Here is a 55,211-nt window from a genome sequence, read left to right as displayed (position 1 = left end):
GCAAAAGTGTTAGGTCTTCCAGTATTAACCAAGGTAAATATATCTAGGTTAAGACCATTTATGAAGTGATCAGCCTTAGCTTCTTCATCGGATGCTACATGAGGAGCAAATCTCAGTAAATTCGAGAACTTAGCAACATAATCCTCAATATTCAAATTTCCCTGCTTTAAATTTGCAAACTCGGCTCCCCTATCTTTCCTGTAAGAGGTAGGAAAGAAACGCTGATAAAATTCAGATTTAAAAATATCCTAGATAACAATCGTACCTCGACCCTCTAAAGCTTTCTTAGTCATGATCCACCAACTCTTAGCAACATCCAATAACTGATGAACAACTAATTTGATTCTACGATCATCTGGATACTCAAGAGATTCAAATAATTGATCCATATTCTCCAACCAGTTCTCACACTCTAATGCATTCTCGGTACCCTTCAACATCGGTGGGTGCAAAGACTGAAATCTGGCTAACAGTATCTCCATCGGAGTCGGAGTTATATCCATCTGAGTATGAGTAGCACTGCCCTGATCTTGTGCCACTGGTACGTTCTGTCTATGTCTACCACGACCTCTACCTCGAGTAGCCATGTCTGATATACAATAGACCAAACACATATAAAATCACAAAATCACAATCATCTCAATCTTGTATCAATCATATCTGGCTCTTGAGACTCAACAATCTCAAAAATCTCGATAAAACTCAACAATATTATATCTCAATTTAAATCATGTATTTCACATCATAGCACAATGAAAATGCTAACAAATATATCACATGATCAATCAATTCTAACTGACTCGATCTACCTTGTTCCCAAATATCTTACACTCTGATACCACCTAATGTGGGGCCCCGGGTCCGACGACTAATACTAATAATTATAATTGTAACAAACCAAATGATTTAATAAAATACATAATTTGTGGTTCACAAATCCACATAAACATCATCAACATAATTTAATGGTCTCAAATTTTTGAAATATAATTTTCAACATGCCAAAATAAAGAAATCCCAACATCATAAAATAGCTCCTAAGACCCGAGAATCCCACTCTAACTCGTATCTCCTCGCCTTGATCTGGACTCTGACATCCCAAGTCTCGCCTCACCTACCGTCAAGCACATGAAACAAGAGGTACCGGACATGCCGGTGAGTATAAACCCAGTATGATACAATCAATAACATATGAGAATTAAAGTGACAAATATTTCATATTAAATTCATAAAGATGCAATATAATGCAATGCATGATCAGAAGCTGTGGGCTATCAATAAATCTCAAGATCAAGTGAATCATCTGGTCATAGGGTACCCAAGGAAAGAGAATCCCCCAGCAACATCCACCGATTCATCCGCTCGAGGTGGGGTGCTGTGTTCTACAATCCCAGGACTATGGTACGCATATAGAGAGTGTTCAGGCCATAGCAGCGACCTCCGCATACACTATGCCAACTCAACTATATCCCCATACGTCCAACAAATCAATAAATCAAGGCGACCTCCGCCATATCAAATCTGAATCAACAAGTGGCTCAATATGCAATGTAATGATGCAAATCAATATCATCATTTCGATATTATAATAAACTCATCTCAAGGCCACAATCATCATCAAATCACAAATAATTCATTGAGCTATAGAATTTTCAATTTAAAATAAAAAATGATACTTTTATCTCGTATGTTACCGACCGTAACATACCTTTCAAATATTACCAAAAGAAGATCGAAATGTGTAGGTGAGAAGTCTTGAACCTTTGAATTCTACTATAACTCAAGAACTTTGATCATCTATCAAAACAGAGTAGTTTCTGTTCAAAATTCATAATCAATTCAATACTGCTTCGAATCAAGATCCGTAAATTTCTTAACCGCAATATGCCATAAAAACATTTATTGAAACATTTTATCAAACACATGACATGCGTGCTAAAGAGTTAACTCCTTTACTTTGTCATTGGCTTCAATTCCATTTTAAAATTCAAACCAACACAATTTCAACATCTCCAACATCTCAATATCTCAAATATCAACTCAAATATCAATTCTAAACTTCAACCCATTTCCAAACTTGAATAAAATATAACATACTTACACCATCTTGAAAATCTTGAAGAGAGGATCACAAATCTAACTTCATTTCATAATTTCCTTGAACAATTCTCCCATAGATTGAAGAAGAAATGTAGAAAATGGAAGGAAGGAGGGTTTTGTTGGAAGAGAAAGAAGAAAAATGAGGAAAATTATGATGCAATTCGATTTTTATGCCTTCCCAACACCAAAACACGTTTTTCAACTTGCGGCCCGCCCGGGCGGATGTCTTTTTCCGCTCGGGCGCGGAACTCTTGGCCAAAACACCATTTTTTCCGAACAAGACCCGCCCGGGCGCACATTAATTCCCGCCCGGGTGCGCATTCTGCGAACATCCACTACAAAGATCGCTTCCGAAACGCCTCTTCCTCTCATAATTTGGAAAAGTGGTAAACGGGAAAGTTGTAGCCCTATGTCTTGGGCATCTCCAATTGGCTTCATGTCATTTGGAGGTCTGAGTAAAAAGTTATGCTCAATCTCCCAACATGTGTCATTGTAGGAACGACGATGCGCACGACACACTTCGGGGCGATTTTGGCTCGTCTTCCCTAATGATTTGAACAAAACTCAAAACATGAAAGTTATAGCCTTATGTCTTATCTTTCTAATGAAAGTGGCCTCACATCAATTAGATCAATATACAAAACATTATGCTAAAAACCACAACTACTGCCACATTGTTCATACCGTTTCTGCACTTCCATTACCTGTTTAGCTCAAATTCAACCTTTGATACTACCCATCCATTATCTATTCAATTCTATAACATTCATTATCATTCATACCATAACGTAAAGCCATAAACCATCACAACTACTGCCACAATTTCATTTTTTTCAAAATTCGGGCATTACAGAAAGTGCTTTTAGCAATGGAGGACGTGTTCTAAATTCATTTAGAAGTCCATTAACACCTTGATTAGTGCAAGCTCTCATTTGCCTTCAAGATTGGTTCCGAAAAGAATCTTCTCCCATTAAAGTAGAAGACTTGGATCATCTTGAAGAAATTGAATCTGGTAAGAAATTTGTGTATTTTTTTATTTTAGAATTTTTTTGTTATTTAATGTTGGTAATAATTTTCTTATATTTTTAGATTTGATCAATATTTGAAGGAATTATTGCATTGGAAGAGATTATTGCATAACCAATATATAATCATTTNTTGCTAAACAGGCTTTTGGAGTTTGAGAATTGGAAGTTCAAATATTTTGAAGGAGATGGCCATGCAAAGTGTTTTGGGATTGTCAGACTTGGGTTGCCGATAGATTTGAACGAACCTCTACCTCCGTTGATGTAGGCGTAGTCGTTTTTTAAATGTATCTTCCCTCCTTGTTTCCCTAGATATGGTTTTTTATCATGTCGATTGTCAATGCTTTCGGACATTAGTTTTCTCTTGACCTGGCACTAGTTATCATGGTCGGATTACGTATCTTAATTAGTTATATATTGTTATTATATTTGCATGACATGTTTGTACACAACACAATTTATACACACACACACACACAAAAATTAAATGTTTGACAAATACTATGATTTAGATTTTAGAGGCATAAAGTGACGTAGAATTTTATTGCTTAACAAAATGTTAGCTAATCGTATAAACCGAACCGTATTACAATAAAAACCAAACCGAACCATAATAAAATGGTTTGGCTTTGGACTAGAGATATTCAAAACCGAAAACCAAAAAACCGAACCTTTGTAGAGTAAAACCGGACTAAATCGACCGTTGCCCACCCCTAATGCAAGCTAGGACTCTTCCCCATGCGTGATGGCTCGCAGCCGAGGGGCTGCTGCAGCAGGATGGCCAGGACTTGTTTAGGATGGCTAGACAGTGTCTTATGAGGGTCTAGTGACGGTTCACAAGGGGGTGGGCTTGGTGGTGGCTCAAGGGGTAGGAGTCCTAGGGCAATAGGAGTCCTAGACGCAAAGCTAAGGCAACTCGTGCGGCTCGTGTTCTTTGCACAGGGGGCAGCAGCGGGTTAGGGTTGGTCTAGTGGGTCCAAGAGGTTCCTATAGGGGCTGGGCAAGGGCTGACTTGGGGTGGCTCGGGCTCGGCTCGAAGGAAACATGAAGTGGCTCGAGTGTTAGCGTGATGGTTTGGTTTTAGAGTTTTAAAGGGCTAAGGGCTCAAACCATGGTCCACGGGAGTCGAATCATGGTTAACGAGGGTAGTTTAGGAATAAAAAGTCTATGTTAAAATTTTGGAATTTAATAATAAAGTTTGAATTAATTCGGGATTAAAACGCACTACGAATTAATAATTACAAAATTAAATCGAAAACCATGGATTTGAGCTAAATAAAAATATAAGAAATTTAAGTTAAGCGTATATAATTATTTGGGATGGTCTAGTGATAACGAAAGTAAGAAAAAGTTAAAATCGAGAAATTTTACGTCTATGAGTAAAACAACCATTTTACACCTGAATATAGTAAACGTCGTGGCAGTGCCCTGAATGCCTTAAAATATGTCAATGTGATTATTTTAAATGTTTATGGAATTTTATGATGAAACGTTAATGCTAAAAGATATGTTGCGTGCTTGGATTAAAGAAAAATGATGTATATGTGCATGAATTTTATAAGTGATGGAAATATGAAAAGTTGAAGGATGTGAATTGATTGTGATTAATACGATGATTATGATGATACAATGATATGTAAGGCCAAGGCTCAATTGACGGGTGAGAGTGTCGCTGATCTCCCCGTGGCCCAGTGTTGTGGTAATACGTAGATGGATTCATNTATCGATAACACCTAGTGAGTCTATTGACTCAGCAAACCATAACCATAATAACGAGTAATACATATACAATCACATGCAACAGTAAAAATACTTTTACATAACATAACTTTTCATGAACATGCATAAACTTAAACATTTTTCCATTCTTTTTTCATCATATATGTATACGTTTTTCTTTTTGTTGAATTCAAATCGTTAATTGTGACTTTCGTATTAGCTGAAGGTCGATGAATCCATCTACGTATTACCACAACACTGGGCCACGGGGAGATCAGCGACACTCTCACCCGTCAATTGAGCCTTGGCCTTACATATCATTGTATCATCATANACTAAGCATAACTATACGCAGCCACGATCACCCGTTGATCCCCAACGAAGCCTGCAACAATAAAACTTCAAGAACGCATCAATATCATAATTTTCAGAAAAATGCTGTTTGAGCAGTCCCACAAAAAACCTCATAACTCACTCAATTTTTTATCCAAAATTTTTGAATTTTATATCAAATCGAAGGTATCAAAAAGTTCTATGATTTTTTGTTGAAATTTTTCTCAAAATCACCACTGAAAATTCGCAGTAATTAAAAGGACAGCAAAAACGTGATTTTAGATCCAAAAACGGTTTCAAAAGTGATCTAAATTTAATTGCTCAAACTTCTACACAACATTCCCATGATCTTCATACAAAATACATTGCAACGCATACTATGACATGATCGACGCAGAAAAAAACAGAATATACGTGCCTTTTGATATTTAAAAATACCGTAGCGACGATACCGAAGCGGAGATGACGCGAGGATTGATCCGGGACGACGTGGCACTAAAATAAACAAACGAAAATTGCTGGGAATTTAATGGGGAAGTGGGGCGGCTACTTCTAGGAGTAGGAACCCTAGTTTTTGCTCTTCAAAATAATAAAACTGAATTGAAAATATGTGTGTGTGTGTGTGTGTGTTTGTGTCTCGTGTGTGTGTGTGTGTGTGTGAGTTGTGTAGGTAATTAGGGGTAAATTAGTGCTTAATTGACTAATAAGTGTTAATTAAAATACTAATTGAAATATTAACCCCCTATAATTTACTACACATCCCAAATTAAAATTTAAAACACAACAAGGATAAATTTTAAAGGTTTTAAATTCCTAAATCACCAAATAAATAATTAGGCTTTAAAATGCTGAAATTAAATAAATTATTTAAAATGCCATATTCTCAACTTAAAATAAAGTACCGCATTTTAAATTGTCAAAAATCGTCACCGGTCTTTTCCTCGGTTCCGCCTCGAATAATCGTCTGAAACATGAAACTCGAAAAACATTTTAAGGTGCATCACATAACATAATGCAATTTAAATAAATAATGCATCATTAAAAATAACTTTTAAATTTAAATAATGATTTAACCATTAAATAAATGCATGGAATTTACGTGTACTGATTTTGGGCACTACAGTTTGGTTTGATTTTAATAAACTCTGATTTGGTTTTTTGGTTTATGATTTTCAAATGACTAATCATAAACCAAACCATTTTATTTAAGTCTGATTTGATTTTTTTTTTTGTATTACAATTTGGTTGTTTATTACGATATGTGTGATAAATTGAGTAATAAATGAAGTTGTATGATAGAAATCTCAAACAAATATAATAAAAACTCACAATCAAACTAAGCTTTTGATTATCTTACAAAAATCAAAATAAAGTAATAAAAAATAGGCAGAGCTATAATTCTTATAACCAATTTGTTAAGTATCTCACAAACATCAAAATAAAATAATAAAAAATATAGTTATGACTCTTGTAAGTAATTTGGATATGTCGATAGTGAATAATTCTAGCATTCGATATATCAAATCCCGCAACAAAAATCCTCATTTGAAATATCAACTCATTATGAATTAGAATAAATGTACAAATGCGACATAATCAAATTTGAATCGAGGTTCGAGAACACACGAAACAAAAATCTTTTTATTCATCTTCATTGGAACACCCCAATACTTGTCAAATTTAGCTTTCAAGTCTTCTTGCCATCAAACTCAAATTAATATCATCATCCTTATCAACAATTTCAAATCACAATGAAGCTCACCAATTTCATAGAAGTGAACATTTGAAGTTACATATAATGAACCTGATACCCTCATTTTCAGGTTATAAAATGGTTCAAGAAACTTCTCCATCCATCCAATCATCACTTGTAAGGGCACCTGCATTCTTTTCATCTTCACAAACATAAATAAGAAGATATTCAAACAACCGGGGATCATGAATGGCATAACTCACTAAAGCATTTTCAAATTATTGAGTAGATTTTAACATCATATAAACATAAAAAAAAAGTGGAATTCCACCTAGTGACAACATCTAAAAACACAAGGACCATTTACTTGTTATTTTTTCAAATTCACAAAAATCTTTAAATCTTTTGATCCTTGTAGGAGATTGTCTGATTTATCTAAGAGCTTTTCTAACTCATCATATAGAATCACCAATTTCTTTTAAATCGTCTTGAACAATAAGATTGATCACATGAGCCATACACATGACATGAAGGTGATGACCATCCATCAAATTCGTTCCCACTTACTGAATTGTTTTGACAATTTTTTCCCTCAATTTTCGGCCATGACATTTAACACATGAAAATATTAAAATATTTTCCTCGCTAAAATAAAACCTCAACCACTAGTATTTCAAAAATCAATGAGATAGTCATAAAAATAAAATCGTCGCATGTTTTACCAAACCTAAAAAGTAATAAATTTTAAAAGTATAGCCCATACTAAACCTCTCAAAAATCTCTCAAAAGCATAAATAAATAGTCTTAAAATCTTTAACATAAATCATGAATCATAAAACGTAAATGCGGAAAAAGTAGAAGTACTGGTCCTCGGGTTGTGTGCGCCTTCAGTCCAGTCAAATCATCCGTCAAGCCTCCCTCAACCTCACCTGCATCCATCAAACCTATTGAGTCTAAATACTCAACACACCATAATCTTTGTAACAAATAATACATATAAAACCACATGCAACAGTGAAAATATTTTTACGTAAAAATAACATTTCATGACATGCAAACATAAACTTTAACTTTCCCTTTTTCCTAACGTGACATAAAACATTTTTCATGATCATAAACATTTTTCCTTTTCCTTTGTTGAATTCAGATCGTTAATTGTGACTTTCCTCAAACCTCAAAAAATCGATGGATCCATCTACATGAAACTGCAGTACTGGGCGGCGGGGGACACCAGCAACACTCTCACCGGTCAACTGGGCCCTGGACTATCCTCATCGAATAGAAATACGATCGTCGGGGCTCTCTCTGGGGCCTTTTACCCTCACGATATTCCATTCTTAGCGTTACCACATACCGTTACCTCATATTCGTAGTAATGGACATACGATCGTCGGGCTCCCACTGGGACCGTCACCCTCCCGATATCTCCAACATTATCGAATTAGTCACAATTACTTCACTTCCTTCAATGTTTACATTCTCATTACTTTATAAAAATCATGCATAACATATAATTTTGTTTTTGAAACCAAACATGCAATATGTCTTTTAAATGTCATCCTTAAATCATAAAAACTCTCATAGACACTTAAAAATCATAATTTAACATGTAAACATTCCATAACTATAGAAAATAATCATATTAGCACATAAAACAGCATTCAGAGCACTGTCATGACGTTTACTAATTTTTAGGTGTAAAAAGACTATTTACGTAAAATTTCCCGTTTTTGACTTTTTCTTAATTTCATTGACTCTAACATGTCCCAAATAATTATTTAAGCTTATATGAAATTTTCCATAATTTTATTTGGCTTAAATCGATGACTTTTAAATTAATCTTTACATGTGACGTATTAATGCGTTTTAATCTCGAATTAACTCAAACCTTAATATAAATTCCCAAATTACAAACTTAGACTTCTAATAATTATTTAAGCTTAAATATAATTTTCCATAATTTTATGAAGCTTAAAACTAGGCGTTTCAATTAACTCGTTAATTAGCGTTTCGTGCGGCGATTAAATCCCGAATAAATCCAAAAATTGTTATTTTGATCCCAAATTTCGAACATAGCATTTTTAAGATTTATTCTACCCTTCCAAGTCATGAGCCACCCCCGTGGACCCATGGATTCATTTTTTTTGCCTTTTAATTTTTGAAATTGACACCCTAAGAACCACCCGAGCCATCTCCAAATTTACTTGAGCCACGCCCGAGCCACCTCGAGCCAAACCAGAGCCAACCCACCTAGGCACCCTCTTGACCAACCCAGACCCCTGAACCTGGTCCCTAACTCGCTCAAAACCTCCTGGACAGAAAACCCAAATCTGCACACATGCTTGACTCACTCCTATAGATTCCTAGCCACCCTAGGTCACTCCCAGCCGAGCCGCAACCGAGCCCAGCTGAACCTAACCATCCCTTGACCACGCCCAGACCCAGCCCAGACCGGCCCAAGCCCTGGAGCCCACGTAGCGAGCCACCAAAACCGCACAACAGTCCTCGCGCGAGCTTGCTTCTCATGCGCTTCATCATTTTCCTTCGAGCCACAGCGCACCCACTTGCACCAACCCCTGGCCTGATCCCTACCCATCACTCTAGGACCCTGATGGACCACCTAGCTCGCCCCCAGGCCGAGCCATGGCCCCTGGAACTCTCGGCCACCCTGAATTCTTGCGCGTGAAGAGTCCCTTCTCGCAATGGCTCTTCTCACCCACCTCCCTCGACCCTAGCCGCCCTAGGACCCTGCCTAGCCTTCAAACCTGACCCTGTCCAAGCCCCCAACCAGCCCTGGCTAGCCCCATAACCCCATGCAAGGAAAACGAGCCGCATGCATGAACAACACACTCTCGGCCCTTCAATATAGCATACAGTTCCATCTTGCTTTTATGTGCAGCGTGTCGTGTATTTTCTAGGACCCCTTAGGACGTGTAAATCATGCTTGATCATTACCTAAATCATGGCAGCCCCTCAACACATATTAAACATGTTTTTGGAACAACAATTCACAAGTTTACCTCATGTACATGCAATATTTCGAAAATATTCATAAAAACCTCATGCTTTTCATTCAAATATAATTTAAACAATAATACGATGTGATGGACGAGAAAAAGAGATGTATGGCGTGCCTTTGCGTTTAAACGCACGAAAAACCGTTGGCGACGAAGAACGGAGAAAACCTTGGCTAGTTTCTACCTTGAACCTTCGAAAATTTCTACAACTTTGTGGTGTGTGGGTTGCTGTGTGTGCTGGGGAGCTTTGGGGAGAGTTTCTGAATTTTTGAAGGTGGGAGGCATGGGTTGGAGTGTAGGGTTTTTAGGTGATTAAAAATTTTAAATAGCTAATTAAATTGCTAACTAGGCTTAGGCCTATTAAGCCACTAAAATAAGCTCATAGTCTTAATTAGGATTTAATAAAATGTTATCAAAGTTTTTTTTTTAAATAAATTCGTGAATTTATTAGCCGTGTTGCCAAAACGTTCTCATTTTTATTGAAAAAACAACACCTATAAATTTTTCGTCCCGGCGTATAAAATCATCTCAAAACCCTTTATTTTCAAAAATATGAAAACCATCAACCATATTTTAAACCATTAAAAATAATTATTTAATAAAAATATTTTACGTTTTTCAGCCCTCGGTCTTCGTTCCTCGATCGCAACTTGAATATTCCTTAAAAATACAATTTTATGCATGATGATAATAAAATCATATTTAACATATAATCATGCATGACACATAATTAATTAAGCAATTAAATCATTTAAATACTTATTTTTTTAATATTTCTTAGATTTGCATGCCGTTGGGTTACGTCGTCTTAATTTTGGACCTTACAATTCCTCCCCCCTTAAATAAAATTTCGTCCTCGAAATTAGAACTTACTGAATAGTTCTGGATAGTGATTCTTCAAGTCTCTCTCGGTTTCCCAAGTGGTTTCTTCTTCCGAGTGATTCAGCCATTTGACTTTGACCATCGGAATGACTTTGTTTTGGAGTCTCCTTTTTTGCTTTGCCAAGATTTGGACAGGTCTTTCTTCATATGTCATATGTGGAGTCAATTGTAGAGGTTTATAGTTTAGCACATGTGACGGGTTCGACAGGTACTTCCGCAGCATCGAAATATGGAACACATTGTGAACTCCTGATAGCATTGGTGGCAACGCCACTCTATAAGCTAGTGTCCCAATCCTCTCTAAAATCTCGAATGGGCCAATAAATCTTGGGTTAAGCTTGCCTTTCTTGCCAAAACGCATAACACCTTTCATAGGCGCTATTTTCACAAATACATGATTTCACACTGCAAACTCTAAGTCACTTCGTCTTTTGTCCGCATAACTCTTTTGTCGGCTTTGCGCAGTCTTCATTCTATCACGAATTTTGACTACAAGCTCAGCAGTTTCTTCAATCACATCCGGACCAATATCTCTTCTTTCACCAACCTCGTCCCAATGGATAGGGGATCTACATTTTCTTCCATAAAGTGCCTCAAAATGAGCCATCCCAATTGATGATTGATAGCTATTATTGTAGATGAACTCCACTAGAGGTAATTTCGGTTCCCAGCTGCCTTGGAAGTCGATAACACATGCTCGCAGTAGATCTTCTAGAATCTGAATAACTCTCTCAGACTGACCATCGGTTTGAGGATGAAATGATGTACCGAATAATAACTTGGTCCCCATCGCTGCGTGTAAGCTCTTCCAAAAAGATGACGTGAATCTCGGATCTCTGTCAAACACAATAGATACAGGAATTTCATGTAGACGTACTATCTCTCGAATATATAAGTCATCATACTGAATCATGGTAAAATTCGTCTTAATAGATAGAAAATGCGCTGATTTCGTAAGACGATCCACTATTACCCATATAGCATTGAATCCCTTAATAGTCTTTAGTAATCCCACAACAAAATCCATAGTGATGTTTTCCCATTTCCACTCGGGGATGGGAAGTTGCTTAAGTTTTCCCGCTGGTCTTTGATGCTCTGCCTTAACTTGTTGACCTATCAAACACTCGGATACAAATCTCATAATGTTTCTCTTCATACCTGGCCACCAATATAACAACTGCAAATCTTTGTACATTTTCGTACTTCCCGGATGGATGGAGTATGGTGAGTCATGAGCTTCCTTCATAATAAGATCTCTCAGAGAATCGTCACTAGGAACCCATAACCGATCTCGATAACCAACTATTCCATCCACCTTTGAATATAATTTCCGACCCTTGGCTTCATCTCTAGCTCTTCACTTTTGCAACTGCTCATCAGTGGACTGGCCATCACGAATTCTATCTCTCAAAGTCGACTGTACTGATAATGTGGCAAGGTTAGGGGCCTCGCCCCTAGCATACACTGTAAGCTCAAATCGCTGTATCTCGGACTGCAACGGTCTTCGGAGTGATAGATGAGTGATAATTACTGCTTTCCTACTCAATGCGTCTGCCACCACATTAGCTTTTCCCGGATGGTAGCTAATGTCACAATCATAATCTTTTACTAGCTCAAGCCATCTGCGTTGTCTCATATTCAGTTCTTTTTGGGTGAAGAAGTATTTCATACTTTTGTGATCAGTGAATATTTTGCACTTCTCCCTATAAAGGTAGTGTCTCCAAATCTTCAGTGCAAAAACTACTGCTGCAAGCTCTAGATCATGAGTAGGGTAGTTTTTCTCGTGAATTTTCAATTGTCTCGACGCATAAGCTATAACTCGGTCATTTTGCATCAGAACTGCGCCCAGACCAAGTTTAGAAGCGTCGGTATAAAGAACATACTCCCTTTGCCCTGATGGCATAGATAACACTGGCGCTGATATCAAGGCTTGCTTCAACTTGTCAAAACTGTCCTGACACTCGGGTCCCCAAACAAACTTTGCCCTCTTCTTGGTCAAGGCGGTCATAGGTACCGCTATAGATGAGAACCCCTGAATAAACTTGCTATAATAGCCAGCTAATCCCAAGAAACTGCGAATCTCGGTAACACTTTTTGGTACTGGCCATTCTTTCACTGCTTCCACTTTACTCGGGTCAACTTCCACGCCATCACTAGAAATGATGTGGCCTAAGAACGCCACTCTATCAAGCCAAAACTCGCACTTGCTGAACTTTGCATAAAGCTTCCTGTCTTGCAGTACCTGCAGTGCGATCCTCAAGTGACGGCTATGATCCTCTCTGCTCTTGGAATAGATCAATATGTCATCAATGAAGACAATAATGAACTAATCCAGATACGGCTAAAATACGCGATTCATGAGATCCATGAAGATCGCTAGCGCATTGGTCAACCCAAATGGCATGACCATAAACTCATAATGCCCATATCTCGTGCGAAATGCTGTCTTGTGGACATCTGACTCTTTTACTTTCAACTGATGGTACCCAGATCGAAGATCAATCTTAGAAAATATCGATGTTCCTTGCAACTGATCAAATAAATCTTCAATTCTTGGCAGTGGATACTTGTTTTTGATAGTGACCCTATTGAGCTCTCGATAATCGATGCAAAGACGCATACTACCATCTTTCTTTTTCACAAATAACACCGGTGCGTCCCATGGAGAATAACTAGGGCGAATAAAACCCTTGTCTAGCAATTCTTGGATTTGATCTTTCAATTCTTTCATTTCAGCGGGCGCTAGATGATAAGGTGCTTTAGATATAGGAACAGTGCCCGGCATTAGATCAATAGAGAATTTCACTTCACGATCGGGTGGAATACCAGAAACGTCCTCGGGAAAGTAGGAAATTCTCTGACAATATCAACATCTTCTAACTTCTGACTGATAGACGCATGTCTGGTGGTGACACATGCTAGAAAAGCTTAGCATCCACGTCTAATAAGCTTCCTCGCACACAGACAAGAGATAATGTGTGGCATTTGCCTGTTTCTCGCCGCCTCAAAGACAAAAGGTTTACCACTAGGCGGTCGAATAGACACTGATCGCTAACTGAAGTCAATCGAAGCTCCATTTGTAGATAGCCAATCCATCCCAAGTATAATATCAAATTCGGGCATAGGAAGCACAATAAGATCTGCCCGCACAACATCTTTGAATAAACGAAGCTCCAGATCCTTGACAATCTTTGACGTGAGCTTTTGATCACCGGATGGAATAGAAACTTTGAAACCCAAACCCATATCTTGAGAAGTAATATTCAGTCTTTTGATGAAGGTTTCAGATATAAAAGAATGTGTAGCTCCAGAATCTAGCAGTGCGTAGGTAGCCACACCTAGAATGATGATCCTCCCTGCGGCGAAAATGTCTTTTAAATCTTTTCATGTTGAAGCTTAAGGATTTACTATCATTATTTCCCAATGGTATATGAAGATTAAGCGTTGAAATTCAGCATTTTTAGAAAAAAATTTGCATTTTAGCCCTTCAAAATTTTTTTTTTGAAATTGCACATTAGTCCTCAAAATTTCGGATATTTGCATTATGGTCCTTAAATTTTCGAATTTTTTTTCATTTTAATCCCTTAAGGTTTCGAAATTTAAAATCATGGTCCTTAAGAATTCGGTAATTGCATTAAAGCCCCTCATCTTATTGCTAATTGTGCTTGGTCCCTTAATTATCAAAAATTACATTATAGACCCCAAATTTTCGAAAATTGTTTCTTTAACCCTTAAAATTTCGAAACCCTATAATTCCGAGTTATGATTTTCTCTAAATTTTGGTCCTCAACTTTTTATTTGGAATTAAGTCATCCTTTACATAAAATAAGTCACAAAATTAATATCATTTTCCATGGTTCCTAAAATCATAACTTAAATCCAACTAAGTAGAGCATGCAACTTAAATTCCGCTAGGTTAAATCTTGTTCCCAAATCAATTCTAATAACCAATTTAACATTTCAAGCAATAATAAGCAATATAAAAATGTTAGGTTACCCGTGATGAGTGTAGTGCCTGCCTCTTCCTCAGCTTCTTCGGCATTCATAACGTAAGCTCGTGTCGTAGTAGCTGCTTTCCTCTTTGGACAATCAATAGCCTTGTGTCCAGCCTCCTTGCAGTAGAAACATTTAAAGGATCCCCATTCGCATTTGTCAAGATGTAGACGGTTGCACTCCTTGCATGGTTGCCTTTCAGCAGGATTTGGTGCTCCAGGATTCTGTGGCTTTTATGGTGCTTGTTTCTTGACTTGACCTTGGGGCTTTTGAGGCCCTTGAGGTCTAGGAGGTCCTATGTAAGGCTTTTTATTTGGTTGACTATTGTTCTGATACTGTTGCCTCTTGCGCTGTAACTCAAACTCGATGTCTTCAAGGATTGCTCAGACTGGTATGCATAAGTAACTGGAGTAGCATAGTACAAAGGACGCATCATCATAACATTATTTCGTATAGTAGGTCGTAGACTATCCATGAAATGTCTAAGCTTTTCTTCAGCATCCCTGACAATAAGGGGTACAAAGTGACAACCCCTATCGAACTTCTTCACAAATTCAGCAACAGTAGCGTCTCCCAGACGGATAGTCATAAATTCCCTCTTTAAACGGCTTCTCACATCAGCAGTAAAATATTTCTCGTAGAACATTGTCTTGAATTGAGCCCAAGTGATGGTCGCGAGGTTAACACCGTGCTCGGCTCCTTCCGACCATAAAGAAGCGTCGTCCCTAAATAGATAAGTAGTACACCTCACTCGATCCGCATCCCCCATATCCAAATAACGGAAGTGTACCTCAAGTGAACGGATCCACCTCTCAACAGCAAAGGGATCGGTGGTGCCAGAAAACTCCTTTGGCCCTAGCCTCCGGAACTGATCATAAACGTCATGCTGTGGCCTAGGTGCCTGTTGCATCTGCTGTAATTGCTGCTGCAACTGCTGCTGTTGTAACTGTTGTTGCTGTATCTGCTGCTCGAAAAGACGAGCCATCCCCTCTAAAGCGTGAGTAGCAGCATTCCGTGGTGGTGGTGGTGGTGGAGGTGTATTTCTTTGATGATTCACACTGTTTTCTGCTTGGTTCTCAATAGCGGGAGCACGTCTAGGAGGCATTTTATTTGAACATTTTCCAGTTTCTAACATCACCAACATGCATTTAAATCTAAGTTCTCTAATCATATGACATATCCTAACTCATTTTAGCAATTTAAGAATGCAAAGCATAAATACTCAAAAATCTAATAAACATGTAACGTAAACATAACATTCATATTGTCATGCAGGTAACAATATATAAAATCACATAAAGCATGTAAAACTTACAACTTGAGGCTTGACGGCTGATCGTCATGGCGCTGATGGTTGCACAACCCTTTACAGGACCTTTGCTCTGATACCAACTGAAACGTCTGCCCTTTTTATTGCTTTAAAAGTGCTAGAAATTTTTTTTTTCCCTCAATTTTCGGCCATGACATTTAACACATGAAAATATTAAAATATTTTCCCCGCTAAAATAAAACCTCAAACACTAGTATTTCAAAAATTAATGAGATAGTCATAAAAATGAAATCGTCACATGTTTTACCAAACCTAAAAAGCAATAAATTTGAAAAGTATAGCCCATACTAAACCTCTCAAAAATCTCTCAAAAACATAAATAAATAGTCTTAAAATCTTTAACATAAATCATAAATCATAAAACGTAAATGTGGAAAAAGTAGAAGCACTGGTCCTCAGGTTGTGTGCGCCTTCAGTCCAGTCAAATCATCCGTCAAGCCCTCCCTCACCCTCACATGCATCCATCACACCTAGTGAGTCTAAAGACTCAACACACCATAATATTTGTAACAAATAATACGTATAAAACCACATGCAACAGTTAAAATACTTTTACGTAAAAATAACATTTCATGACATGCAAACATAAACTTTAACTTTCCCTTTTCCTCAACGTGACATAAAACATTTTTCATGATCATAAACATTTTTCCTTTTCCTTTTCCTTTTCCTTAGTTGAAGTCAGATCGTTAATTGTGACTTTCCTCAAACCTCAAAAAGTCAATGGATCCATCTACATGAAACCGCAGTACTGGGCGGCGGGGGACACCAGCAACACTCTCACCGGTCAACTGGGCCCTGGCCTATCTTCATCGAATAGAAATACGATCGTCGGGGCTCCCTCTAGGTCCTTTTCCCCTCACGATATTCCATTCTTACCGTTACCACATACCGTTACCACATAACGTTACCTCATATTCGTAATAATGGAAATACGATCGTCGGGCTCCCACTGGGACCGTCACCCTCCCGATATCTCCAACATTATCGAATTAGTCACAATTACTTCACTTCCTTCAATGTTTACATTCTCATTACTTTATAAAAATCATGCATAACATATAATTTTGTTTTTGAAACCAAGCATGCATCTTTTAAATGTCTTACTTAAATCATAAAAAAATCTCATAAACACTTAAAAATCATAATTTAACATGTAAAAATTCCATAACCCTCCATAACTATAGAAAATATTCATATTAGCACATAAAACAGCATTCCGGGCACTGCCATTACGTTTACTAATTTTTAGGTGTAAAAAGACTGTTTTACCCCTAGACATAAAATTTCCCATTTTTGAATTTTGCTTAATTTCATTGACTCTAACATGTCCCAAATAATTATTTAAGCTTATATGAATTTTCCCATAATTTTATTTGGCTTAAATCGATGACTTTAAAATTAATCTTTACATGTGATGTATTAATGCGTTTTAATCCTGATTAACCCAAACTTTAATATAAAATTCCCAAATTAAAAACTTAGACTTCTAATAATTATTTAAGCTTAAATATTATTTTTCGTAATTTTATGAAGCTTAAAACTAGGTGTTTCAATTAACTCGTTAATTAGCGTTTCGTGCGGCGATTAAATCCCGAATAAATCCAAAACTTGTTATTTTGATCCCAAATTTCAAACATAGCATTTTTAAGATTTATTATACCCTTCCAAGTCATGAGCCATCCCCGTGGACCCATGGATTCATTTTTTTTGCCTCTTAATTTTTGAAATTGACACCCTAACGAACCACCCGAGCCATCTCCCAATTTACTCGAGCCACGCCCGAGTCACCTCGAGCCAAACCTAAGCCAACCCACCTAGGCACCCTCTTGACCAACCCAGACTACCTAGCTCGCCCCCAGGCCGAGCCATGGCCCCTGGAACTCTCGGCCACCCTGAATTCTTACGCGTCAAGAGTCCTTTCTCGCAAGGGCTCTTCCTCACCCGCCTCACTCGACCCTAGCCACCCTAGGACCCTGCCTAGCCTTCGATCCTGACCCTGGCCAAGCCCCCAACAAGCCCTGGCTAGCCCCATAACCCCATGCAAGGAAAAAACGAGCCGCATGCATGAACAACACACTCTCGGCCCTTCAATATAGCATACAGTTCCATCTTGCTTTTATGTGCAGCGTGTCGTGTGTTTTCTAGGACCCCTTAGGACGTGTAAATCATGCTTGATCATTACCTAAATCATGGCAGCCCCTCAACACATATTAAACATGTTTTTGGAACAACAATTCACAAGTTTACCTCATGTACATGCAATATTTCGAAAATATTCATAAAAACCTCATGCTTTTCATTCAAATATAATTTAAACAATAATACGATGTGATAGACGAGAAAAGGAGATGTATGGCATGCCTTTGCGTTTTAAACGCACGAAAAACCGTTGGCGACGAAGAACGGAGAAAACCTTGGCTAGTTTCTACCTCTACAACTTTGTGGTGTGTGGGTTGCCGTGTGTGCTGGGGAGCTTTGGGGAGAGTTTCTGAATTTTTGAAGGTAGGAGGCGTGGGTTGGAGTGTAGGGTTTTTAGGTGATTAAAAATTTTAAATAGCTAATTAAATTGCTAACCAAGCTTAGGCCTATTAAGCCACTAAAATAAGCCCATTAGTCTTAATTAGGATTTAATAAAATGTTATCAAAGTTTTTTGTTTAAATAAATTCGTGAATTTATTAGCCGGGTTGCCAAAACGTTCTCATTTTCATTGAAAAACCAACACCGATAAATTTTACGTCCCGGCGTATAAAATCACCTCAAAACCCTTTATTTTCAAAAATATGAAAACCATCAACCATATTTTAAACTATTAAAAATAATTATTTAATAAAAATGTTTTATGTTTTTCAGCCCTTAGTCTCCGTTCCTCGATCGCAACTTGAATATTCCTTAAAAATACAATTTTATGCATGATGATAATAAAATCATATTTAACATATAGTCATGCATGACACATAATTAATTAAGCAATTAAATCATTTAATTACTTTTTTTTTTCATATTTCTTAGATTTGCATGCTGTTGGGTTACGTCGTCTTAATTTCGGAACTTACACAAATAATAAATTATTTGGATTGAAGTCCATGTATCTGTAGTCAGAAAGACACTTTGATTATTCTCCTTTAAAAAGTTCTTGAGCTTTTTATTTTATTCAAAAAAAAGTTCAAAAACAATCCCTTATCACTGTTGTACGAGATGGAATTCAAAATTATGGTTTTGCCACACTTACAAAGTACCTAAAACCCTCATTCTCAACAAAACTAAAAGGTAATTCATCTAGAATTATCATTTTAGCTAAATTTTTTTCCTACATAATTCTTGATCAAACATACAAATACTTATTGAAACATCACCACCCTTCTGATCTTTTGAAGCTTGTTGAAACCTATTTTAGCTTGGCTAGTTTCAACATTGTGGGGATTTTGTTTACATTTTCTCAAATGGGCAATCAAAGTTGAAGTGCAATTATTAGCGGCATAACTAGAACTACAATATTCACACCTTGCTCTAGGAGTAGGGGTGGGAAAAAATACCGATAGTTTCGGTCCGCATTTACCGTATCACAAAATAACGCGCATATTGAATTTAACGGTATACCGACTATTTCGGTACGGTATCATACTTTTCGGTATCGGTATAGATTTTAAAATTTTTTGATATTTCGATATATACCGAAATACTGAATTTTTTTTATCTACTTATATTAAAGTGTGAATTTCCATGGCCTCTCAGGGTGTGAATTGTTCCTAACAAGGGATAGCAGACAAGCAGCGTTGATAAGTATAGGCTCTATGTCCTCATTCAGAGCTTTGTAGTTAAGGTCGTGCCTTCGCTGCAAGTCAAATATAATGCCACTACAAGAAAATACACATTCAACAACACATCAAAGACAACAGTTTTTATTAAAACCGTTGTGTTTTTACTTTTAACAAAGGTTTTAACAAAAACCGTTGTTGTAGCCTAAAAAATTCCGCTCATAGACAACAGTCTCTTTAAAACTGTTGTCTTTGATATATCTACGACAATGGTTTTTAAAAACCGTTGTCCATGAGCGTTTTTTTGGGCTACGACAACGGTTTTTAAAAACCGTTGTCTATGAGCGTTTTTTTTAAGGCTACGAAACCGTAAAAACCGTTGTCTCTATGTGTTTTGTAAAAGGTCAAAGAAAACGGTTTGTTTAAACCGTTGTCTTTCAACTGATTTTTTTAGTTCTACGACAACGGTTTACATAAACCGCTGTCTTTCCTTATTGTTTATATATGGTAAAAGACAACGGTTTTAAAAACCGTTGTCTTCGAATTTTTTTTTTAAAATTTGTTGTTAATATTAAATTTCGTCACTAAATTAAAACTTGCGATGTTTTTGTATAACCGTCGCTAATTTTAGCGAAGGTTTTAAGCAAAACCGTCGCAGATTTAAAATTAGCGACGGTTTGGCAAAAACCATCGCTAAATTTAGCAACGGTCTCTATATATAGCAACGGTTTGAAACAAACCCGTCACAAATTTTAAATTAGCGATGGTTGGATAAATAACCGTCGCAAACTGTCTGTGAATATCCGCGTTTTCGGTCCATTTTCTTCCACACCACTTCACAACACTTAAAATTTTTCTCTCTTACACGATTTTAGTTTCGATTTAGGGTAAATTTTTTCGCTTTAATATTTGGTAAAATTTTAAGATCTGGAATATTGTTATCATAGTAAGATTGTGAGTTTTTTTTTATATTTAATAAATTATTAAAAGTAATTTTTTTTATTTTACTGAAAAAATTAGCGACAAAAATCATGCCAAACCGTCATTAAAATTAGCGACGAACTTAAAAAATCGCTATTTTTAGCGACGGTTTAGCGACGGTTTTACATGAATACCGTCGCTAATTTTAGCGACGGTTTTTAAAAAACGTCGCTAATTAATTTGCGACAGTTTTTGAAAATCGTCACAAATTGTAGCTACTACAACATTGCAAACCATTGTTTTTGAGCGAACTCTTTAACCACACGATCTTTAACAATGGTTTTACAGACCTACGACCACGGTTTTTCACCGTCGTATTTAGACGTCTACAACAACGGTTTTTCACCGTTGTCTTTGAGCACACCCTTTAACCACAGGGCCTTTAACAATGGTTTTATTTGACCTATGACAACAGTTTTTAACCGTTGTCTTTTGCTTTTTTTTTTGTAGTGTGCACTTATTGACCCCTGCCACGAGTTTTAGCAAAAACCTGCGCCCAAGCACTGGGTCGACACAAGCTTGGTCAGTTATTTTTGTCGAACCAAGCAAAATGTCAACATTTTGGGTAGACCAAAATGTTGGGTAGACCTCGGCCAAAATGTTGCCAAAATAACATTTAGGTTGACCAAAGCGCTTGGGTCGACCAAAATGTTAGCTTGGTCGACCAAAACATGTTGCGGTCGACCCACGCTTGGGTCAACCATTCTTCAAACGAGTCGAAGAAACAGAAGCAATAAATCGAAATAAACGTTAACATTATCAGATTTTTGTCAACCATTTGTCCGATTGAGTTTGCTTAGATTGGAGGAGTTTGAACAAAATTATAGTTAGTAAGACAATATTTATGTTTACTCATTTAAATTCTAATATTTGTAAAATTTAGTTTTTAACTTTTGCAGGTATTTTAAGATGTTGGAGTTTCAAAAAATTGCAAGACATGACGCTATTTTTTGCAACCTAGAACCTTTTAGAATAACAATTTGTGATATATTTGATGTGTCATTTTGTTTTTAAAATACTCTGCTTATCTTGTAGAATTTTTTTCTTGTTGAGTTGCTCTTTTGAAACATATATATATATTATAAAACTCTATTGTTCGATCTGTGGCATTTAGTTTCCTTTTAAAGTAGATATGGCTTGTGTAGTTGAATCTTTTCCGCATTCATCGATAGATCTGTTTTGTATTGAGATATTTATGTTTTCTTGGAATTCATTTGGATAAATCATGTTATTTGTGGCTGCTAAGTGAAATTTGAGGTATGGTTATGATTTTTGATTGGTAGGACAGATGGTTAAAAGTTATTTTATTGTGATTGTGATTGTGATGAGAATAACAATTTTTTTAAATTTTCAGTATACACGTTATTATACCGATACCGTACCGAAATTGCAGTATACCGAATTTTTTTGATAAGAACAGTATGTAATTTATGCCGTACCGAAATTGCAGTATATCGACATGACGGTATACCAAAATTTCGGTACGGTATCGGTATTCATTTTTCGGTACGGTGTACGGTATTATTTAAAAAAATCGGTATACCGTACCGAACCATGCCTATCTAGGAGCTCCATCAGAATCATCATACTTTTCAAAATGTTCCCACACAACAGAACTAGCTCTTACCACTTTCCTTTTTTTTTCCAACATCACTGGTAATTGTAGATGCAGAGAGGTGCATTAGCATTTGAACATTTATTGTCATCAAGTTTACCTTCTTCGGCCATCTATTAAGATCTTAATATAAAAATTTTATAAAGAAGACGGAAGAAACCTTCAGGTTAAATATTTATTTTATATATTCTGATTTTTTGAAAAAATATTATTTTGCTTATTCTCCAATGAAGTTGGTCAAGATAGAGCTGAAAAGCAATCCCTATTCTCTCCCGACAAAATTGCCTGCTAAGTAGAATTTTTTGGTTTGAGGAGTAGAATAATTAATGAGACTATATGGGTAGAAAAAACACCTTAATGCAACAAGATCAAAAAAAAAAATTTCATTGGTAATTGGGAATCATTCATTTACTGTTATAAAATTAAAAAAAATAAAATAACTCTATATAATAATAATGATGATGATGCTGGTGCTGATGATGATGATGATGATGATTATACATTTATACTTTGCATAATGTCTATAACTTTCGTCTACCGAATAGAACACCAAAACTATGGTTACCCACAAAACCAACCAACAGATGAATAAAACTTAGAAACTCTGGAAATGGCAAAAAGGAGCCTTGGGTTTCAATAATTTAAGGCGAAAAAAAACAAAAAAAACTTTGAAATTTGAGGTAGTAGCAGAGTTGGCTGGAAAGAAGAGCTAATGTAAAACCCAAGATTTTGTGATCGTGATAATATTTTTTGTAATTTAAGTGTGCTAGGATTATTCAAGATTTGGGTATCTATCTCATTATTTTATTTGTGATGTAAGATTTGCAATTTATCTAAAGTTGAGTGGATAATTATATCGTGTACAATATTTTTGGAGCTCAAGATTTAAGATAATATTGTGCATATATTTTGAACTTGGGATAAATAAATAGACCATGATCTAAGAAATTAAATAAGAAATTTTTGGATATAAGCAGGTAAATTTTTTAGATATAAATTCAAAGTTGGAAAGGTTATACCAGATAGAGATATAAGATTTGAGATGATATAGATTTGTACCAGATAAAGATCTAAGATTTGATATACCTGGATAAAGATTATAACAGATAGAGTTATAAGAATTAAGAGATATAGATATTTGAATAATGATAATGAGATAGATAAGAGATAATAATATATCTCATATTCAAGATTTAATTCAGAGTTTAAACGAGGAGATAATATGCGATCTCGATAGCAGTCACCTCCTATAAATAGGAGAAGCTTTCATTCAGAATTTACACCTCAAATTTTCGAGTTTTGCTCTCTAATTTTCGAAATTCCTCTCCGAAAATTCTGCACGAGTCAACCAAATTATGTCCAAGTTCAGAAATTCGTTTCTCTCTCTCGGCTACTCGGAATCCGATCTCAACCGTTCAGAATGTGCTTCCACATGTTTCGAACAACATATCCAAATTTCGCCCAAATCCAACGGTTAGTTCTTTGTTTGTAGCCTTTGCAAGAAAACTGCTCAGATTCTACGCGGGAAACAGCATACCTACGGTTTGTCATCCAAAAACAGGTTAAAACGACTTCCAAACCCGATCTCCACCGTTCATAATTTATTTGATATAAGTTTGGACGTACTGTAAAAGTTTGAGCCCGATCCAACGGTTCAATAAGGCGCAAAGAATTTTTCAAAACGGCTGATTTTTTCCAGGCGATGTGCTGCTGCGTTTTCGAAGTGTCAGTTGCATGATTCTTCTATGTTTTTGCGAATTTTTCACGTTTTTCTCTAGAATCTAAGGTAAGTGGGCTTGTTTTAAATCCATAATTTCGGTTATGTGTTTTCTTGTTTTCGAAAATTTCGGTCGAGCACCGTCATTCTGTTTCTACGTTTTTTTTTGTGCGATTTTGGTACGTTTACGTGTTGGCACTGTGAGGATTCACTGAAAATGGGTGGGAATCCCAACATATGGCCCTTCACGGTGGGATAGAACCGTATTATGGCCTCGCCCCCTTAGAGGATTAAAACTTAGGGACTGATATCAGTAAATCATAGAAGGTGGAAAAATCGCAGTGCTGTTATGATATGAATATGATGATATGTTATGAAAAGCATGATATGCTTATGTGTTGTTATTGTGTAAATATTTTTATGTTGTGCTCGAACGGCCCCCGCTTACTGAGTGACGATCATATCACTCACCCCTTACTCTACCCTCCCCAGATAAATCAAAAGAAAAAAAAGAGAAAGAAGAATCGGACACCAGTTTTTGGACTGATAGTGGACGCATGAAGAATTTTAATTAAGAATATGTTCTTGTGAGTTTTAATTCAAGTTGTGAACGCTTCCGCAGATTTTGTCGTTTTCAGAGTTACTATTGTAAAGACGATTCCATTTTTATGGTATATTTATGATATAAACTGGTTTTGGTTTATACTGTACTACGAGGCTTGTTGTTTAGCAATTATGTAATTGTTGAATAACGTCGATGTCGACTAACCCCGGTCTCGGGGAGTGACAGCTAATGCTTGAAGTGCGAAGATGAAAAGTTTGGAAAGGAGGCAAGGCGGTAAAAATAGTAAAGCTAACGATAATTAGATATATTAACTATTTTGTTGTTTATTATATTTTAAATGGTCAATTTAGTTTTTTCGGCTTTAAAATTTCAAAAACTCAAAACTGAATCGAAAACCAAAACTATCACAAGTCAAAACCATAACCGGCCGAAAAATCGTTTAAACAGAAAAAAATTGAAATTTACGGTTTGATCGGTTTTTCGGTTTAAACCTTTAAATGAACATCCCTAAACAATTCCATTAGGTGGGCATATTAAGGACCAAACTTAGTTCGAATACATGGAGTTCATTTCTTACTGCATGGCTTCAAGTCCTTTGGATGAATTGGCATCAGATAGTGCTTCTTTGAAGTTCCTTGGATCAAATCTATCGGGCTCATCCTGGCCCTCTTCAATAAACATACTCATCTTCACAGGTGGTCTTGAGATCCTTTCAGAAATTCTAATAATGTGTACCACTTCGGCTGACTGTTGGGGCGTGAGTTCTACGATTTGAGGTGTGATGTTTCTTGAATGTCCTCGAGTTCTATAGTCCAACCTTTTCTATCTAATAGAAACTCATTTTCTAATAAGATGGTATTTCTAATAACAAACAACTTTTGTTTTTTGAGATCATAGAAGTAATATCCAACATAGTTTTTTGGACATCCCACAAAGTAGTACAAACTGAATCTAGTATTCAATTTGTCTCACACTGTCTGCTTCATGTAAGTAAAGCATCCCTAAATTCTAAAATAAGAATATTTGGGAGGCTTTTTCATCCATATCTCATTTGATATTTTGTCCATTGCATTTGTATAGACGATGTTCAACAACATCGCCGCATTCAAGCGCATATTAACAAAAGGATGGTGGCCTTGGATCGCATCATATATCGAACCATGTTCATCAACGTTCGATTACGATATTCTGACATACCATTCAACTGTGGTGTGGCAGGAAGAGACCATTGTGAGATAATCTCATTCTCCTTAAGATATTCTTGGAATTTAATACTCAAATATTCTCCATCTCGATAGATCAAAGTGTTTTAAACTCTTTCATAATTGTTTCTCTACTTCAGCTGTGAATTCTTTGAATCTTTTAAAGATTTCAAGCTTTTATTTTATTAAATACATGTGCTCATATCTCAAGAAATCATCAGTAAAGGTAATGAAGTAAGAATCTCATATTTAGTGCTAACACTTAGCGAGGCACACACATGACATATTTGTATGAATCAAATTCAATAGATCATTCGCACATTCCATTTTCCCTTGGAAATGTGCTTTGGTCACTTTTTCTTTCGGACAGTACTCACACGTATCAAGAAATTTTTTTCTGACAAGTCAAACATGACTTCTCACACTAGTTTGTACATCTTTCTTTGATAAATATATCATAGTCTAACGTGTCATAAGTGTGCTCAGTTAAGATTATCTTGTTTTCTTTTGTTTGTCATTGAAATCACATTAACTTGGATATCATTATGTGGAATATTTTAAGTTGTATAGATCGTTTTCTAACTCACTCTTTCTAATTAAACATCTATTATTGTAAATATTGCAAACATGTTTAGTAAAAGAACAAGAAAATTCATCTTTATCAATCATAGAATTAAAAACAATATTTTAACGAAATCTGGAATAAATAAAGTGTCTTTTAAAAAATTTCTTAAAATTATTGTTCTATGATAAATAAATATCTCATATGGCCTTAGTAACAACTCATGTTTCATTTCTCATCCTTAGGAAGGTCTCAACATCCCTACGCCTCCTACTTTTTTTCATCGCATACAAATCATTGCAAAGATGAGGCCAACATTCAATATCTAATACCCAATAATATGAGTTAATTAAGATATTTACTTCAATATAAAATATATTGTTGTCAAAGCTCTTCTGGCTAGATATTTCACGCAGTTGCGCTTTTAATGTTCAGATTTTTTGCACTGGTAACAAATTTGTTCTCTCCTATCGGGCTTTGTCTGTCTTTTAGTAGCCTTTGGAGCTTGCTTATTGTTAGGCTTGTTTTTCTCGGAAGGGACAGAACACTTCTTTCGCTTGTGATCCTTTTTACGTTCCAAGCGAGGAGCCTACTAAGAAAACATGTTTTTTCTTCTTTATGGTGGCATCATAAGTTTTAAGCATATTGATTAGTTCTTCAAAGCTAACCTCTATCTTATTAATATTTAAGTTCACCACAAACCCGCCAAACAAGGATTGAAGCGACAACAGTATTATGTCCGTAGACAACTCACTCGTGATTACTAAGTCCAAGCCCATTAGATTATGAATGAACCCGATCATCCTAACATCATACTCACGGATCGAGGTCTCATCTTATTTTCGTGTAGTGTGTACCTCAAGGTACATGTCTGTACACCATACAAATCTTGCAGGTACGTGTAAATGTCAGCAACATTTACAACATCCTTGAACCGTTTTTGCAATTCATTTGACATAAAAGCTAACATATAAATCTTAGCTTACAAATCATGGTCCAACCATTTTCAATCTTTGTTAGTTCATCAGCACTAGCATTGGTTGTTGCCTCTTTTGGAGGATTTTTAGTGAGTATATATGTTATCTTCTCCGAATTCAAAACAATTTTAAGATTTCTTAGCCAATCATGATTACCGGTTAGATTTTGTTGATCGAGAATAACAGAAAATAGATCTCGCGAAGACATCGTAAATATATTGAAAATAGAAACAGAATAAACATTACCGATTATTCCAAAATATTTTATATGATATAAAATATGGATTTTAATTTTATGAATTATCTCCCACTATTTTGACAATTTCACCACCACCTTTTGAAAATGGAAAATCTAATTTTCTTAATGAGTGTGAGAGGACCAATTGTTAAATTATGATATTGAATAATATCAGTCAATCACAATTTTCAATTGAAATTTGGGCCGTCGAATTTCTTCGGTGTATCAGCATGGCTCACAGGCACATCGACAACAATGACTTGCATAATTAAGGACTTCTTTTGGCACATTCGAGTCATTCAAATCAGTAGTCATGTCTTCAACAAATCACATAATGATTATAACAAAATATGTTTTAAGATTGTTAGCCAAGTTGCTAATAACAAAAATATAGAAGCAAGAAACAAAAGTGATATCGTAAAGACAAAGCACTAAACAAAAATGAGCATACTATTGAAAATATGAATATCGTGTATAAAATAACAACAAGAAAACAGTAAAACAAACCGAGACATGTACGAAGTACAGTTTCCTTACAACAGATTATCCTATCCAAAGGTGTTTCGAGAATCAGGACGGACAACGGTTTCCAAGGGTACGACGACAAAATCATGCATCAACTAAACACAAAGTAACTACAGCGACGAACTGAAAAAATACTTTCACTTTATCACCGTAATTTAACGGATAAATGAAAAGCTAACGATATGAAATGCAAGAAAATACTTGAGAGAGATCTTGAGTTTTTGTAAAAATCATTTTTATTTGTTTGGAATGAGAATGAAAACACTATTTATAAAATCTAAAATGCACATCAAAAATCATGAAAGAATTGACTCAATTAATCTTCCAACTAACTCAAGAATATGAAGAACCAAAAATTTTCAATTAACTCAAGAATGTGAAAATTCAAAAACATTTATACAATCATGAATCACAACTAACTCAAGAATATAGAGAACCAAAATACACTCTCATATCTATGAGACAACTTTTATTCAAACTTTAAATTTATTTGAAATTTCCACCATTCCTGCCTAAAGAGGTCAGACCGTGCGAGATTTCAAAAAAGAATAACGATCGCTGGTATTAAAGTTTAAAAAATGTACAAATTTGAAATATTATTTATTTCAAAATTCAGAAATAAATGCTCCATATATTGTAATCACAAGGATAACGGACACTACCACTTATTTCAGCATAAACATATAATAAAATATTCACATTAAACTGAAAAGTAAGTAAAAAAGAACATGATAGAACAGAATTCAAGTACAAACACAGCCCAAAAAAATTGATGCGATTTTTATTGAGTTAAAAAAAAATTTATATGAACATTATATATATTGTGTATGAAAGGAAGAGCCACAAAATGAGGGGCGGGTCAACCTACAACGCCTAGTTACATACATTCACTGATCACTCTCATTTCTCCCGTCCCCTCGAACTCGTAGTTCCCCGTCTCAATGCAAGAGAGTTTGATAAATATACACTTTTCTCGTTATCCCGAGAGTTATTGCATCCTACTACTCTATTGGAGTCATTCTCCCTACTACAAGAACAACTACTATTACTACCGACTAACCTCGTATGTGGGTTGGGGCACGAAAATGAAACTCTCCTTTTCTCTGTTGAAACTGTGCCTTGAGAACTTGATTTGACAAGATTAGAACCACTAGTCTCGGTGTCTGAAGAGTAGCGGTCCAAATCAGAAAGTGGTGAGTGCCTTGTATAAAGGGGAGATGGAGATGATGATGCAGAAGATGTGTCAGAATCTGAAGAGCTTCTCCATGATTTATTCAAGTGGTTTCCCAGATCCCCCAGCATTTGATCGAAAATGTCATCTGTGCTTGTGGATTCCTTGTTACTACTCTCGGTGCTATGGGACCCAGTTTCAGAGAAGATAGAGGAAGAATTGTCACTTAAAGCATCCTCTTCTGAATTTGCCCGAATCAGATGGTACCTCGAGCAATGCTGATAAAAGCAGTCATTGCAGGTCTGACCATTCCATTCGCATGTGGCGGCATCCCATTGTTCTGCTGGATGGAATTTACACCTACAAGTCTGATTTTGTACTTTTCTAGACTCAAGAGGAACAATGGCACTTTTTCTCAGTTTTGGAGAACGAGGAGAGCACCTAGCAAGGAATTTGATCCAGTTAGGGGGGAAAACTGATGCAGCATAGAGATAACCAAACGTTTAGAGTTCTTAGACATCTTACCTCGCATAAAAAAGCATGTATGCAGCCGTCGACAAAACCTTTTCAAGTTCCACTGGTTGGACCTATAACCATAATAAACATGAATCATCATTTGATGAAAATAATCGTGTCTCAAAGTCATGATATAAAGAACTATGAAAATACAGCAGAAAAATAAAACAGGACGGACAGGTTGGGAAAGAAATCTCTCTCCAGCGAATAGGAAATGACTAAAGTCATCTGCTCTGAGCACATTCACATAAAAAGTCTAGCGGGTTATGTTCTCGCCCAACGGGGTTGATGTTTCTCATATAAATTTAAACAGAAATAGTACATCATCTTCCACAGGAAAGTTAATCAGCTCTTTGGTTGTTTGGTCATGTGTCCTCAGACCCCTCCATTCATGACATGGATAAGTTCCATAGCAGATATTTTATAAACTAGGCCTTGTTTTAGTCATCAGAATATATACATGAAGCAAACAACTAAAGTAATGACATAAACGGCAAGATTAGATATCAACAGGCCCAGAATTTCTCCAAATCGCATAGGTGGAGTCGCAATCCGTAATTTTTCCTTACCCTTCACAGGACCAGGGGCCTTTTGTTTTCTTTAAATTTTTTGTGTTTGTAGTAGGAAAAGTGGGAAAACAAGGTGGTTCTCCACGGGAAAATTTAACTACATGAAGCCAGTCAATTCTCCACTAACACAATTTATTGTTCAAAGTAAAATCAGTTGAATTCTAACATATTGACTCTTTTCACAGATTCAGAAGAAAAAACATATAAATGCCTTGATAAAATATTGGTATATAACTGAGTAACCAGAAAAAAGATGCTGTAATGCAGTGAAAAATGTTTAGAACTAGTTAGGAAGAACTTACTGTTATGTCATCAGCTTTGAACCACCTTCCCGCATTATTCTTTAGGTAACACACGTAGTGACCAGAAAATGTGGCATTCATAGAATCCAAGTGAACTACTACCCCATAAAGGCGGTAAATTGGGGACTTGTCACTTGTTCCACTCATAAATGGAGCTAAATTCAAAACATCAGGGAACTTGACTACTTTATTCAGCTTCCCATATTGACCCGACTGGCAATGACAAATGTAAGCAACTCATTTTACCACCAAAAACATCAGAGAAGTACATATTTTATTCCAAGACTAGATTACCTGAAATCTTTTAAGAGCAATAGTGAGAACATTAGGAGCCTCCAACACCCTCAACTTCTTTTTGGCCTTCTCATAGGATTTGCATCTGCCAAAGATAATAAAACTATATTATTGTCTCTCAAGTCTATCATCTCAATTCCTAGATATAAATCTTCTCCTGTGTAATCTAAACAAGAAACTGAAGAAAACAAAAATTCACACCTCCTCCCCAAAGATCTTCAAACACAGCATTAAATTAACGAGAAAATACCACTTCATAAACCAGAATAAAAAATATTTATCTCAATATACTGATGAAGTCTTTGATCAGATAACAATTACTGAGAGAATATCAAATTTCTGGCTCAATAATTGATTAGAATGGCGTATCTAGTAGGAGAAATCGTGAACTTTCAAGTTTTATTTCGACTTATGTCCATGAAGACGGCGAAAACTATGGAGAAATGATCCGAGAAAACTCGGCAAGCCAAACTGTTTGTGACAAAACTTGTAGCAGGAAAGCTAAAACAGTGCAAGGCTTTTATGACCCCCAACGTCTTCCATTCCAGCTGCCTCATTTCGGTAATATTCCAAGTTAGTTTACCAGAGAGAGAGGATAATATAGCTGCGTAAAGTGTGTATGACTTCTGCCCACCGCTTTATTATGTTCATATTTCCAAGTTCATTTACCAGAGAGAACTAAATAAAGACCATACTACCAAGTAAATACATAAAAGTACCCTATGTCACTCCCCACATTTTGTCAGTCATCAATGATTTAAGTAAATCCAGTGAGACGGTCATGCTTCAAAGAAAAAACAAACAAAGAAATCAAAATGCACACGTAATCACCAAAATTCACGTTGTTGTGCCAAGAAGTAGAAGTTGGAGCTCATGATGTTAATATTGTTACTGAACTAGAGGAAATTTTTCGGAAAAAATATGGTCAGTGTAGAAAATGGAAACGTGGATATCCAAAAGGTAGCAGGACAATTCATAGAAAGAGGAGTGAGTATAGCAAACTGGTCAAACCTGCCACAGTGGTATTTATTTTCGCCATCTAAAATCTCCGAGCGAGTGAACTGATGTAGGGCCTCTTGTACAGTCCCAATATCTCCTCCTATCTCAACAGAGAGATCCATTATTCTTTCATGCTGTTCAGATTTACCTCCACATCTCATGCACTCAATCTGCATTTGGATTCCCACAACACAAAACAAATTTCAGAATTATCTACTAGATAAAGCCCACATTTAGGTAAAGTCCACATTTCTATAAATATTCAAGAGATTCATCATAATAACCTTTGAACGGAGGTACCCTCCAAATGTGAGCCCAACCAGAGTTGTTTCTTCATCCAAAGAGTTTGGCTTGTTAAACCTAGCTTCTTTGAGGTGTACATATTGCATTGCATCGATAGCATATCTGTCGAATACATGTCAACGTATACTTGAGGACTAATGAACTACACAACCAAGAAAGAGTCTATTCAGCTAGCAAATTCCAGGTAGGCCAACACCAACTCACCTGAGAAATTCATGAGCATCTTCCTCCCTCCCATGACCCAAATGGCTTCCTAGACGCTCCATCTGAGACAGCACAGGGGCAGGAGACACAGGAGAATTTCCTTCTCTGGCCTTCTTAACTAGCAACTCAAACTCACAGGTGAAGCACCATTCTCTCTTTCCACCTGATACAAAACACAAAATCGCATAAAAACAAATAACTGGAGACTGAAGGATTAAAAATTCACAGTTAATGGAAAAAAGACATAAGCATGAAAACAACTTACAAGTTTTAGAATGAAGTCCCTGGAGAAAATAAGATGTGAGGGGTGGCGTAAACACCAAACACTGGAGTACAGCATTTGCATAACAACTGCAGAAGACTCGGACAAAGGAAACTCTCATGAGCCATTATATTTTAATAAAAAACAATGATGGTATCAAAGACATGTCAGAAGATGAGACCAACAGTCAAAAAAATTAAAGAAGCCCCCCCAGGAATAAAACTCGAATATACACAAGCAGAGAGAGAAAGAGAGAGGGACCAGTTTCTCGAGCAACTAATCAGAAGTAATAAACCAGCATGTAAAAACTAAAAATATAACAGGAACTTGTAATATAAACAACCACTAGAGTCAAAAAAATCTCAAATCCTTGAGAATCAAGTGTAAATTGAATTAGTTGAATTGAAGACAAGTATTCACATATGGTGCAATACAAACTCAATCTAATCATGACTACAAGTCGACATACCACAAAATGTGGCAAACTCTATGCAAGCAGATAGGTTTGACACAAAGGGGCTGATCATTTAATACTTCGAATGGTAACTTGTGACATATTTACTGCTGCTAAAGCCAAAGTATTCAACAATGAAAAGCCAAGAAAGCACAAGGTTTTATGTTCACTTTTCAGTTTACAATGCTATGTTGAGAGTTACCTATTCCCACAATTCATGAGTCCACGTGGGCGTAACTCAACCTTGTTCCAGTTGTAAAGCTGTACGAAACGTTCATATGAAAATGAACCCTGTAAATTGAAATGATGTCAGAGTTCTCAAGGTACAAGGGAGGTGGATCATTAAAATGACAATGGAAGCTTCAAACATACCTCGTATTTTCCTATAGGACCAATTTTAGAACCCAAATAACTTTGCCTAATGGAGTTAGAAGCTTGAAGTTGGTCCATGACTCTCCTTGTTGACGCATTAATACCACTTTTAGCATTGTGCACATCACAACCACGGCCACCTCCACTTTTCACAGACTGCACATCCAGAATAGTATGCTTCCTGGTGCAGCCACTAGAAGGCACATCAATTTTAGAATCATTTACTCGACATTTCACAGCATCTGAATTAGCAAATGTCCTATCAACTTTACTCTCCAATATTTTAGGAGCTAGATATTGCAAGCCACGAGCTTCAACAACATCTTTATTCCGCGCAAGCCCTTTAGATTCAGAACCTTTATGTTCAAGACTAGTACCAGAGAAGGAGGATTTAGCATTTTCCGTCTTTGAGCTCCATTCAGGTGAGGTATTTTTAACATTAAGATGGGTAGGCACTTGGCAGTTCAATAAAATCGGTCCTCTGGACTTCAAACAATCTGCATTTCTTTCCTCTGATAATGTAGCTTCGTGTGTTGGATTTCTGGCCAGTGATGTGGGACTGAGAGTATCTTTCATGACTTTGTTCATGCCAAAACCAAGCACTTCCACGTGAGCATCGTTTCTACCCGAAGAGGAAAAACAAGAAGAGCGAGAATTTTGATCTTTTATGACACGCAATTCATCAGGTGCATCAATCTTAGATCTAATGGGTTCAACTGTTGCCTCCCAAAAATCAGAGGCCGTGGAAGGTTCAAAAAGTGAAAGTTCTTCAGATCCTGAAGCATCTCTGCCCAATGAAATTGAAGATTCTGATAGCTCATCTGTATCAATGCAACCCGATTCGAACTGAAGTGAAACACCAGTTATAGCAACATCCTCTACCATATTGGTCGAACTAGATTGCTTGGCCAAGAGGGGCTTAACTGCCTCAAATTGATTGGATTCGTTAAAATTTCTATTTGAAGCAATGGGCATGTTACTCGAAATGGTGGATGAAATTTGTTCATCAGGAAGTGAGTCGACCGATGCTTTGGAAATATTACCAGTTTCTTTCCCATCATAATTGTTTGCAATTGTATTGCTCTTCTTCCCACTGAGCAGATGAAGAGAGGGATCAGAACATACGTAGTCTCCAGATGATAGAGGATGTCTTGAAGCAATCCCATTCAAATTGTCTCTGCTTTGAAACTCATCTTGCTCAAAGAGCACCACATCATCGCTCGGGTGAGAGGAAAATGAACTGCATTCATCCTTGTGACCTAGTCGCCAATGAATTATTTGACACTTTCCAGAGCTGCAACCATTTGTAATGAATTAATATAAATGCAACACAAGAATATATACAACACAAGACAAAATATAAAAGTATCATAATCACAAGATAGCACAATATGGAACAAGACTGCATAGGAAATTGTAAAACAAGATTAAGCATACCATTGGTAAGTTATATGAGAAAACTAAAAGAAGGTGGCATCTTATAAGCCTAATCTTCCACAATATTAAGTGTAAGGGTATGTTTGGTTGCATTGATTAACAGAGTGATTGATGGCATGAATTATAAGGAATTTAATATGATGGATTCAAAAGTAAAATGGCAGAATCGATTGTACGTGTGACCGACTGGATCACTGGATTAACCAAGGATAACCGAAAAAGTCATTTCATAAAACCTTCTCTCCTCCATCAACTCTTCATTATATCTCATCTAATATAATTTTAGCACCAAATCCAATGTTCAGCCAGAGCAAGCAACATTAATGGAAGTTTGACTACAAAGAAACAAATTAATGTTTGTCCTTTTCCTTGAGAAGAGGAGCTTGTGGTTGTCGGTAGCCATGAAAGTGTAGAAATTCAGAGGCATTGAATGTGCTGGAGAGAAAATGAGGTGGACATGGTATTTTGTAAAATCTGCCTACATTCTCTTGAAACATTTCCCAGTATAAACAGTTCCAAGAAAAGTTCATATATTTCCAATGTCCTTCAAACACAATAAAGGATTTTTTTTAGCCATGCCACATCCACCACCACCAATAGCTTTACAATTATAAACCACCACCATCACCACGCCCAATCACCACTACTCTCTTTTTTTATTTTTTTAAGTCCCTACTCCAGTTTTCATATTTTAAAATTCAGACAATGACTTCTCAAAGACTCAAACAATGATTCCTAGCGCTATCACCAACCTATAGTCCATACCCATGGTCAAGGCCAAAAGCCTTTGTTGTCTAGTTTTTGCTACGTATTGTATTATAAGTAAGAAGGTGACGTGAGTTGACCACAGAGTAATACAATGGTAACTTTGATGCAAGATTATTTTCTTAAACCGCTACTCATCATGTAAACCAAACATAACTTAAAAAAGGATGCTTGCTCGTAGGTTAACTCTGATTGACGAAATTGATAATTTGAATTAAATATTTATGGTCCAACCACTAAACAATGAGCCATAAATTACAAGAAGGGTAAATATTGGCAAACCATTGAAGCAAATATAGTGTTTATGCATTAAGTTCAAGTACAGTAGGTTTACGTGGCAACGCTTATGAGATTTCTACCGAGAAAAAATCAAGAAAAGTATTAATTTTACGGGTCTCTACAGCTAAATATAATGACAGAGCCTCCTCTTTTTAGTAGCAAGTGACATTTGTAATTCATGCCAACCAGATGACGAACACATCATACAATACAAATTGATCAACCTGAGGGAAAAACACTTGCATTCTTAGCAAGAAAGAGGGGTCACTTCAGTCATCACTAATATGTTCTAGGCATCTACCATACTTACTCAAATTTTTTATAAATTAAAGCCTATAGATATCGAAGTAGCCAAAGCCTCATTAAGTGTTCTAGCATGCTACTGAATATCTTCTCATTCTTATTGCTTCTACACATTTGCATCTTATTTCAGGAATTTTATATGTGTCTGTCGTCTTTCGCTGGGATAATGACCAATATTTATAAGATCACTTACCCTTTGGACAAGTAATCAAACGGAGAAGAACATGATTTTGATACTAGCTCCATTGCATAGAACGAGAGCGGCGTAAATGTGGAATATACTAGAAACAGCATGCATTACACAGGTGAAGTAGACGGGGTTTGTGTAATGTTAGAAGATATTTAATAATGATATATCAAATGTTTGAATTGTCAAGCGACAATTTTAATTTTATATTTATTCTTTTATTTTTAGTGAGTGTAGAGATGCTTGTAACGGGAGTAGTTACTCCTCATTAATGTTGCTTTCCTTGGCTGGATTAATAGTTTTCAGAGTCTACTTTTCAGCATATTCATCCATTTACTGTGTAAAATCGTTTTTAATATGTCTGTCTCCTATTATTTAACAAAGATTTTCCATCTATAAATAGGATATGAGCCAGTGTTCAAAACCTGCTGCCACTTTGAGGTGGATTTTAGGTAAATGACCAGCGATAAGATCACACGTAGTTCCCTGATCCAAAATATGTCAATTATTCTTTAATCCTTTTTTAACCGTTGCCATTTGCAAGAGTACAACTAAAAACGGAAAGGTTAGAAAAAATTGAGGTGACTACCCAACTTGAAAAAATAAATTTACTAATACTTAAGTTGCCATAAGTGGCTGTGTGCGCTTAAGCCCAAGAACAAATGACTAAAACATGATTATGTGAGTTAGTGAGTATCAAAATAAAACTGCTGCATACTTTGCATCATTCCTCAACCAATCAATACTTGTGGAAATTCTTCTGTCTTAGATAATAGGGTGGATTCTCTTCCAACGCACTAGAATTGCATTATCAGTACACACAAGAGTTAAAGTGCCTCGCCCCAACTTCTTGTACTTGATAGTTAAAGGCTCGCATACAGAAGAATTTAGGCAAGGGAAGCAAAGAAAACATGCTGTTGTTAATAGATTCACTAGGAAAAGGGAACACAGCATAAAACCTAATCTTATTGTCATTATTTATATAGACGCTAATATTAAAATAAAAGCGATTTTTCTCTCTCTTAAAAATCCCATCTTTTTTAAGCATCCAAACCCAGTCACAAAGTCAGTGTTGTAACACAGAAACTGCCCTCTACTTAATTTCATATGAATTTGACCATTTACAGTTATGCTTCCCCTGGAGAAAATCAGCAAACAGTGTAACAGATTACCATCCTAGATTAAGAACTATGTAAAGTAAATGAACCTAATAACATTTGCTCTTATTGATTCACCAATTAATTTGTCACAAAAACAGTCAGAAAAACCAGAACTTCATATGCTTCCTTGTTTTCGAGCCAGATTTAACCGGGAAATTCGTGCACCAAGAAAAAAATATAAGAGAGACAAACTAATTAATTGAAAAAAAATCCAAAACTTCGGGCGGGGCGAGTACGGTGAACCAACATACCAGTAACGAACAGCTTTACATCTCTTGCAGCGCGTTGTAGTTGGACTAAAGCAGACCTCACACTGATACTGGAATTGCCGTTGGGGAGACGATCCCGGCACCATGGCCATCGGTTCCTCCTCATAGCCGCAGTAGGTAGCTAAGGCCTCGAGCTCGGCCCTAGCTGTCTCGTCCGATGCCAAGGCTAACAGCCTCTTGATCTCCTGCCTCCGTGCCACCGCGAGCCGCCATTTCCGGCGAGCAACGAACCACCCAACCACCACCACCACCACCACACGGGACAACCACCACCCTAGATCCGCTCCCAAAAGCATTTATTCATAAACAGCAATGATTTACAAAGCTTCCAGAAAAACACAATTCCTCCACACTCATAGATTACATCCCCCAACCCTAGCAACTAAAAAGAACCCCCCGCAACAAAATAATCGATCGATCGATTGAGAAATCCTCTCCCGCACAAGAAACTGCGAAAATCCTTCAAGAAATTGCTCCAAACAGTGAGCCCCAGATTCTAAGATCGAGATTTAAGGGCTTTTCTTCAAATCTTGACAGAGAAATTTTGTCCGGAAGGAAAGTATACAATAAAAAGGTAAGAAAATTATTGTACTTTGGAAATTATATTGTTCTCAATTAACAATGGTTATTCCAAAATATATTTTATTTTAAACTAAAATTACTTTTTTTATTTCTCTCAATTCAAATAAATTTTAAAAATATTGGAGATTTTAATACATTTAAATTAAATAGTTTTACCTAAATAAACTTTATTTAATAATTGACAAAAACTTATGTAAGACGGTCTCACGGATTATATTTTATGAGACGGATCTCTTATTTGGGTCATCCATGAAAAAGTANAATTTTAGTAAAATTATAAAAAACAAAATATTAATATCGAATATTAATAAATTTCATTTAAATAGTTTTACCTAAATAAACTTTATTTAATAATTTTAGTAAAATTATAAAAACAAAATATTAATTATTGAGTAAAATAAAATTAAAGATTTATTTAGGAACAATTATTTGTGGGACTTAATTTTGAGAAATTAAAAAAATTCTTTCCTCAAAAGTCAAGGAACCATATTAATGATGACAAGAAACAAAAGTGGGGAAAAAAAACAAGATTTAAAATTTAATTTAATTTAATTTTGTTTGAAGAAAATGAATATATTTTTTATTTATTTTAGTGAAAGTCGCTTCGAACTTGACTCGCAACTCTACCAAATATAAGAACCTATCAAAAAGAGCCATGTGGCATAAATTTTTATATATTATTTATTTACCCACATATTTAAAATATATATATATTCAAATTTAAATTTAGGTTAAAGTGTTCTTTAAAGTTTAGAAAAGGTATAATAATATTCTTCTCAAAATAATTGAGTGTCCTATTTGACATGGTCCCGGATTGATTTTTGGTGTTTCTACAAGTTCGCATTTGGATTGAAGCATTTGATTTGAAAAGAATAATTTCGCAAGTTTGAAAAATGGATTTGAAACGATATTTATTTGGATCGATGAATTTCAAATATATTTATATGTGTTTTTGTAATTTTAGAAAAACAAAATCATAAATTTTAAATTAGCATCTTACATGTTTATATAGTATTTTATATTAATCATTATGGATTTCAAGTTCATCCGATAATTGGGTCATTTAAAATTCATTATATTTTGTATAACTAATGTGTAAATAAGTATAATATGAATTTAAGATTTCATGTAATGTTTCATTGTATCAATAAAACCATAATCGAAATCTATTGATTTCAGATCAATCTTTCCAAATGCACCCTCATATTAGGTGTATTTCAAATACATCTTATTAATAACATGGCTTCTACATGGATTAACAAAAGATGTATTTGAAATTCACTCAATATAAATTCATCTAAACAATTAAATTTATTTAAAAATCATATATTTAAAATTCATAACTTCAAATCTTTTCGGTCATACACGACCTAAATTATTTATTCTGTGGAAAATAACAATAACAATTATTTATGGATGAAATATCATAAATCATAAACATTAATATTTATACGAAATTTTTTCAGTGGTGTTTGAGCTTTGATGTCTCAAATTAGGATATTCATCCGGTATTCCAAATGTTGTTATTTTTTTAAAAAAAAAACATGATTTACTAAATTTTTATTGCCCAAAATTGTATCATAAAATACATGGTTTGATATTTATTTTCAACAATATATCGGTGACATTTTAATGAATAAAATCTTAGAACCGAAGTTTAAGTTCGAGTAACTCGCGAACTACTTAAATAGAGATCAAGCTCATATTGTTGAAATATCATTTTCTCGTACCAAAGAGGCAACGGAAGTTTAAAAATTTTAGTTTTGACGTTCAAAACATTCCTTGAGCGTTGTATTATTTAAAACATTCATAGAGTGTTTACATATGTTTAACTTAGCGTATTTAACGTCGACTCTGACTATTCCGATTTTAAGCGGATATAGCACTTCTTGTAATTTCTTACAAACGGATCTCCCCTTTGATCGTCTAATCAGGTTCACGATCGAATACTAGATTTCTTGTTTAGATCGCAGTAGAGATCTTAAACAATTTTGCGTCGAGACTAGATTGCCTGAATTCCAGAAATACGGCGACAATGTGGTCGTGAAAGTGGCTATGAATTTTCTTATGAAAAATGGGGTGGCCGAAATTTCTTTGAGTTGAGAGAGGAGAAAAATTTTGGTTGACAAAATTGTCTGCCAAAATCTGCATGTAAAACTTGTGTGTTTCATATGACATCTAATTAAATATTTATAAGCTTTGATTTCTGACCACATCGGGAATCTCGTTCATATTAGAATTCATAATCCTAATCCCAGCAAGATTCCTATTTTCATTAATTAATTAAAATTCTCATGTTTTATATATCATGCAATGTCAACTTTTGATAATGCTTTATTTAATTTTTTTAGTTAATTGTTAATTAATTAATCGATTTTGTTATTTAATTTTTTAGTTAATTGTTAATCAATTTACGAATTCTCTAGAATATTCCATAAAAGCCATGTTCATATAGTAGTCATCACTATTAAGATTATTATTTAATTAGTAAATTTTAAATTTACTAAATAAATAATTGTGAACTTATTACAACCCTGATCGACGATCATACAGCTCTGATTTACAGATGATATAAATCTCAATCATATAATGAAAATTGAAAATTTCGAAAATCAAAATTTCCACTGATTTATTTTTGGCAATTGCCAGTTTTGTGAATTCTTTCACCAAAACAAGTAGTTTTACTCTCTTCACTTAATTAACAGTTAAGCTAACTTCCACAACTTTCAATATATGAAATCCACTTATAAACTCTTTTATAAATAATCTATTTGATCTCCATCAAACTACCGTCGTCAAATTCAACTCCTTGATTTTAAAAATCTCAACGGGAACACAGAATCCGATACCTATGTGATCTTCAATGGTTTAGGGATAATAGCTAGTCGTGACTGCACAACTTCATGTGATTCAGAATAAAATTTATTCATGTACAGGATTACCCTAATTAGCCTTATTTTTTTCATCGACATCTTAATAAAAAATGTCAGAACTGGGGTCTGATTGCACCCATCGAGTCATGGTAAGAGCGTCTAGTAGCATCGCTCCACGATCATCTAGGTATCACTGATAGTGCCTATAAGAACCATAAGTTATGGTTAACGTACAGTAATCTGCAACTATTGGCAAATCGAGAGTTGCAAATGAATTCGATAACGATGTGATATGTCTTTGGGTAATAACAGTGACATAGTATGTGCAATTGAGGAAACACATTTTCACAATGCACATGTTTTACTCTGACTAGATATTTCTTGCATTATTAATTCATCATTTCACATAGTATATTTTCACCCGTAGGCAAACGGTGAATCCCCGACTACAATGCATTTGCTCCTATGTATTTTGAAATTATACACAACCTCGTCATCTGATAGCCCTCAATGGAGTCGATAAACTGATCAAAGTGCATGCTAGTATGTAGAACATATACGTTGTCTTAGATCAAATGACAAATGATGTACAATCATAACCGCGGACAATTTCACTTGATAAGTGATAACCACTTGGACAGTCCGAGAGAGGCTTGTTCAATGCATCATCAAACGATTATCCATCTGTACGAATGGACATATGCATGCTCTTACCAATGAAACATGGAGTTTAAATCACATATGCAAGTCTCAAGCTCAAGCGATCTTTATCCTTATTTTATGCGGCTGATTCGACTAAGAATATGTTTAGAATATAACATACTTCTTAATGAGTTTCATGATCTTACGTTGAGAAGTAGACTTCATGGTACCTATAGTTTATTTGAGGACTTTATCTATCTAGTTTGCATTGTATACGAATAAAGTAAATGACATAATTAGATAAAATCATAAAATCTTATTAAAATAAAATTGTTTTTATATAAGAGTCAATAAATCTCAACACACAAGTTGACTCGCTAGACACCTACTCTAACATATATACTTTTCCTGAGTTCCAATAGAGTGCTACTTGTTCTTGGATCAGCTCAGTTATACCCTTTTTTTTAAAAAAATGCGATTATTATATACAAGGACACACAAATACACAATATAATCACAATACTCCTCGGATCATATCTTTACTTTATATACATAATCTTATTATATGTCGTATTGTTAATAAATACAAAAAAAAAAATCAGAATACCTAAAAAATATCATATTGAGAAAATATATGTGTGTGTGTGATTACTCATCGGATCATTTCTTAACTTTATATACATTATCTTATTATAAGTCATATTGGTAATAGAGTATGTCTCTTGTGAGATGGTTTCACGGATCTTTATGAGTAAGACAGATCAATAATGTCCATATTTACAAAAAAAAATAATTATTTTGGCATGAAAAATAATAGTTTTTCATGGGTGATCTAAATAGAATATTCGTATCAAAAAATTCACTCGTTATACCGTCCCACATTAGTTTTTGTATTGTTATTAAATACAAAATAGACAATAGACTATTTTCATTTATATATATATATATATATATATTTAAAAGGGACGTAGACTAATTTCATTTATTTTGCACAAGAAAGTCATATGAAAAAAGACAATAGAAGCACACCTTTAGCTGCAAGTTTCCAAACACTTCCAATTCAAATTCCATTAATTTTCTTATCAAAACCCAAATTTTAACAAAGTTCTTTTTTTTATTATTATTTTCGGAATATCATTTACAAAAATGTTCTTAAAAACAATGTTATGATAGAAATTTTTTTTACTCGACTAAAAAAATATATAATATTTTTATTATAACAAGTTTAATTCAGGAAAATAATTTTTTTATTCTCTAAGTTGTCTAATTATGGGTTTTAGTCCATTAATTTTTAAATTTTGGATTTGGTACACTAACTTTTTTTTTTGTTTATTTTGGTCAAGTTACTGACTTGACATCGTATGCATCAGCAATTTTCGGTACTATGTCAGTATTTTTCAATGATAGATCATTATTTTCCGATGCAACATCAGAATTCGAGCGAAATAGGATTGAAATCAAAAATAAAAATCAAAGAATTACACAAAAAACAAACTTTGAAAATTTAGTCAATCAAAACCCAAAATTGAAAAAGTTAGTAAACCCAAAAAATTAATTGTTAATCTGTGGCGTCCCAAACCTCGCCACGTAATCATACAACATGTGACGTCATATGCCTAAAAATTTTCTTTTCAACGACGTACTAATATAATGCATATACGACAAAATAGTGCAATCACCACACTATCTACGTCAGTGTACAAAAAACAGTATAATAAATACACACATACAACTCAAATAAGACAATAAACTATACTGTCTCTATCTACTATCAACTACATGACTGTTTGACTAGACACACCTAGTCCTTCACCACTATCTGTCTCACAGCAAAGTCCTGTAACCTGTCCAACAGAAACAGCCCCCAAAGGGTGAGCATACACAACAATCATCATCGTAATACATAACAATTATATTATCAACAATATAAAATATAACTGAAATGATAACAGAAATACTCCCTTTGCTGTCTCTGGACAATCAAACCACCAACGATATCAACGTCATCACTCCCATACTACTGCAACAACAACATCGACGATACGTCGCACCCCAACACCGGCGACAGCAATATCGTCGAACGAATAACATCAACGATACGTCGCACCCCTACTCCGGCGACAGCAATATCGTTGAACGAATAACATCGACGATACGTCGCACCCCAACACCGGCGACAGCGATATCGTCGAACGAACAACATCAACGTGACGTCTCCCAACAAACAACAACCAACAATATCAACGATAATAAACAACAACAGATATAATATCAAATCACCCAATACCAGTGATTTATCATCGTTCAACGCAATAGTATTCATCAATACTAAACAATAACAACATATGCTCGTACGTCAACACGTACCTGATAATCGAGTATATATATAATCTGGCTATTTCTTTGATCCCGAGGCTTGTGTTGTATCTAAATAATTCAACAACAATTATCAGACCATTGTCACCGTATCAACACAATCATAACAATCTCAATATATAACATCAAATAGCCCAATAACACTACTTCAACAAAATATAAAACTCGATTATAAATTCTTATCTTTCAACAATTTAATATTCTTGTGTATTTAATTCACAATACTACCATCAAATACACCCAAATAAATTAACTTCAAATAATAGGCTATTTTACAACATCCGTCAAGTTACGAATACTTTATATCAACTTGTAGCCTATACTTCGTAGACTCCGAATATATAATCAGAATTAATAACAACTAACAAACAACTCTCCAATCTCAATTCAACGATTAAAATCCCTAATTATAATAAATTAGGAATAATGCAAAACAACAACACAATAATCTTCTCTACTTCGTTAAGATCATACACTATTCAACAATCTTCAATTTCAGTATGATTTAACAATTTATCGGATTTATTCAAGAAATCGACGAATTTCAAACATCACCAAAAATATAAAATTTATACCTCAAATCGAAGACCTCGTGTCAACGATCCCAAAACTGAAGTCGGTTCGTCGATTGGATAAACCGATAAGTCGCAAGATCGAATAGAAAAATCTAAAACCTTATTCTATTTTCTCCCGTAATGTTACTGTGAATTGAAGAAATGAATCCACCGTCTTTTTTCTAATTTATCTTCTTTTTTTTTAAATATTATATTAAATATAATATAATATATGATATTTAACATTTTAACACCGGTATATCTCTTTGGACCAGTCAAACGATCAAATTTTCCAAAACTCAAAACATGAAACTTCTATATCTTTCAGTTTTCTACGTTATATCCAAATTTCAAATCATTTGGACTTCATATGACCAACATATAACATATTTCATTCTTTAAAAATCGTTAATTATTTAGTAATATCATATTACTAAATCAACAACTTGTGATATTCACTTCAGGCATTACATAATCAATTCAAGATCTCTCTAGAATATTCCATGAGAATTATGTGCATTTATTAGTCATCACTACTAACATTATTATTTAATTACTATATTCTAAATTTACTAAATAAATAATTGTGGACTCATTACAACCCCGATCGACGATCATACAACGCCGATTTACTGATGATACAAATCTCAATCATATAATAAAAATTGAAAATTTCGAAAATCAAAATTTCCACTGATCCATTTTTGTGAATTTTTTCACCAAAATAAGTAGTTTTACTCTCCTCACTTAATTAGCAGTTAAGCTAACTTCCACAACTTTCAATATATGAAATCCACTTATAAACTCTTTATAAACAATCTGTTTGATCTCCATCAAACTACTGTAGCCAAATTCAACTACTTGAATTTGAAAATCTCAACGAGAACACGGAATCCGATACTTATGTGACCTTCAATGGATTAGGGATAATAGCTAGCCGTGAGTATACAACTTCACGTGATTCAGAATAAAATTTATTCATATGCAGGATTATCCTAATTAGCCTCATTTTTTTTCATCAACATCTTAATCAAGAATGTCAGAACTGAAGTTTGATTGCACCCATTGAGTCGTGGTAAGAAGGTCTAGTAGCATCGCCTAGGTATCACTGATATTGTCTACAAGAACATTAAGTTATGATTAGCGTACAGTAATTTGCAATCATTGGTATAGCAAGAGTTGCAAATGAATTTGATAACGATGTGATATATCTTTGTGTAATAACAGTGACATGATATGTGCAACTGAGGAAACACATTTCCAAAATGCATATGTCTTACTCTGACCAGAGATTCTTTGTACTATTAACTCATCAAGTCACGTAGTATATCTTCACTCGTAGGCAAATTGTGAATCCCCGACTACAATGCATTTGCTTTTATGTATTTTGAAACTACACTCAACCTCGCCATATGATGATCCTTAATGAAGTCGATAAATAGATCAAAGTGCATGTTAGTATGTAGAGCTTGTACGTTGTCCCGGGTCAAAGGACTAATGGTGTACAACCATAACCGTGGACAATTTCACTCAATAAGTTATAACCACTTGGGCAGTCCAAGGGAGGTTTGTTCAGTGCATCATCAAACTATTACTCATCTATATGAATGGACATCTTCATGTCCATACCAATGAAACACGGAGTTTAAATCACAGATGTTAGTCTCAAGCTCAAGCGAACTAATTAGATAAAACCGTAAAATATTATTAAAATAAATTACTTTTACATAAAAGTAAATAAAGCCCAACACAAAAGTTGACTCGCTAGACATTTTGTAACGTCCGAAAAACCAACATACGTAAACCACATGGATGCAAAATTATTTAAATTTTTTAATTGTTTTATTTAATGGATTTTAAATGCTTGCATGATATTTATTAAACGATTAAAGATATGATTGCATGATTAAATGATCATATGACATGATTTTATGAAATTGAAGGATTTTACCCGAATATTCGATAATATATCGGGGAAAGGACACCGGGGACGACCAAGACAAGAATATTTATTTTTCATTAAATATTTGCAAGGCTTCCTAATATGATTAAAAATGATTTGATTTTTTAAAAAATGTCAGAGTTCGAATTATTTTACGAGTCGAGCTCGTTTTTTCCCAGGAAGCCTGTTTTGGGTAAACAAGGAGTTTTTAAAAGATCAAAAATATTATTTTTGAGAAAATAATTTTATAAAATTTTATGTTTTAATTAAATATGGGTTATTGGACTCAATTTAATTAAATTGTGTAGGCCCAATTGCTCCTAAGCTTGCAAGCCCAAGACTCAAGCCCATTAACATGTTAATTAAAAATTATAAATAAGTAAACCAAGTGTTTTCACCCCATAATCCACCTCCGACCAGCCGAAATTTCATATCACACACACTTACAATTTTCGAGAAACTGGGAAGAAGAAAGGCTAGGATTCTTCGTCGTCTGATCGTCCAACTTCGCACCCTCACCGACGATTGAGTATTCGAGCGTTATAAACGCAAAGACACGTTTTCTAAACTCTTTTAAACATCATACAAATCATAATATGCATGATTTAATTGTTTATGCACGAAACATATAGGTGTTTGATTATTTTTACGGTAGAACGTTTAGTTTCAAAAATACGATGTTTTTACGCTTATATGAAAAACGTTATGATTTTCAACGAGTACGCTGCCAATATAGGATGAAACAAGGTTAAAATATGATTAAATTATAGAGAAACAAAGCTGGAAAACCAAGGGATAACAAGGAGAGGACTGAGGGGTTTTCTAGGTGCAACTTTCATGTTAGCTTGGTTCAAGTGGCTCGGTTGTGCATGGGGGCTCACGACTTGGCCAAGGCTTGGGTTGAGGCCTGGTCTGGACATGGGTCAGGGTTAGGAAGAGTCCTAGCAGGGCTAGGACTCTTGGACAGTAGCCAAAGGAGGAGCCCTATTGGGCTAGGACTCTTACCATGGCTTGTGTGCGTCGGGTTGGATTAGTAAGGTGCTGGGCGAGGGTTAGGCTGGCTAGGTTGGTTCAGTAGGGTCAAGGAAGGTTGATCAAGGTTCAGAACATGGTCTTGTGCAGCCAGGGTTCGTGGTGGCTCAAGGGAATAAGAGCCGAGATTAGAGGAGGTACACACAGCTTGTATCTTCGGGCAGGGCTTCGTGCATGAGGTCAGGGGCTTGGGCTGGGCTTGGTTGGGTCTGGGCGTGGTCCAGGTCGATTAGGGTCCGGTGGACTCAGTGGTGGCTCGAGTAGGAGGGTTCTAGGGTCATTAGGAGTCTTGGGCGTGTGATGCAACCAGCGCACAGCAAGGGTCTTATTCCAGAAGGCTTGTGCGTGAGTTAGGGTTAGGTTCCTTGGGTCAGGGTTGGTCAGTAGGGTTCCTAGATGGTTGGCTTGGGTTCGGCTTGAGGTGGCTCGAGTAAATATGGAGATGGCTCGGTATGTTCGATTTAGGGTCAACAACGAGAATTTAATAAGAAAAATTGGAACCATGGGTCCACAGGGCAAGGCTCACAAGGGTAGTTTAGGTAATAAAAAGGTTATGTTTAAAGTTTGGGAATAAAATATCAAGTTTTGAATTTATTCGGAAATTAAACGCCTCATGAATAGTTAATTAAAGAATTAATTATAAAGCCTCGAATTAAGCTGAATAAATTATGAAAAATTAGATTTAAGCTTAAATAATTATTTGGGACAAGCCCATGTCATTAAAAGTGAGAAAAAGATAAAATCGATAAAATTTACGTCTAGAGGCAAAAAGGTCATTTTACACTTAAGAAATACGTAAAAGCTTGGCAGCGTCCCGAAGGATCATAATGCATGTTAAATGATTTAAAATGATGATTTTGAAGAAAATATGATATTTTATGATTTATGGTGAAGATGTGCAATTTTTACTGTTAAAATACTATTTTTGGAAAGTCGTGATATTTTACGTTTTTCTTTACTGTGAAAGATGCTATTTTTCAAATGTGGAAAGGAAATAATATTTTTATGTTTTGTTAAGGAAAATGAAATTTTTTTTGAGGGATATGAATTGACTTCGATTCGTAAGATTTAACACGTCATGCCCGACCATATTCATATCAGTTTCCATAAGAATTTTGAATGAATTCAGCCGCTCTATGTTGATTCTGCACCATCGTCATGAATAATTTTTCACCAGGATCCGATGTTTTATCTTCTAGAATGTTTTCTCTGTTATTTTGAGTAGGATCTTGAGACATTTTGGAACAAATGAATAGTTGAGTATAAGAGAGAATACAGATTGGATGTATTGTGAAGAATAATGAATGATTCATCCCATACTTATATACATTTTCGTAACGACTATTTTGTAACGGCTAATTCGTAACGGTTATTTTGTAATGGCTATTTTTTAAAGTTCATACTTTTATCCACACACACATAATATATCTATGTATAATATATATTATAGATCATTCACAAATTAATATTTAATATTAAAACGTTACTATATTATATGTAATAAAAATATAAAAATCTGAAATAACATTAGTAATCGAAAAATAAAAACCACACATGCACTAAAATACAAGAATTAAAAATATAAATTGCAAACCACACTCATAATAAAATACATGACGTCAAATAAAAATTTCAAACCACATTACATGTTCGATATTTTTTTGAGCTGCTCATATATCTCTAGATGATTATGAAGTTGTTCATCTGTCATGCCTCGTGTGTCCATCATGAGGAGTTTATGAGCTTGAATGAGTTGATCCACTCTCTTGTTGTTATTATATTCCTCCATATGTGTTACTGATTGTTGCATAGCCTCACTAATTTGATCAACATGGGTCACTCTTACTTTGCCTTTCTTTTTTTTTCTTTTCTGTGGCCTTATGTCCCATAAGACGAGATCGGGCTTCATTGTACTCTGTATCAACACTTGGTGTGGCATTAGACGAGTCAGTATGCGCACCTGATGATTCAGATGTCCTTGCCTTCTTTGGAAACTGGTGTCCTGAGGATTGGGGAGCATACATAGGACCATCTTTAACAATCCTCCACATGTATTCATATTGAAAAGTAGATTTGAAGGTACTCTTGTATTCTTCATGAGCCCGCATCATCAAATCCTCGTCACTCTATCCACTTAGTCGATCCATGTACCATTTATTGTATATTCCAGTATATCTATTCACGATCCTTTTCACCGCAGCGCAGTGTGCTTTGGCTTTCTTTGCAGTCTTTTTTTTAGCTTTCTGGTCTCGATTGGTATTGTAGTATTCTACCTCCCATTTCCAAAAGACTCACTCTTCTGGGCATTACCAACGGTTGGGTCTTCGCTCATCATTGTGTATGCTGCTGTAAGTAGCTTATCATCTGCTACTGTGCATGTTGTTCGCTTGCCATGATCTCCATTTGAATCTTGGCCCGTCTTGTTTGCCCGGTTGAGAGTAATATTTTCAAGTACTATTTAGGACGAGAAAGGAGCAAATTGTGAATTTCGGAATTCATAAGGTGCTTCTAGCCCTTTATCATTGTCACTTGCATCAACACTAGCCCTTCTCAATTCAGTTGATTGAAGCCCCGGTGATTAAAGAGGATTAATTCCATGGGATGGAGCTTGCACCAAATATTAGCTACTCTGCCAATATTATGGGGGACATGTATTCCATAGAGCTAGAGGAGCGTTCAAAAAAAATGGTGGTGGATATGAAAAATATTGCAAATTCTGTGGGTGTTGTGTAAGAAATAGAAACGGAGGATGTTGGAAACTCGGACGAACTCGGGAATTTTCTACACTTGAACTTTCGTCGATATTTGGAGAGTTCCAAAAATCCCTAAAAAAGTTATTGCAATTATTATCCATTCCAAAAAAAATTTGTATGTAATATTTTTTGCGAGAGAAATATTTATGTAGGATGTTGAAAATATGAATTTTAATTTTTTAAAAACTGATGTATTTATAGAATTAATTTCGAACGTAAGGTAACGTTCAAAAAATCAATTCGTTGGGAAAGAATGAACAGCGCATGCAACGTTTGTTTTATATAGTAATCACTTTCTATCTCCAACATTTTAGTCAATTGGATTTGCAATATAATTAAAAAAGTATATTAAAAAAAAGAAATAGACATCCTGCAGCGAACGAGACATTCCATGTATATTTCATTTTAATAATTAAATATAATTTAAAAAGTATTTAAAAATGAAAATATAAAAAAACAACCTTTTCGCTGCAAGCCTTCTCACGCGTATGTGCAAAGCACGTGCGCACCTCAAGCCAACGTGGACCTTACGCTGGCAGAAACAAAAAAAATGAAAATTTGTAACCACTATTCATTTGGTACACAAATCAAGAAGCTACAACGGTGAATATTAGGAATTGGGAGATATTTGGATGACATGGCAATTGCATTACCTACTATTGTGGGTGTCCTAAGTCATATAGTTAATAGAGTAGGTCTCTTGTGAGATGATTTTACGAATCTTTATGGGTGAGACGGATCAATCATGTTCATATTTATAATAAAAATTAATACTTTTGGCATGAAAAATAATAGTTTTTTCAGGAGTGACACAAATAAAATATTTGTCTCACAAAATTTATAAGTGATACAATCTCACGTGAGTTTTTGTTAATAAAAACAAAAAAAATCAGAATACCTCAAAAAAAATTATATTGAGAAAATATATATATATATTTAAAAAAGACTTGACTAATTTCATTTATTCTGCGCAAGAAAGTAATATGAAAGAAGACAACAGAAGCTCACCTTTAGCTGCAAGTTTCCAAACTCGTCCAATTCTAGCTCCATTATTTTTCTTATCAAAAACCCAACTTCTAACAAATTTTTTTTTTCAGAATATCATTTACAGAAATGTTCGTACTAACAATGTTATGATCGAAATTTTTTTTACTCGGTTAAAAAAAAATATAATGTTTTTATTATATAAGTTTAATTTATGGAAAATAAAATTTTTAATTCTCTAACTTGTCTAATTATGGGTTTTGGTCCATTATTTTTTAAATTTTGGATTTGGTACACTAGCTTTTATTTTTTTGTTTATTTTGGTCAAATTTTTGACTTGACATCGTACGCGTCACAAATTTTCGATACTATGTCAGTATTTTTCAATGACACATCAGTGTTTTTCGGTCGACATCAGCATTCGAGTGAAATAAGATTGAAATCCCAAAAAAAAAAAATTCAAAGAAATACACAAAAAACAAACTTTGAAAATTTAGTCGACCAAAACTCAAAATTTAAAAAGTTAGTAAACTAAAAAAGTTGATCCCTTTAATTGATTAATCAATATTTATATATATATATAGTCGATTTTTTTAATGTAGTTGTATTAATATATAAATCAATTAAAAATATATATTGTACTATTTTCTCTACTTGCTTATACTTAATTTATCCGCGTTTACAAAATATCAATGTTATATGATGTCCCAGAAAGTGTATTAGTTAGATAAAAGTTAATGTTCAATCAATTTCAAATAAGTAATATACGTAGAAATTTACTTACAATTTGTATCAAAAAATAATTCTAATATAATAATTCTTTTATCCCACAAACCAAGAGCACTTTTTTTTTTTAAAAAAAAACGTTTGTAATTGTAAAATCTACAATATAAAAAATTTTATAGAGCAAACTTTGTACGTTGTAAGATAGAAGCTAAAAAAATATACATACATGGAAAAAAAATAGATTTGTTTTTGTACCATATATATTTGTCTTGAATAAAATATACATACATGGAAAAAAATAAACTTGATTTTTTAAATATTTTTTATTGCTTTTTTTTAGAACTTTGTGTAGATTTCAAAAATCTTCCGCCACCTATTTTGGCGATAATCATGCGATGTAAAATGTTGCGTGTGATAATTATCTCTGCTGGGTAGAGAATTCCAAACTTGATTCTTGTTCTCCTGTACAGTTTAAAATATTTGAGTTGCACTGTTTCCACCAGCTATAGCTTTTGGTAAAACGGCAAACACTTGCTCCTACAATTGGCATCAGAGTCAATGTCACGTATTCGGTCCCATTTGATTGCAAGAAGTGCAATTATTATGATGGGGATTCTTGAGTGTAATAAGTGTTCCCGTTGGGTAGAATAATCGATGTGTAATGCTTGAGCTATTGTATGATTTAAAAGATTTGAGTTAACTAATTAACTAACTAACAAAATTTAAGTTTTCGCCCACAAAAAGTCTTATACAATTAAAGTGTTTCCAAGTTGAAAAATATCCCATGGTTTGACCACTTCTTTGTGAAAGCTTGAACTATTTGGCTTGATGTTTAGAATTGAGTCAGTCAGATTTGTGATCATCGCTTACCTACTAGAAGTCATTTTAGCAAGCATTGTTTCACCAGAAATTGCAGAAATAAAATAAAAAAACTTGAAAAGTAAATAACTGATGAAATAATTAATTATAGGTAATCCCCTTGTATCGGAAAATTGCCCATAAATTCCTATTGGAGTTCTGAACTTTACGGTCAGTACCCAATAGTTTAAATATTTGTATTCAATGCCTGACAAATTGTATTTGTATGTTTAAACTCCCCAATGAATGGGAAAAGACCGAATTACCCTCATATTTTATTAAAACCCATTACTACCCTCCTTATACTATTTTGCACTATTAATTTATTATTGTATTATATCTTTTCTCCCTTCTTCCACAGAGTTGCTTCGACCGAGTGAGTGAGAAAGAGAGAAACCTTGAACCGAGACGCAGCAAATGGGGAGGAAAAAGGCGACAAACAAATCTGCAAAAGCTAGCACCTCGAATAAATGTCGAAGAACTAGAAATACAGAAATCCAAGCAAGGTATGAACGAGAAATCCAAGCAAGGTACGAACGAGAACAATATTTTCCTTAATGTCTAGGGTTTGTTAATTGTGGATACTTTTTTGTGGTTTTGAAACTGTTATTGTTTGTTTTAGTTTATTGACAACTTTTTTTCCCCAATTTATAGGCTTTGTTCTTGATATTGTTATTCATTCGATTTTTTTAGTTGTACTGTTAATATTTTAAGAAATTTTGATTAAATTCAAAAATTAGTAGATGTGCTTGATTTCGAAGCTGCTGTTCCAAATTCGTTGTGTTATGCACAATTCAATTTTTATGTGATTATTTATTTTTCCGTCTACTGTTGTGTTCAGTGCAATTAAATTTTTTGCGTCTAATACCATGGCTAGATTTGTTGATCAAATAGACATGTCTAAATGCTATTTTTTGTTTTGTGTATATGCAATTATGTTCCGTTTCTTATTCTTTTTTGTAATTGTGTTTCTATTAGTTATTGTATAATTGTTATATGTTTTTTAATGTAGAAACTACTGCAGAAGACAAACTAATTCATGATTAACACGAGAAGAAGAGTGGTAAAGAATATTTTTCACGATGTTCCCCTCCTTATTTTAAAACTGTGATGGGAGAATTGAAGCCAATTCTAGGTGAGCAGCATATGAGTCGGATAAATGATACTCCTTTCGCCAAATGGATTGATATGCCAGTCCTTGCTATTAGTAGTGGGAGATCGATTATTTTCTGAAAAGATTTCAGGGTGATTCGTGTTCTTTTTTTGTTGGTGATAACATTACCATCCCTTTCAAATCAGCTGATTTCTCTATTGTGCTCGGCCTACATCACATTGGACAACCAGTTGACTTGGACCTGAAACTGGAGTCCAAATTTTTGACACGTCATTTTGACGGCAAGGTCACCAATGCCAACCGAATAGCCATTTATGAAAAATTGATTTTCATTGCAAGAAGTGATGATGAATGTGATATTGATGATTTTGTGAGAACTTTCATTTTGTTCATTTTCAACTGCATAATATTTCCCACGGGCAATTATATCTCTCCTGGATTTATATTTCCTTATCTCGATGATCTTACGATATTTTTTAAATATGCTTGGGGAGATGCTGCCTTCCGATTTTTATATTGAGAAATATGTCAGATCGGGAAAAAACTTTATGTTGATGGATGCATGGTTGGATTGATGGTGAGTATTCAGCTTTACTAATAATGATCTTAGTATNTGAGAAATATGTCAGATCGGGAAAAAACTTTATGTTGATGGATGCACGGTTGGATTGATGGTGAGTATTCAGCTTTACTAAT

The 55,211-nt window shown here is 34.9% G+C and overlaps 1 protein-coding gene across 1 annotated transcript; it reads right to left on the bottom strand.

The window, feature by feature from the left end:
• Window positions 1-29,012: 29,012 nt before the first annotated feature.
• Window positions 29,013-38,680, bottom strand: LOC140965579 (ubiquitin carboxyl-terminal hydrolase 17-like). Its single transcript, XM_073425676.1, has 11 exons — window positions 38,062-38,680; window positions 33,680-34,973; window positions 33,510-33,598; window positions 32,857-32,942; window positions 32,592-32,754; window positions 32,369-32,489; window positions 32,097-32,254; window positions 31,086-31,170; window positions 30,792-31,004; window positions 29,930-29,991; window positions 29,013-29,845 (listed from the first exon to the last, which is right to left on the bottom strand). The coding sequence occupies exons 1-11, from the start codon at window positions 38,373-38,375 to the stop codon at window positions 29,134-29,136; spliced, it is 3,297 nt and encodes a 1,098-aa protein (XP_073281777.1). The 5' UTR covers window positions 38,376-38,680; the 3' UTR covers window positions 29,013-29,133.
• Window positions 38,681-55,211: the final 16,531 nt, after the last annotated feature.

The sequence above is a fragment of the Primulina huaijiensis genome, chromosome 2, assembly GCF_012295235.1.
Source record: "Primulina huaijiensis isolate GDHJ02 chromosome 2, ASM1229523v2, whole genome shotgun sequence".
Lineage (NCBI taxonomy): Eukaryota > Viridiplantae > Streptophyta > Magnoliopsida > Lamiales > Gesneriaceae > Primulina > Primulina huaijiensis.
The sequence above is the reverse complement of the archived record's forward strand: the minus strand, read 5'-3'. Positions and strand labels throughout refer to the sequence as shown.

Coding starts and splice junctions, on each gene's coding strand:
- LOC140965579 (XM_073425676.1), bottom strand. CDS start 38,375: ATGCTTTTGGGAGCGGATCTAGGGTGGTGGTTGTCCCGTGTGGTGGTG. Junction 32,490..32,591: donor GATGCTCATGAATTTCTCAG/GTGAGTTGGTGT, acceptor TGTATTCGACAG/ATATGCTATCGATGCAATGC. Junction 32,255..32,368: donor GAGGGTACCTCCGTTCAAAG/GTTATTATGATG, acceptor ATCCAAATGCAG/ATTGAGTGCATGAGATGTGG.